Source organism: Ambystoma mexicanum, chromosome 3q (genome assembly GCF_040938575.1).
Source record: "Ambystoma mexicanum isolate Mex_15411 chromosome 3q, UKY_AmexF1_1, whole genome shotgun sequence".
Taxonomy (NCBI): Eukaryota; Metazoa; Chordata; class Amphibia; order Caudata; family Ambystomatidae; genus Ambystoma; species Ambystoma mexicanum.
Window position 1 is genome coordinate 1094141588 of NC_090926.1, and position 72089 is coordinate 1094213676.

Consider the following 72089-nt stretch of genomic DNA (forward strand, 5'->3'; position numbering starts at 1 on the left):
CTTTGCCAAAGCTCCCTGGTAGACTGACCTTCAACAGGCTGCCGACCGATACGGGGACTGGTGGGGAACTCCAAAGAGAAGCGCTCAGACTGTTGTCCACCACTGTCGATGACCGCCATCGCCGACTGGAGCCGCCGGGCTCCCGTTTTGCCTAAGAACTTCATTGATCCAAGGACACTCTCATCCGCATCGTCGCTGCTGTATCCTGCTGGAGAAGGCCTGAACGTCGATGTGCCGAGGAGCATCCGCCGGTGGGTTTCCCGCCACTCAAGGACCACAGAGACGCCGACGACTTGACGCCCTTGCTGGGCCACAGGTCTTCAAACTCTTTGCGGTCCAGAACTATCGACACCGAGGTGCCCCGCACGCCTCTTCCTTGCAGGACATTTATGCTTCCCCGTCAACGAGCACCGCTAGGAACGATGCGGCCACTTCAACGTCATAGCTTGACCTGTTCTCCGTCGGACGTTCGACGACCCGTCACTCCTGCCTGAAAGGGAGGACACTCAAGAGGGGCCGTTGATTCCCCGATGAGGAACGCTACAACGCCAAGGTACTTTGGGGTTGCAGATCTATTGGAAAGTCTAGTGGGAACAATATATGGACTGGGCTTGTGATACATATTTGCTTTACAGGTTGTCCAGGTGGGGGGATCTCCACACAGAACTGTGTCTAGTTAGCGGGACCAGTATTCTGCCAATTGTTCAACCATCTTGCTTTCCTTCCACTCTCTACTGCTGGCTTCCTCTTTATTTTGATCTGTGTGTCATTCTGACCGTATGCACTTTAATGAGATCTGATAGCGTTAGTGGTACCACTTTAGAACTGTATATTTTTACCATTGTTGTCAGAGTGCAAAGTGAGTTATCGTGATAGTGTATGTGACCTTGAATATTAATGATATAAAAACTGTGTTTTAACCGATACAGTGTGCGGACATTCCTTTGTGGGTGCTTGGGGACTACACTGTACTTAAGAACCAGCCCGCATCACCTCCTGAGAAGCTAGGCCTTGATTGCTTGACTACGCACCAATAATAGAGAATCTTGGCTGTGGTACTCTGTGCCTCTCCTCTACAATATAGAGAGCGGATGTACAGACACCCCCCACCGGCGTCTTTACAATATGTCCTTGACATGATCACAGCTATGGATGGAGGTGTTTGTGCAAAAATCGAAGAATCATGTTGCACTTTTATACCATCTCAATGACAAAGAAAGTTGAACTTTAACAGAGGCCATAGGTATGCTGATGAAACTACAGAATCAGATGATCGATGAAGCTGACGAAGTTGATGATGACAGCTGGTTTGGATCATTATTTTCATGGGTTCAACAATGGATGGCAGATGCATTCAAATTCCTAGGAGCCCTGCTAGTGATGATATTGCTCTGATTCTGTGTTATCAAGATAATAATCTCTCAGTGCCAGAAAACTGCAAAAAAGACCATAGGGATGAAGATCATTATTGATGTCGATGGAAAACCAAGTACCTGATTGATAAAAAAATGAGAGACTTTGTGAAGGCCAGCATTTATGCACCAGAAGGAACAAAGTTTCGATATCCAAGAAAACATAGAAGTTATGTGGGAAAATGGATCCATTGAGGTTCAAGGGGACAATTCCAACTAATGACCTGGAACAAGGATGAGCACATGAGAACAGCATGAAGCTTGAAGGGAGTCATAATGATATGGACCCCAAAGATATATTTCTTCAAACCCATATGTGTGGATCCAAAAGAAGAATTAAAAGTGGACCCAGAGGATGAAGCAAAGGTAGATAAAAAAGAAGAAGTGAAAGTGGTCGATGAATCGCCCAGAGGGGGGAGTGTAGAGGCGGTCCCAAGCACCCATTTTGAAGTACCAAGAACATTCACGCTGAAATATGTGATGTATTATGAGCAAATAAACCAGCACAGAGCCGCAGTGGGGCTCTGTCCAGTAACTATCAGACTGAGTGCACCTATTGAAGTACCGACACCTAAGAAAACCTGAACAGTGAGGTACCCATTGAGAAAATCATATCGACAAATGAGACAGAACGATGATTGTCAAAATGCAATAGCTGAAGAGGCCAAGAAGATACTAAAAGAAGATGAATGATGACATCATAAGAACCCGGAATGACTCACATATAGAAGATATGACGACCAGTGGATGATGAAAAGAGACAAAACAGTATGGATAAGTGACATCCTGAGTCTATAGTGAAATAATTGATGCCAAATGTCTGAAACTTATGCCATGAACGTGATGAGGATATGCAGCCAGTTAAAACGTGCATATAAACAAGGAACCGCAAGAAGCAAGAATTATTGAGGCTTGCTTAAGCTTAGTAGTAAGATAGATTGTGACAAGCGCCACCTATACATATCTACCTTAAAAGGAGCACTTTATACAAGTATACTTCCACTATGCACAAGAGCAGAATCAACCAAAGGATTTTAAAGGTCTCAAGAGGAGAGCCTCGCAGCAAGCAAATCAAGAATTAAAGACAGAAAGAAACTCAGACGAAGGCAAGTCATGCCAAGAAGCCAAGGTCCTATCCACTGAAATAGACCCACAGTGGATACAATTAATGAAGAGAAGAACAGAGTATCCTATTCCGAAAGGTCAAGATAAGCCACAGATGGCAAATGGCTGGCAAAATTAAATCAAATACACCTAATTGCATGGAGAATAAGATGATTTCACGGCGTGGAAATCATGTGACCGAGCAAGCAGAAGGGATGAAACTTTCACACCTACGCATGGACTTGTGCCATGCCCAGACGCCTTAACTTTTCCAGACCAAGAAGCAGTCTCAAGGCCAAAATCCAAAGAAATAATTGACACATGACCACTGAAGTGATGATTGATTGTTGCAATAATTGGAGGGAGGCTGGGGGTACAGACAGATCCCTGCACCTGGCCAGCTATTCTGCATGCTGCTAAGCTAGTGGAAAAGTATGAGTGGGGCTGATGCCAACCCAATCATAGTGGACCAAGTAATCAAGGGTCCTATATTTAGTAGAACCAATGAGACGTTGTACTTTTAGTGATGTCTACAGTAGCCATTTTGAAGGAAGGGCTTAGATGCTCCACCTGACACTGTTTTTCCAATCCCCTCACTTTGTTACCATATTCAGATATAGCACCTATATTACACGTCAGCGATGACGAGTTTTTAGTATAAATGCTGTGTTTTTTATGAAATTAATTGGAGTTGAAGCGAGAAGGAAGATCGAGCGATTGCTGATATTCATAAACTCCCCCGTTTTTTTTAGTTCTGTTTCGGAGGATAACCCCCACTACCCTGTGAGTTCTCTTGTGACTTACTCTTATTTTTCTTTTTGTGGCACTTCTGGGAGGAAGTCTATCAGATCCCCCAGCCTCCTGCTTACCAGGATGAGTCTTGGCCTTATGGGACACTCTATGTGACACCCACAAATCTGCTGCTATGGCTAGCTTCTTAGTATCTATCTCCTTTTAATCTGCCAAATGCTGCTTAAGATCAGGGGAACAAGATGCAAAAATATGTTCAAGCATGACAATACTTATCATGCCCTCAAAGGTGGAGACCTTATAACCTTCAACCCAGCCAGTAAAGTTTTTTAAGGACTCAGTTACATAAGACTCCCAAGTACCTCCTTCTTTCTTTTTGTACTCTCTGAATCTCTTCAATTATCGGGCATGAGTCTTTCCAAACTTTAAGATGAGAGTTTGCTTCAACATTGCAAAATCTGCTCTCTCAGCTTTTGACATTCCCATAATGGCGCTGCAGCCAGAATGGGGCAGTCTGCTAAGTAACCAGGCAATTTTATCAGCATTGTCAACCTGTTGAACTTCCCAAGCATACTCAAATGTATTCAGCCAGTCCAAATGTCATTCTTTTCATCATACACTCTGAGCAGATCTTTAGGAACCTACCTAGGATGAGAGAAGGACCCAGACCCATGTCCAGGACCCTTAGATCCATTGGAAACTTGAAGATTGGCCAGTTACAACTGCTGATCCCTGTCCTTCTGTTTTTATGCCTGCTCTATCTTAAGCTTGGCCATGTTTAATTCAAGTTCCTTCTGCCTAAACAGCAGTTCTTGCTTCTTGAATTCAAGCATGGCCTCAGCATCAGCACTGGCAGAGGAAACATTGGACATCACATCATCTAAATCCTCATAGGTCCCATTGATAAGTGCAGCGACAGACTTGTCAGTTGTTCTGTCAGTGAGAGCAGCCTCACCACCTTCTGCACTTTCCTCAGGAGCTATGGCACCAAGTTGTGACTATTGCCATTTCATGATTCTTTGACTCATTTTCATTTTTGTGCCTTGAGCAGGTAAACCCCTCTCAGCACACATCCTTCTTAATGTTTCAGATTTAGAAGCATTTAAGGTTAACAAGGTACGTGTTTCCATTTTGTTAGATAGGTCTATGGCCTTTTTCAGTTATGCTACCACAATTCACTATGTGTCCAGGGTAGGAATAACTCGAAATGCCTTCATTCGTGTGCAACACTGGATACCTTCAGTCCTATCCCACCGCTGTACACCAATTTGTTTTTTTTAACCTTTTCTTTATTGGCAGGATGTAATGGCAGGTACACAACACAGTACATCAACAGCTATGATCACATATTTGCTTTCACAGTGCAATTAAGGAATGTTTGGTGAGGGTGGGAGGGCCATCAACCCGGTCTCATGTCCAGTTCATCCAGGTGCCACTAGTCCTGTGCGCCCGGGGGGAGGAAAGACTGGTTCTGCGTCCCCCCTGTTGTTAAAATAGCTGCAGAAGTATGTCCACACATTCTTCGGGCAGGAATGTGCTGGGAGGGTGCTGATATACTCCTCTTCGCACGTCTGTGTCCATGCAACAGTTCTTAGCCACTTCTCGAACGTGGGAGGGGAGAGGCGTTTCCAGCATTGGAAGATACATTTTTTGGCCACCATGGGGCTCACATTCAGAAATGTAGACATTTTCTTAATGTCATCTCCCTCCCACATCCCAAATAAGAGAGCTAACGGGTCCAGGCCCACTGTAGTCTCAACTATTTCTAAAAGGGCTTCAGTCACTGCCCCCCAGAACTCGCCTAGCGCATCACAGGACCAGAACATGTATATGTGGTCAGCATTTTCGTATCTGCATTTAGGGCAAATGTGTGTTTGGGTTTGTGTGAATTTAGCGACTTTGTGCAGTGTATAATACAATCCGTTGAGGAATTTATATTGTATGCAGCGAAATCTAGAGTTGAGGGAGACCTTGTGCGTGTGAAAATACATTTTCCTCCACGTATCATCTGTGATCTCCAAGCCCAGCTCCTTCGGCCACTCGTCGCGTGGGCCAGAGGGTGCATCTTCAAATTTTCCCATCAGTATCCTGTATAAAGAGGATACTACACCCCTACTATCAGCTGAATTAGCGATGTAATGTATTTCAGGAGAGTCTGGAGGTTCATCCGGATAGGAGGGCTTCATATCTCGGAACGCGTCTTAGTCTGAAATACTGCAGCAGCTCCAGAGCAGAGCCCGAGTAGCCCCGTCGCCAAGTCTGAGGGGTTATGAATTTGCCTTCAGGATATAGGTCAGTCAGTGTCTGGTATCCCAGAGCAAGCCAGTGTTGGGCAAGCAGTTTATCATGAGAGGGGGCAAAGCCAGGGAATTGCCAGATGGGCAGCCACTTGTAATATGGCCTATGCTCAGGCTGAGGCTGTAGTAAACGATTCCATGCACCAATTGTTGTCGGCACCGGGTCCGCTGCGGTGTCCGCATGGTATGCACAATGTAGAATGAGGGACATGGGATTAGTATCCGCGGCCACTCATTTTTCGAGTTTTACGTGAGGAGGTGGGGTTGGAGACTTGTACCAGTGTGTGGCATGTTGAGCTTGTGCGGCGATCCAGTATCTGGTGAGATCGGGGATCGTAAAGCCCCCCCCCTCTCGTAAGAGAGGGTCATGTGTTGCCACTTTTTACCAACAGCGCCAGAATGCCAGAGGAATTGGGCGTATAATGAGTGTAGATTTCCAAAGTAATACTTCCCAGCCAGATAGGGATGGCGGTGAAGATATGGAGGAGTTTGGGGACTACTATCATCTTTATCAGGGAGAGTTTACCCGCTAGGGAGAGTGGGAGGCTACGCCATCTTGCAATTTTTATTTCTATAAGCTGCACCGTAGCAGTGTAGTTGTCTGCCAGTAGGGAGGTCCCAGATAGTGACACCTGGTCCACGAGGTATTGATGCTGCCGGGGGACCAACGGAGCGGGAACTCGCATTTGGTTGCAGAGTGGCTGGAGTGAGTGGATATCTCATATTTAGAGTAATTAATAGTAAAACCCAAGAATGTGCCTATTTTTGTGATGTCGCGAATAATGGGGTCAAGATACGTAGATGGGTCCATGATGTACAGGAGTACGTCGTCAGCATAGAGAGAAATTATCTCTGGTGTGTCTTGCAGACATATTCGCTTGAGTGTATGGCGCACTCTGACATGGTCGGCCATTGGTTCGATGGCTAATGCAAATAGGATAGGGGAGAAGGGACAGCCCTGGCAGGGGTCCCTGTGCAGTCTGAAGGGTAAAGACATCAGGGAGTTAACTAACACTCTGGCTAGGGGATCTGTGTACAACAGTTTAATGTAGGACAGCATGCGCGGGCACACCCCCATTCCCTCCAATACCACCCAGATGTAACGCCAGGACACCATGTCAAATGCCTTCTGGGCATCCAATGTGACCGCGACTGCGTCCACTTTAAGATCTATCCTGATATGATATGATATGATATGGCATTTGTAACGCGCCTATACACAAGTGTTTCAAGGTGCGACGAGGCAGGGGGGGGACAAGGGGAGACAGACAACGATCCTACTAGGCCAGGTGTCATTCAGATGGCGCAAGGGTAAGGGGACTGGGAAAAGTGCAAGGGGAAGGGGAGAGGGGGAAAAGGTGCTTTACATGGTTAGTAGAATACAAGATAAATAATAGGGCCAGGTGGTGGCAAGTGCAAGGAAAGTGCAGTACATGGTTAGTAGAATACAAGATAAATAATAGGGCCAGCTGGTGGCAAGTGCAAAGTAAGTGCCGGGAGAAGGGGCTGAAGGATACAGAAACAGTCCCGTAGTGCAGGTAGGCAGTGCAGGGAAGAGTTGCTGGACCACGGACCGAGATCGGTAAGTGGCCCAGTAGCAGATTCAGTGCAGGTTCAGTGAATTTAGAAGGGGAGAGAGGTAGAGAAAGCGGAGGCAAAGAGGAAGGTTTTGAGGTGCTTTCGGAACCGGAGATGGTTCTCCTCAAGCTTCAGGGAGGCAGGAAGGCTGTTCCAGAGGGAGGCCCCTGCTGCGGAGAGAGATCTAACCCCAGCTCGTTGCTTGGAGAAGCGGCTGACCCTGAGGTAGTTGGAGGTGGATGAGCGAAGAGCTCGAGAAGGAAGATATTTTGGAGGAGAGAGTTGAAGGTATTTTGGCCCAAGGCCCAGGAAGGCCTTGTGGACAATGCAGAGGGTTTTGAACTTAATCCTCGCAGCCACTGGGAGCCAGTGTAGTGGTTCAGTCCTGGAGAGATACGGTCCCTGGGCTTGAGGCCAAGGACAAGTCTTGCAGTCCTGTTCTGGATGAGTTGCAAAGGGCGGAGAGTAGAGGCAGGAAGATTTCGATAGAGGCTGTTACAGTAGTCCAGCTTCGAGAGAACCAGGGCTCTGGAGACAGTGACCATCTGGGGTAGGAGAGGAAAGGAAGGATACTCCTGAGGAGGTGTAGCTGGTAGTGTGCCTTCTTGGAGACGTCAGATATGCGAGAGAAAGAGAGTGTGGAGTCGAAGATGACCCCAAGGTTTTTGCCTTGCAGGTAGGCACAGGAAGAGGGCCCAGGGAGGCCAGCCAGAGAGCTGCAGGGAAGGAGGGAATGTGCCGATAAGTAGAATCTCAGTCTTACTAGCATTAAGGCAGAGGTCCTGGACATCACATTGAAGAGCCGTCGGATATTGTGGGCAGTTGAGCGTCCAGGGACAAACCCACTTTTGTCTGCGTGAACCAGGTATGACATAATTGGGAGGAATCTGCTTGTCAACACTTTAGCGAATATTTTCGTGTCCGTATTTATGAGGGATAGTGGACTGTACGACCCGCACTCATCGCGAGGCTTGCCCGGCTTGGGAGCACCGTTATGAGCTATAGGGATTGGGGTAGGATGGACTGGGAGAGCGACTCAGTCCAGACCTCTAGTAATTTCGGTGCCAGAATGGCCATGTGTTCCTGGTAGAATTCAGGGGTGAGTCCGTCAGGGCCCGGGGCTTTGCCTTTTGGGAGGTCTGAGATGGCTATGACTATCTCCTCGAGGGAGACCAGTGTATCGAGTTGTTCTCTAGTGGTTGGGGATAACTGAAAAATTGGAATGTGGTCAAGGAGATCGTGCATATCCGAGGTGGGGTGTTCCTTTTGTGGTGCAATTAGAGAGACATAGAATTCCGAGGTGTTGAGGATCCGCTGGTCTGACCAGTGTCTTGTGCCTGCCACATCCACAATGCTATCTATGCGGGTCCTGCCTCCCTCGGTGTGCACCAGCCTGGCCAGAGTCCTCCCCGGCCTGTCCCCCTCCTCATATTTGCATGCCTCAGGTGGGCGTGCGTAGTACTGTATCTCCCAGAGAGCATGAGATTCAAAGTTTTCTAGCTCTGATCTGATCTGCGCCAGTTTATCTGGGGTAGCTGCTGTGGCGCATTCGCTCTCCAGTTAGCTGAGTCTGGTTTCAGAGCAATGTAGATCGCGTTTTATGAGTTTAAGTATCCCGGCCTCCCTGGAGATGCACATGCCTCTGATGTAGACCTTAAACGCATCCCAGCGAGTTCCCTCTGTTGTGTCATGTTGCTTATTGCAGTCGAAGAAGGTGTTAAGGTCAGATAGTATCTCGGCTTTAAACACAATATCGGGCAATGCCTCTGACTTGAAGCGCCAGGCAGTGTGAGTGGGCGTGCCCTCCCCGAGTCTCATTTGTGTTACAACCGGGGAGTGGTCCAAGAGTGTACGCACCAGCATGTGAATATCTGTGACCCTGCCTATGAGGGTACACGAAAGCAGAAAGATGTCTATTCTGGACGATCTATCATGTACAGATGAATAGTAGGTGTATTCTCTTGAGTGAGGATGAAGTGTCTTCCAGGAGTCTAGTATGGACAGTTATCTCATGTGTGTGTGCAATTTGCGGGCAACGCAAGACATAGCTCTGTGAGACGCCCCGTCCTATCAAGGTTGTTATCCAGTATGCGGTTCATATCCCCTCCAAATAATAGAGACCCCAATGTATTGCATGAGTAGGGTAACCACCTCGTTGAAGAATTCAGGGGTGTCGACATTCGGGCCATATGTGTTAACCAGCAAGCACTCCTCGTTTGCTAAGATGCAGTGGAGTATGACATACCTTCCTTCCGAATCTGTGTGGCTGGTCTTTACCGTAAATTCCACCGATTTATGAACCAGAGTCAGCACCCCCTTGGATCGAGTCGAATATTTTTTGTAGAACCTATTGGGTCCCCAGGTTGGCACCAGGGATAATGCCAGGTGCCCCAGATCATGTGTCTCTTGCAAAAGGAGTATTTTAATGCTGTGTCTCTGGGCATACGCGGCTATCCTACGGGCCTTTGTATAGGTGCTTAGCCCTCGCACATTCCACGTCATGAGTTTGATGGTCATGGCGCAGAGTTATGCAACATCCCAACTGTAGGATCTTTCGCTGATTAGGACTGTGCGAGTTGCCGTGGCTCGCTTGTGGCACAACCAGTCCTGGCCACTGCATTCCCGCCAGTTTTCTCGTGTCTTCCCCCAACTCTGCCCACCCCCACCCTCACTGCCCAACCCCAACCAGCAGTGTAATGCTTCCCCCCCATGGAACAGGCTTATGCGTGCTGTCCACAATTTAGCACGGTGAGCCCACTAGCCCAACAGGGGCAATTAACCAGCAGACCGAAATGAGAAACCATTGCAGCCGCAGCGGGGGCCGCCGCTGCCGTGTGACCGACATTGCTTATAACTTGGTGTGGAAAGGAACAGGAGCGGAATTCCACATTCATTTTACAACGGCACGTGATGATTTTAGTAACGACATTAATTACAGTATACCTGACAAGAGGATCTAACATATGAAAAAGGACCTTTGGGGTGCGTATATGTTACAACTAGGTTGTGGCACCCCACCAGTGGGTGCCCCAATGGCTGACGTGATAGGGGATGGTTATCAGCCTGGGTATTCGTGAACCAGGGATATTATTGTCAGAAGGCGGGCACCCCTAGAGATGTAAACCATGGGGGGAAGGTAAGCTATAGGCTGAAGGGTAGAGTTCATTTGGGGAGGGTCCACCACATGTGGCTGGCACCAGGAGCCTCTGTCATTGGCCTCCAGGGCATCACCTGGAGCAGTCGGCGGGATATGTGTCTCTATATATTTTACTGCTTCATCCGGGACTGTGAAGAAATAGAGTTTTTAAAAAAAATGTTTTATTTGTTTTGGTTACATAGTAACCTTTACAAAAACAACATAAAACAAATAAGAGCAAATCTTAAAAAGAAACACACGCGTAAAATTTTGGTTACATGGATTCGATTACATTCCTTATAATACATCCTAATACAACCAAAAAGTATAAATGCATTATACATATAAATGATCCATATTAAAACAGAATGAAATAAGACACACAAGATGCATAAGCCTACAAAACATGTTGTAGCTGAACTACCTCCCTATAGTTCGCATTAGCTTTTAGAAAACGCAGTATGGCCAGTTGAAGTTTGACCCTAGATCCATACAACATGTCTTTCCATAGGGCAACCAGATCCAAATTCTCTGGGTTGGGCACATATTTAATAAAGTAATCAATGCGTGCCGATCTTAAACCCAAGCAGTGTGTCAATAGGTGTTGTAAGGTTACTGCTCCAATGTCTGAATCACAAAATAGACATTTAACCATTTGCGGAGGCAAGGTTTGCCTTATAGTCATAATCTCACCTGTATTAAGGACATTAAAACGAAAGCACATAAATTACTGTCAAAGCCCTTTGTTTGGAAATTTTATGAGGTAAGGTTCTGTTGTTGCAATTGTTTTGTGACTACCTGCCAAATGCGCATAGAGTTTATTGCGGTGGGTGAATTTTAGCCGAGCGGGAAAGAGCATAGCATATTCAATCTTCCTATCTCTCAGCATCTTTTTCACACCGTTGAATTGCCATTGCTCCATTTGCACTCCTATGGAGAAATCCGGGAAGATCCTGATGATTTGCGATTCAAACCTGAACTCCCCCTTCTCACGTGCCAGTCGGAGTATGTGATCCCTATTTCTGTAGCTCAGGATCTTTGCAATTATGGGTCTGGGGAAGTCACCGGGTTTAGGGCCAGGAGCTAGTGCGCGATGCGTGTGCTCCACAGCGCAGGATGGGGAGAGCTCAGGGTTACCAAGCAAGTCTTTGAGTAGGTTTTCGGTTGCAGTCTCCATGCGCCCTCTGAGTGCCGACTCAGGTACGCTTACAATGCGAATGTTGTTTCTGCGTGACCTGGACTCCAAGTCATCACACTTGGCTTTGACTAGTTTCATGTCGCGAGTGAGCTCTGTAATGGTGTTCTGCAGCGCCCGGGTGCTCCATCTTCATTAGAGCTGATTCTAGACTCGGCTTCCATAATCCTGGTTCCATGTTGGTCGATTTTGGCTCTTAATGATGCCACATTTGTATTTATATCATCCAGTTTCTCATGAAAGGATGCAAAGTTCTTGCCCATTGACTCCATCATAGCTGTGAGATTGTGCTGAGGGTGATCTGATGGTATGTCTATATCCTTCTGAGCCTCAGAGGGGCCCCCCTGCTCAGGCTTGGGCGCCACCTTGGCGAACTTGTCCATGGCCCCAACTTTATTGGCGCTGCGTGATCTGTTAGACATCTTGGGTGCGGTCCTGTGCTCACTGGCACAGTCAGCCGCCACACGAGCACTTCGAAAGTGCCCAGTGATGCAGCCCACTCGGTTAGAGCCAGGAGGGGGCGGCGTGGTGTGCGTTGTAGTACTGATTGTGCAGCGTTCAGTCCAAGTTTTATCCGGTGGAGGACCAAGTAGCTCACCTCCCTGCGTGGGTCAGGCGGGCCCGAGGTGAAAGGTGGGCGCCGCAGTGGGGCCGTAGGGATAGGCCGTGTCTACTATGTGACCCTCCGCGCAGCAGGCATTTAGATCCACAGTATTACATTGTCGCACAGTTGCGGATGTCAGGAGGGTGTCAGCCGGGCAGGTGCGTCCTCAGTGGACCAGCTCCCCACCCCAGTAGCAACATAGGTGGGTATGGCGACTCAGCAGCTGTTATTGCGGGCCCCCCTGAAAGTGCCAGCACAGATGGGGTGCAGGGCACATAGGTGTTATTGCAGTTCATGTAGAGAATGGGGCGGCCCACAGTACCATCTCCAGCCAGGTCTGCAGCGGGGGCTAGATATTGTGGAGCTCTTGGCAGTGTATTGACAGGAATGGAATAAGAGAGGATAGTTGCGCTCAAAGGTCCATGCACATCTGATGGATCCTATGTCTAAGGCAAAGATTGCTTTCTGGGTCTCCACCTTCAACATGCGTTGGTCTGTGTGTTGCTAAAGGCAGGGACAGCCAGCCCTGTGTCCCACAGACAGCTCCGTATGATGATCCGTTTAGGGAGGAGGCAGGCTCCACAAATGAGGCAGGCGGGGCGCAGGCCTGCAGTCAGAGCTCCTCCCCAGTGCGGTCAGGCCCAGGTCTGTGCCAGAATTAAGGCAGGCAGGAGGCAAGAGCGAGCCACACCGCCAAGGTATCAAAAGGGGAGGGGGCGATACGCAGTAGCGATCCCCTGTGGATATAGCCCGGGGAGGCTCAGGTGGGGGACCGCTCAGCCGCGGGGCCTTAAATCACAGCAGCAGCGCAGCCTCACACACCCCCCACCGGCACACCTAACTTGGCTGCCAGCCGTCGGCAACAGCCTGCGTGTAACGCTCACCTGGCTCCCTCGGAGGCGCATGTCTGGTCTGGGTTGCTGTGGCCTCTTCAAGCGTGATGCGCAGAATTCGGACCACCGATTGAACAGGACCCCGAAATCTTGCGTGTCTGGCCCGTAGGAATATCCTTCTGCAGATGAGAAAGGGGATTAACTGTCTGCTGAATAGTGTGCTTGCTCCCCCTTTTCCCCCTTCGTTCTTCTCTGACTTCCTCCAAAACCCCCGGTTTAAGCTCACCTTATGGTTTGGAAGGATGAACTCTCCATCCTGCTTCTGGTGCAGGGGCGCGCGTTCGTCCAGTTACTTCACTGGTTTTCAGAATGGCGCTGCAAATCCACTTGACTTTTCTGAGTGATACGCCGTAAGTATGAAGATGCAAAAGTTCAAGTGTGAGCCTCCTTTATGTTGTTTTTCCTAACCTGTGATCTGTCCTTTATTTCAGGTGCAGAACAAAGGCGATGCGTTGAGGGGTTAAATTGCCGGTGGTAAAATCAGGTGAGTTAGTGATGAGGGCGACCCCTCTAAATGTCTTTATAATTCCCCAGTAATGTCTTTTGTCCTTTCCCCATAGGGGCCGGGGTGCGGTACCTGCCAAAGATGCGGCGCCGACCCAAGATGTGGAATGGTTCACCAAGAAAAGCCGGTAAGTAATATGGCTGAAAATTCGGCTTTCCTCTTGTGTTCCCTTGCTCACCTTTTGTCTCTTCTTCTCTCCCCTAGGTGCAGAGATGTGGCGACCGGTGCTGAGAGCCGCGATGGAGCTGGGTGGCGTCTCGGGAACAGGTGAGTGAAGCGCGGCGCTGCAGCGAGCAACGCGGTGCTTTTAAATGGAAGTTTTCCTTCAGGAATGCTGGCGTGAAGATTCCGGATGCAGGTAAGAAGGTTGAATAAGTTCTTGGTTTTCACCTTTCTCTTCTCTTCTTTCCTTACAGGTGTTCCAGGTTCGAGGCGGGCGTGGCTGGAGTCCAGGTGCAGGAGCAGACACGGTGAGCGTTCAGCTGCTGGGATGCAGAACAACGCGAAGCATGTGTGGCTGTCCGGGCGTGGCTTACATAGCCTTGGAAGAAGTTCCAGATGAGTATTCTTCCACAGCCCCCCCCAAGTAACAAAATAGTTCCTTCAGAAAAATAGTCCCTCCTAAGCCTCATTTGGCTTGGTCCTTCATGCAGCATGGTCTGCATCAGGTGAGTGTGCAGCATGGTCTGCTTCAGGTAAGTGCACCAAACACTTCCCCTTATGAGCCTGGCGCCTATGGCGCCAGGACTGATGTCCAACATGAGACTGGCGCCAACGGCGCCAGGACAGAGTCCAAAGAGCCCCTATAAAGGGCCGCTGGGCTTTTACCCGGGGGCGTGATGCCTGCTCCCGGGGGTGCTGGGCCTGGCCTGGTGCTCCGGGGGTAGGCATCATGACAGCACTCCCCCCCAAGGCCCCTCCCAAGGTCGTTCCCTCAGGAGGTTTCAGTTTGTTCGGGAAATTCCGATGGAACCTTTTTACTAGCCGAGGTGCATGTACGTGGTCGCTGGGTTACCAAGATCTTTCCTGAGGCCCGTACCCCTTCCAATCAATTAGATAGAAAAGTTTTGATTTTGAGATTTTAGAGTCCAAAATGTTCTTCACCTCGAATTCAGGCTCTCCATCTATCTGGATTGGTTCTGGTGGCTTTATTAATCTGGTTCCTGGTTGCACTGGTTTCAAAAGCGACACATGAAAAACGGGGTGAATCCGCATGTTAGCTGATAGTTCTAGCTTGACTGCCACTGGGTTAATTATAGCTTTGATCGAGTAAGGGCCTAAATACCTTGGATTAAAAGTCCAAGGTCCCTTGAGCTATGAGTGTTTGGTAGCCAACCATACTTGATCCCCTATTTGGTATGGAGGCGCCTCCTTTCGATGCAGATCCGCATTCTTTTTGTATTTCCCTTTCGCATGTTGTAAGTGTGCAGTAGCATCTTTGAAGGCTTGAGTAATCGTAGAATGCAAATGGTCCACTGCAGGCATTTCGAGGCTCAAAGGTGAGTCCAAGTCTGAAGTACGAGGGTGATGTCCATATAGGGTATAAAAGGGGCTCTGACCAGTTCCAGAGTGTATCGAGTTATTGTATGCATATTCAGCCACCCATAAAATATCCTTCCAATTACCCTCCGATTGGTGCAACATACATCATAGATATTGTTCAAGGGTCTGGTTCGTTCTCTCCGTCTGACCATCGGTCTGTGGGTGGTGGCTGGTTGAGAGTCTTACATCGATTTGTGCCAGTTGACAACACTTTTTCCAAAAATGAGAAATAAACAGGCTTCCCCGATCGGAGATTAGTATGGACGGGAATCCATGCAGACGGATGATATTTTCGAGGAATTCCTTGGCAAGAACAAAAGCTGAAGGTAATCCTTTCAAAGGAATAAAATGGGCCATCTTGGAAAATAAATCCACCACAACCAGAATAGTATTGTATCCATTACAAGAGGGCAGGTCTGTGATAAAATCTAGTGACAAGGTGTGCCAAGGTGCTGGTGGAATGTCTAAGGGTTGAAGAAGACCGGCGGGTTTTGTTTTTTTACCTTTGTTTTGGGCGCAAACTCCACAGGACATCACAAAAGATTTAATATCCTTTCGCCAGGACGGCCACCAGAGTTGTCGTTTAATTTTTTCCTCTGTTTTGGCAATGCCAGGATGTCCTTCCATCAGAGTATCGTGATGACGGGAAATAACCAGTTCTTGCAATTCTTTTTCTGGCAAAAATAAACGTCCTTGGAAGTAAGGTAAGCCATCGTTGATTGAAAAGTCAGACCCCCTTTTGAGCCAATCCTGCAAGGCTGAAGAGTCCAGGAATAGTTGTACCCGTGCTTGAATGTCTTCAAGGGTTTGTAAAGTGGTTATCCCCAAGATTCTTTGTTCGGGAATTATCGGCACAGGTTCTGAGTTTGTGTCCATTTCTCCCATTCCAATTCGAGATAGCGCGTCCGCTTTGCCATTCTTACAGCCGGGACGGTAAGTGATTACAAAATCGAACTCAGCAAAGAATAAAGCCCATCGAAGCTGTCGTGAAGACTGTGCCTTGGCAGTTTTTAAATATTGTAAATTTCGGTGATCAGTGATCACGGTGATGGTATGCCTGGCGCCAAGAAGATAATGCCGCCAAGCCTTAAAGGCGGACTTAATGGCTAATAATTCCTTATCGGTGATTGCATAATTTATCTCCGGCGGCGAGAACTTTCTGGACCAAAATGCTACGGGGTGCAGTTGGTTGGTTTCGGGGTCTCTCTGAGACAGGACAGCTCCCATGGCTAAGCTGGATGCGTCGGTTTCGACTATATATGGAAGAACAGGACGCGGGTGTTTCAAAATAGGTGCGGACGTAAATTTAGCTTTTAATTCCTGAAAGGCCTGTTCAGCTTCCTCGGTCCATTCGAAACGTTTATTCTTCCGCAAGAGTGCAGTGATGGGTTGCACCACTCGTGAAAATTCCGGGATAAACCTGCGATAAAAATTGGCAAAACCTAGCATGCTTTGGACACCTTTCACCGAACTAGGTGCTGGCCATTTGAGGATGCCATCCACTTTCCGTGAGTCCATTCGGACCCCTTTAGGTGTCAGGATGAATCCAAGAAACTCAACCTCAGTGGTATGGAAAACGCATTTTTCCAGCTTTGCAAACAGTTTGTGCTGGCGCAATTTCTCAAGGACGGCCCTGACATGTTTTCTGTGATCTGATTCCGAAGAGGAGTACACCAGAATGTCATCGATATACACGACAACACAGACATCGATGAGTTCCCGAAGGACATAGTTCATGAAGAATTGGAAGGCAGCAGGCGCGTTGCATAACCCGAAAGGCATCACCTGGTATTCGAATAGTCCATATTTTGTACGGAAGGCCGTTTTCCATTCGTCGCCTTCTTTTACTCATACCAGATGATAAGCCCCCGGAGATCTTACTTGGTGTATATGCAAGCGTCCTTCACCTGGTCAAGGAGTTCAGGGATCAAAGGCAGAGGGTAACGATTTTTAACAGTTATCTGGTTCAATACGCGGTAATCGATACAAGTTCTAAGGTCGCCTTCTTTTTTTGGCACGAAGAACAAAGCCGAGGATGCCGGAGACTTTGACGGGCGAATGAAACCATTGGCTAGGTATTGATCTAAATATTGTCTCAAATGCAGATTCTCCGGCTCAGTAAGGGCATAAATCCTGCTACAAGGGGGTTGTGCACCAGGCACCAGATCGGTTTTGCAATCGTACGATCTGTGAGGAGGTAACGTGTTGGCCTGTTCCTTTTGGAAGACGTCCTGAAAGTCTTGGTATTCCGGAGGTAGTTGCATGGAGACAGAGGTTACTGATGCTAGACTGATCTTCAGATTTTCTGGGTAGCAGGTTCGTGCACACTCCGGAAAGGTTATTCTCTTCGCTCGCCAATCAATTAGAGGATTATGTGTCTCTAACCAAGGGATTCCGAGAATAACCTGAAACTGTGGAGCCTTGATTACATCGAACACAACTGCCTCCCGATGGCCGTCCGGACCTACAAGTGTCACCTCAGCTGTGGAATGTGTTACCGGTCCCGAGGCAATTTCGGTTCCATCAACTGTGCTGATGACATCTTTGCTGGTTTTAGGACGCAGAGGGAGGTTAATCCTGGAGACCAATTCACGATCCACGTAGTTTCCTATAGCCCCACTATCGATGTATGCCTTTATTGCATGCAACCGCTTAGGCTGTTCCGGATCTACGAGGACCATTGGCACAATGAAATGCGAGGTCTGAGAGTTCGTTTTCAAGCTCGGCAAGCGGACCCCTACGCTTGTCGGGCGGGGTCGTTTCCCGATACAGAGGTTTCATGGATTTTATCAGCGGCTCCTACCACCTTCCTGGGCAGCCTTGCCGGGCAATCACGTAGAAAGTGTCCAGAGGATCCACAATAAAGACATAAGTGCATCTGCCATCTTCTTTCACGTTCCTTTTGAGTTAAAGGTCCTTTAACTCCTCCGATTTGCATTGGCTCAGAGGCTTCAGCCCCCTTGAGGTTAGCATGGGTCTTGGCTAACACCCGGGTCTCAAACTTGGACCGATCTGCTTTTCTGTTTTGCAGTCTGTGATCCAATTGGACCACTAAGTCTATATATTCTGAGCATTCTTGGGGCGGATTTACAACTTGGGCCAGGACATCTTTAAGTTCTCCGCGTAGACCTCGATAAAATAACGTGATTCTTTTATCCTCTGGCCACCCAGTTTCCACAATTAGTCTATTAAAGGTTGCAATGTAGGAAAGGAGGTCTTGATTGCCCTGTCGCAGAGATAGAAGTTCGTCATCTAGAGCCTGCCCCTGGGAGTGACGAGCAAATAACCTTTCCATGCTTGCTTGAAATCCTTGAAAATCACGAAGAATCGAGTCATCTTGAGTTACCAGTGGAACTGACCAATCGGCAGCACTGCCGCTGAGATATGACAATACAAAGGCTACCTTGGTCTGGTCATTAGGGAAGGCCCCAGGTCTGCACAGGAAATGCAAACGACACTGATTCATGAATACGGCGAATCGTTTGGGGTCCCCAGCAAAGTGTTCGGGTGGGGCCAGCGGCATGTTTCCAGGTAGATTAATCTGCACCGGGTTACTGGAAAGCACAGGAGCGGGGTTCCCTCCGGAACCGGGTAAAGGTGTTTGTCCAGCTTGACCTTGCAAAAGCTGTATAGCCAGGTCATCAGCTCTTTCCTTTGTTACAATCACTTCCCTCCGGAGAGCATTAGTCTCTTGACGAGCGGCGTGTACTTCGGCCCGTAATTCCCCCAGTAGTTGGGCCAACTGGTCAGTCTCAGAAGTTTCCATAGCGCCTGGGTGGGAATTTGTAGGATGGCTTTGCGTTCTGTAACGCTCACCTGGCTCCCTCGGAGGCGCTGGTCTGGTCTGGGTTGCTGTGGCCTCTTCAAGTGTGATGCGCAGAATTCGGACCACCGATTGAACAGGACCCCCAAATCTTGCGTGTCTGGCCCGTAGGAATATCCTTCTGCAGATGAGAAAGGGGATTAACTGTCTGCTGAATAGTGTGCTTGCTCCCCCTTTTCCCCCTTCGTTCTTCTCTGACTTCCTCCGAAACCCCCGGTTTAAGCTCACCTTATGGTTTGGAAGGATGAACTCTCCATCCTGCTTCTGGTGCAGGGGCGCGCGTTCGTCCAGTTACTTCACTGGTTTTCAGAATGGCGCTGGCAAATCCACTTGACTTTTCTGAGCGATACGCCGTAATTATGAAGATGCAAAAGTTCAAGTGTGAGCCTCCTTTATGTTGTTTTTCCTAACCTGTGATCTGTCCTTTATTTCAGGTGCAGAACAAAGGCGATGCGTTGAGGGGTTAAATTGCCGGTGGTAAAATCAGGTGAGTTAGTGATGAGGCCGACCCCTCTAAATGTCTTTATAATTCCCCAGTAATGTCTTTTGTCCTTTCCCCATAGGGGCCGGGGTGCGGTACCTGCCAAAGAGGCGGCGCCGACCCAAGATGTGGAATGGTTCACCAAGGAAAGCCGGTAAGTAATATGGCTGAAAATTCGGCTTTCCTCTTGTGTTCCCTTGCTCACCCTTTGTCTCTTCTTCTCTCCCCTAGGTGCAGAGATGTGGCGACCGGTGCTGAGAGCCGCGATGGAGCCGGGCGGCGTCTCGGGAACAGGTGAGTGAAGCGCGGCGCTGCAGCGAGCAACGCAGTGCTTTTAAATGGAAGTCTTCCTTCAGGAATGCTGGCGTGAAGATTCCGGATGCAGGTAAGAAGGTTGAATAAGATCTTGGTTTTCACCTTTCTCTTCTCTTCTTTCCTTACAGGTGTTCCAGGTTCGAGGCGGGCGTGGCTGGAGTCCAGGTGCAGGAGCAGACACGGTGAGCGTTCAGCTGCTGGGATGCAGAACAACGCGAAGCACGTGTGGCTGTCCGGGCGTGGCTTAAATAGCCTTGGAAGAAGTTCCAGGTGAGTATTCTTCTCCAGCCCCACCCAAGTAACAAAATAGTTCCTTCAGAAAAATAGTCCCTCCTAAGCCTCATTTGGCTTGGTTCTTCATGCAGCATGGTCTGCATCAGGTGAGTGTGCAGCATGGTCTGCTTCAGGTAAGTGCACCAAACACTTCCCCTTATGAGCCTGGCGCCTATGGCGCCAGGACTGATGTCCAACATGAGCCTGGCGCCAACGGCACCAGGACAGAGTCCAAAGAGCCCCTTTAAAGGGCCGCTGGGCTTTTACCCGGGGGCGTGATGCCTGCTCCCAGGGGTGCTGGGCCTGGCCTGGTGCTCCGGGGGTAGGCATCATGACACTGCGGCAGCGCTGGCCAATCGCTGATGGTGCATCATGGGGGCACACCACCTGCGCGGCCCCCCGATAATCTACAGCAGGATCACCTCGTCAGGTGCGCCTCCTTCGCACACCCCAGCGGGTCACGGGCGATAAGGCACGGCCACGGCCTGGGACAACAGCCACCTCCTCAGATAGCACAGTCCGCCTCCATGGAACGATGCAGGAGTCGCGCCGCCCACACAGCTGGTGTGCAGGCCCAGTATGGGCACAAACAGCAATAGATGCAGGTGGCTATATCTTAGACATAGACCTCCGATTCTTCTCAATTTTCGGAATGGGTGTTCCCTGAGTCCACGGCAGATCGTACAGCTGATTGCAGGGCTCTGAGTAGTAGGATCTTGCCGTTGCTGACGGATTACTGTCGGTGGCACACAGAGCTTCCAGGCTAGGCAGCCATCTTACAGGCTGCTCAACAGCGCCCCCTCCTGTACAAAAATTTGTTAAGACGGTTTTCTGAACTCTGACTAGGTCGGCAAAGGTTCAGAAGGCCAGCCTAGTTCCTTGGAACAGGGTAACCTCTGGACAAGTCACACCAATCAAGGTAGCTATGGCAGGCAGTCAAGACTAAGGGCCTCATTACACAGACGGCGGTGGACCAAGGTGCTATTAACTGTCTGCTGAATAGTGTGCTTGCTCCCCCTTTTCCCCCTTCGTTCTTCTCTGACTTCCTCCAAAACTCCCGGTTTAAACTCTATTAGCACCTTGGTCCATGCCGGTAATATACTGGCACCGCCTTGGTGGAAAGGGGAATTACCGCCCTATTCCAAGGTTGGTGGGGCGGTAATTCCCCCTTCCCCCATTGCCCTTCCCCATTCCCATTTTTGCCCCATAGGGCATAATGGGAATGGGGAAGGTGCTAATTACGGCACCACAAATTGCGGTGCCGTAATTAGCTCCCTGGGCCCTTTGTGGGTTGGTTTTTAACGCCTGCAAAAAGCAGGCGTTAAATTCTTCAACCCGCAAAGGGACCTCGTAGTAAGGCGGTAAGGGTTTACCGGTACCGGTAAAATACCTGTACCGGTAAACCCTTACCGCCGTCCGTGTAATGAGGCCCTGTGTCTCAAGAGGGTTGAGGGTGACTGAAAGACCTCAATGAGCACACAGAGCAAGGACACTTACAAATTGCTCCCAGACAGGTGTATATATCAAAAATATAAATTCATTTATTACAAGGCCTTTGTAACTCAACACACAGTAAAAGAATCACAGCAATCCTACTAAACCAACACAACACAATCAATACAAGATATATACAAGACCATTGGGGTCTAAAGGGTTAAAAGCACAAAATATGTTCAGAACCTAGAGGGGAAGGAAAATAGGCAGTGCAGGTAGTCTTTAGTCCCCTTCAACATCAAACACACACCTAACTAAGAGGCAGTATAAACCCTAAGAAGAGGGGAGCCTTATGCTACATATAGTGGAGGTGCACGCGGTTGTTCCAATGGGCAAAATGGGGTCTCTTTAGGGGTCTCTAGCAGCTCAGGAAGGTGGGTGATGCGATGAAGAATAGATTCCCACTATTCGAGTTCGGGAATAGTTTGCTAGTTTGCACTAACAGTGGAAAGGAGAGGGACCCCCAGGTACCACTCGTGTGTAATAATGGATGGAGGCTCTAGGGGCCACTGGTTAAAGTTAGGGTTACTCACCTGCCCCAGGCGCACTTCCGGACCAAAGGTCTCCAGTCGAGTCCACTTCGGTTACAGGTTCTACTGCGGCAATATGATGGCTCTGTGGCTTTCAGTTCCGAAGATACGTGAGGATTCCCAAATGGGACAGCAGTGATTTCTCCGCTCCTGATGGATGGATCAGGCCAGTTTCACTGCAGCAGGCTTCAGGGGCAAGAGATTCACAAATGCAGGGCACCTGCAAAGATCGTTGACGCGGCTAGGCAACACAGTAACCACGTTTACTCCACTCCTAGCGCACTCATCTCACTTCAGACCTGGGAATGCCAAGTGTTCGAATTTCGGTGTGAGGGTGCAGGGGACAGAGAGCTAGCAGTATACCAAGTTTCGAGGGCCTCCTCGAAACGACGGCGGAGACAGAGCAAAGGTCCTGTGTAAACTGGTCAGCCCACTGGTTGGCCCAGGGACACTTCCGAGAAGGCTTACTTGCAGGTTCTGTTGAAGGTGCTGAGAATAGTTGGCCCCACTATTCTAATGGGTCGCAGCATCTTAGCAGACCTTCTAGGACGACCAGATGCAGAAGGGTCCCATGGGACGACAGAGGGTTCAGGTGCCAAACATTCCAGCGGTTCACCAGCGGTTCCTCGACTCGGCTTCGTAGTTTCAGGATACTTGGATCCTATCCTTCGTTCAGTGAGAACTCCAGAGATCGACATGGTATGGGTGTTTTCAGCCTCCTCTTATCCAAAGTTCCCTTTGCGCCAAAATGGAGAGGACCCAATGGGAGATCTGATCACAAACACACACTCCATACGTGGACCAATCATGGACCAAGGTGGTCCCAGTCATTCACAGCACTCCAGACTCTCTGGCACCCAGGATGTGTTTTGGGGACAGACACCCCAGCCCACATCCTGGAGGCACACACACAAGGCATGCAAAAACCCACAAAAGCTTGGCGTTACACAGGAAACTGCATGTCCAAATAAGGACTGACCCGGGTCGACTCGACCTGGGGAGGGCAAAGGGGCAAGATGGCCAAAGGACAGGACAAAGAACCTCATGGCATGACCATTTTGGAGCCAGGCCACCTATTTGTGCCAAACGTGGTTAACGCGGTTTAAATGGCAGGAAAGGGATAAAATTACATGAAAAGATAAGCTGCCACCAGCCCTGTCCATGACACATCTGCACATCTCCCAAAAAGTCCTACAAGAGTATCTAGTGTCTTTGTAATTGACTAGGAGACCCAGGTGCACTGTACTGTAAGGTACATTGTTACATGTTGCAGAAAAGTTGCACATTGGAAAAGGACTAAGGGAAACAAAGTCTCCCAGTACTGACTGTCTTAAAGGCATGTCAGTTTCCCCGTAAAAAGTGAGCGAAAGCCCAGAGGAGTGCAGCAGAAGGTTGTGCTCCCCTGGCAAAGTCAGACTAAGGTGTATAAGATAGCAGCAATAAATTTGGGGGTGTACAACTGGAGGGAAATTACATATAAACTGAAATCTTTCCTAACAAAGAGGAAGCTGCATGAGCCCCGTCTATGGGCACATGTATAGGCAGAAAGGTAGCTTGATCAGATTTAAATGAACCAGCGATTAGGCCAGAGCACATTGAATACAGATGGCTCCCGGGAGTGAGCTTGAGAAGGCCGGAAAGAAAAACACCATATTTAAATAAGCTAAGAGATTTACCAGGAGGTTGTCAAATACCTGTTCACTGGGGCGCTGACTCCATAATGTCCTGGCAGAATTAATGGATCATAGTGTTTCTAGGTTTAGGTTTGTAGTTAGAGCAGCGGGAAAAACCAGCCTCCTTCGACCCTGAGATATGGCACTCAGGAGTTGTTGGCTGCCGTCTCCCCACACCACTGCCTCCCCTTCCAGGAATTTCTGTGGCATGAAGACAGTGCAAGCAGTGAACCATAAGATGTATGTACTCTGGTGGTGGTATCCAGATGAGTCAAGTTGGATACACAAAAAATATAAAGATAGCCAGAGGCAGGCCAATGATGTAAACAGACCACAATACAGGCAAGGACAAAAGAAGCCAGAGAAAAGTCAGGTAATCAACAGAAGGAGAAGCAACAAAGTAGACCTGACAGTAACAGAAAGAACTGAGTACCGGACCGGAATGCGAATCAACAGGACAAGGAGTCAGGAACAAGTAAGAAGACAGAGAGAGCACAAGATAGGAAAAAGAAATGGCCAGAGCTTTAAGACTCACTAGAAGCAGGGCGCACAGTGCTTATGTGCCGACAGCGACATTGTTGTCATGACGATGGGAACGTACCTCATGTGCGCTATGTCTAGCACACTGAACACAACATCCTGTGTGTCACTGTTCCCTGTAACCAGACAACCACCTCCCTGCCCACAAGGGCTGTTGGGAAGGCCAGTGCCAGTTCCACGGGAAAAGGCACCATTGCCAGTACAGGTGCCAGCCTGCTGTAGGTAAGACGCAACTGTGGCAGTGACAGTGGGTCATGACAAACGTAAGAAAGTTTGTATGACAGACGTGCCAAAAAAGATAAAGAGTGTGACTACACCTGCAAGCAGTACTGGACTGACACAGTTCCCATTATTACAGAAAGGTAGAGGACTAGCACAATAAATATCTTGGCCACAGACAGAAACAAATAACATTTATTTGTAAATTACCATTTCTTACAGCAAGGGCAGGGTAGGGGATTTATGAATTAGAAAGAGAAACTGCAGGCATGACTTTATCGGTATGAGACATGAAAAGTTTGTTTGCTGCTATATCAGGCGAATAATCATATGACATGGAAATGGGCAGGGTATCCTGGGGTGACAGCACAACATACCAAACATGACGGTGCCCTTTTAACAATTGTGGAGCAGATGTTTGGAGGGCACTTAGAGTACAATTCCCAGACTCATTAGACATGAGGGCGATCATGACACAAAAAAATGGGAACAGACGAAGACCCAGCTGCTTAGAGACAGGATATTCAGGAGAAAAGGCATTTAGAGACAGAAATATAAAAATGTTTTATCACATCTTATGTCAGGCACTCCCCAAAGAAGTACAGAGGCACTGAAAGAAAATTGTGGGGATGGAGGAAAGACCATGGCCCGAGATACAATTGAACAATGTTCACCATTTTATACTAAAACTGATGAGGGATAGAAAGAAGGTTGAGGAAACAAAGATAGAAGAAGCAAAATTGTTCCAAAGAAACTGTCAAAATTGGTTGTAGAAGTATACTGTATTAACAAATGTTGGGGAGAAACGCAGCATGCTGGGAGCACAGCAAATGCAGCCAAGGTCAAATGGAAACTTTGCCGGAAAAGGGGAAAATATTTATTACCTTCGGGGGGGAGGGTTTGCACCCAGAGGCAGAGGGATTGGATTTCAAGCACCACAGGCAGGAGGGTTTAATGGAGGGCAACTTCGATTTGGAGGTTCTCGAGCACAGTGCTGGCCATGCTGGAAACTGGGCCACATTTCACAGGCTTGCAGAAACAGGGGAGGAATGCAACAAAACTGTCAACATTTCGGCCGCCGTATAGCGCTGTACCACCAGACTGTAAAATCCCATATTACACACAGTATCTGCAGAGACAAGCCCTGCACATACTACAACCACAGCAGGAAGTCCAGACGCAAATATCACAACCACAACAGACAGTACAATCCCACGTACAGCCACAAGAATGCAATAGTACAATGGGATGAAAACATATTGCCGCAAGCACTGCCAACACCTAGAGTAGGGGGCATGTATAAGGCAGGGGCACTGCGCAGCCCAGCCTCTGTTTGCAGCCCCCTTGCCTGAAATTCTACCCGCCCTTGCACTTCTAGCAGGATATCAGGAGCCCGCAGAAGAATTTAAAAAGTAGTTTGTGGGTTTTTAGTGCAATGGATAGGTAATCAAGGATTATGTTTGCTTATTATAAAATGTAGTTCACCCATTGTAATTAAGGTTTTGGATTTCTTTTGCTTTTCAGCGGACTTCAAAGGGTGTAAATTTCCAGGTTGTGTTGTTCATGCTTTTGTAAAAGTTGCTAATTTGTGGGATATCAGGAGCCCGTAGAAATTACGGAGTGGCTCTGGTGTTTTTAGTGCAAGTGATAGGTAAGCAAGGAGTATGTTCGCTTGTTATAAAGTCTAGTTTGCTCATTAGAATTAAGGTTGTGTATTTCTTTTGCTTTTCAGCAGACGTCAAAGGGTGTAAGTTTAGAGGTTGTTTTGTTCATGCTTTTGTAAAGGTTGCTAATTTTCTTTTTTCTGTCACAGGCGGAGTTACGGGGCATTCCTAGCCAGGGAGGTGAAAGACACTGGGGTTTCGGCCGTGGGCGGTTTCCCGATGGCCGCACTCTAGTCAAATTCGGACGACGGGCACTGATTCCTTTAGGGACAGTTGAGACTCCTCGTCAACGAGATTCAGTGGTCCCGAGGAATTACTGTTTGACAATTGGCGTATGTCCGCTATTCTGCAAACCGGAAGTGACAAATCAGAGGCGTATGCCCGCTATTCTGCAAACCTGAAATGACAAAGCAGAGGCGTATGTCCGCTACTCTGCAAACCTGAAATGACAAATCAGAGGCGTATGCCCGCTATTCTGCAAACCGGAAGTGACAAATTAGAGGCGTGTGCCCGCTATTCTGCAAACCGGAAGTGACAAATTAGAGGCGTATGCCCGCTATTCTGCAAACCTGAAATGACAAAGCAGAGGCGTATGTCCGCTACTCTGCAAACCGGAAGTGGCAAGTGTCCCAGGGAACTTATGACAATGCCTGATTAAGGGGCTACCTTAGAAGTCTAAGGATGTGAATTCACTTATGGCTGGGACTGCCACCCGTATTGCATTATGACTCCAATAAATGCGATCTTGTGTTTCCAAATATGCACCAGTTGTCCTTATTATTCTTAGATATGTGTATCTATTGTATGATGTCTAATGCCCCCAGAAAAGGTGTGGGCAGTAGGGGGATGGCCCCACATTTTACCCATGCTCAGGAATATAAGGTCAGGTGTATTTATCCATGGGCACCCAGAAACCCCGTTCAATAGTTGCAGGGCTTGGAAGTCTTGCACAGCCCGCCTTCCCTGTCACCTTGCAGCCCTGCGCAACTCCATGAATGTCTTTACTTTTTTTAAATTTTATAATGTTTTTATTATTTTTATTGTATAGTGCAGTAGCCAAATTGAATTTGCAGCCAGCGCCCTTCTTTTGGGAATTCTTGAGTGTGCTATCTGCACCTGTGAAAGAAAGATGTGCATGGCGTGCTGTCTCCGTGGAAGCTTTGCAGGCCCTGCTCTTCTCCGTGGATTTCTTTTGAGCCCTTCTTTGCTCCTTTGTTCCGCGCCATAGAAGTCGTGAAGATCCTACCCTCGCTTCACACATGCCCACAGGCCAAGCCCTGCCCCATGGAAGCCATACGGGCCGGCCCTGTCCTGCTGTTGGACGCTTTTTACAGACTCCGTTGCTCCGAGGAGGTCTCATTGCCGTTGCCCCGGGTGTAATTTGGCCGTATAGTGATTATGTGAGTCTTGCCGGAATTTCTCGCAGGGGGCATTTTACTCATGCAGTCTTCTTACAGACTACGTCTATGAACATTTACAGGCCCAGTCGTGCACTGTGGGCAGTTTGGTTTGCAGACCCTACTTTCCTCCTCCTGCATTACAGACCTGGTTCAGTGCCCGTCCTATAATAACTCGTCTGACGCCCCCCCCCCCTCCAAATCCCCCCTCCCCCGGCCACCTTTTCTTGGCTTTTGCACCAGTTTCTTTCCTTAAACAGCCATTGCAAATATTTTGTCTCATCTGTCAATGAGTGTTAATCTGGGTGCGAGCTCCTGCGGAGATGGGGCGGGTCAGGATTTGGGAGACGGTGGAGGGGTGGGGGGCGGGATGGGGTCATTGGAGGTTGTGGAATGCAGATGGGACGGGGTAGTTTCCTGTTAATCTCGTCAACGCGGACACTACGTGATGGCTTTATTTTAATTCCGTGAAGCAACACAATAGAGCTGCCCACCCCCCCAGCACCTCGCCCAAAAAAAAACAGTGGACGGTTCTATGTGTCCTGCACACAGCAAACACAGCACGGCAAATACAGTGGCTAACATGTATTTCAGAAAAGAGGCGATGCAGAGTCAAACTGTGGATTACACTCCGCGGGATACTTAATCCACGCATGCATAGGAGTTGGAAAAACTTTTACCTGACAGTCTTTTCTGGTAAACTGTTTTTTGGTGTTAAAATATGATTTCAGCACCCCCAACTCAATTGCCTGGTGTGTGAAGCTCCCTCCGTGTGCCAATCTGCTCCACAACCCAATGCCCAGCGATTTGCCGGCCGAGTTACCAAACCATTTCTCGCACCTAAAAAAAGTTCTTGTTTCTGTCGAAAAATGTTTCCATCTTTTTATACCACGGTTAGCATCTGCCAAAAAAAGATTAGGCGACTATTACTATATAGTTGGACTGTTTGTATAATAAGCAATAAAATACACCCGGGAGCAAAAAAAAGCGACCGGTCTGCGTGAACAAACGAGTGTCTGCGTCCAAAAAAAGGAATGCTGGTAGGTACTCAGCCCAAGGGAGCCCTGTCTCTCAGCTCGGTCTGGAAGTTGGGAGAGCAGCTAGGCCTGCCCGGGCGTAATTGCATTTACTGTACGCACTTAAACAGGCCCCCCGCCCCCACCGAGAAACTCACTCGTCCAGTCTCTTTGTAAACATCCAAGCACAGGTGGTAAACAACCGCCCACCCCCTAAACTGCTGGCAAAGATGGCGCATATGGGTAACTTTTCAGGACTGTTAAAACCAACGGCAAGACCATCAGTGCGTGCAATGTACAGCCTGTGGCCAAACGCTGTTTTTGGGTGTCCGAGGCACTACGTTGAAATCTGGAAGGATGCCCCACGCAACGAAGGTTTAGGTGAGATATGAAATAGGTTCCATGCCAAAAATAAACCACCCTCCATTCACGGGTAGCGCTTAGTGTTGGTATTTACGAGGGGCAGATAACCACGCGTGGACAATATACCGGGCACTCACTGCCAATGATAAACCCGGCAGCCTAGAGCCACAGGAGACAGAAAGGGTGTCTGGGGGAAGCTGGGTGGGTGGAGATAGGGTGTAGAGGGGCAGCCCTCCCAACCCCCTAACTTTCTAGGAGCATCAACAGCGACGGTCAGTCAGAGAACGAGGCGTGTGCATTGGGGGTGGGGGAGCTCCTGGGGAGAGGGGTGCGATGAGTCACTAAATGTCAAGAGATTTCAGTTAATAGATCTGCGATCAGACACACCCCTCACCCTGGGCCTCGCCCCCACCGGCCACCCACCCTTCCAGCTGAGACTAGTGTCCAGCAAGAGGCCTGGCCCCAAATTTGCCGAGGGCGAGATAGTAGAAGCTGCCGAACCCATCGCCCTGGACTCTTGCTCTGCTGCGGAAGGAGAGCGCCCCGACCCTCGCTGCCCGGTAAGAGTGACCACTTATTTCCTGGGCTTTCATTATTGTATATTGTGCAAACTTTCTCGAAGTGAAACCAGAGGCCAGAGCGGGGCAAGAAGAATTATAATTCAGCATACCACTATAGGCTTCCGAACAATCCAAATGCCGATAGAACCCCACTCACCGGCTAACAGGCAGCACCCCTACAAAAATGGTTCTACATCCTTGACTGCAATGGGACCGACACCTACAACCCTCTCTCGCACCCAACCATCTCCGTAACATGTGCCTCTCACTCTTCGCAAATATGCCCCTCCCGCTCACAAATAACACCCCTCTGTTGGTTTCAAAGGTACAACTGCCGCCACCCACCCCCCTCATGAAATATGCTGCACCCACTTAAATGGTTCCGTTTCATTGACTTGAATGCGGACACAACCCCCACATTAGGACCCCACGAAAATATACACGGCCATTGACAAAATGGCGCCACTATGGACAATCACGGATTAAGCCAAACCCACGCCCTCTGTGTTTCCGCACCACTGACATCAATGGGATCTCAATTTGAGCAGATCGTCGACGCCATCCCAAACAAAATTGCTTGATTTGCGGAGGCTAGCACTAGCAAACATCTGACTTCTGCCTCAAGCCGAGTGTCGGGAAGCTTAGGATGTGTGAAACGCTTAGGAAGTGTGAAACGTGGAGGCAGCGCCAGCATGTCGTGTCTGAGGGTCGCTGTTCCTTCTCGGATGAGCAAACTTGTATGCATTGTCTCCACTCATCATGCTCGCCTCACTTAATTCGGATTTGAATTAAACTGCGGCCTTTGTGGCTGTGGTTCCTGTTTCACGTCGTGTTTTGTCCTTCAGGCTTGTGGAGTGCTGCGGCAGGCGAGGTCGCTCAGGCCTACACAGCAATTTGACGCCTGTCTGCTCCCAAGTCTTGACAAGGGCACCTCATGGGCTCCACATAGCTCCTCAAACTATTTGGCTTATCGCACCCCTTTGTTCTTTGTAACGATGTGAATATGTGTAATCGCACAGTACCCTCTCTAAGAAATGTAGCCTCAAGAACTGACCCTCTGGTTTCACCATCACTGTCTTGTGGCCAATGCTGGATTTGACTTTTATGGACTTCATTGATTCACGGTGCGTCACCCTTTCTCAACTCTCATGGTGGACTTCCTTTGCATCTTGTACTCAAGGTGGCCCTGAATCATTCTGTTCCCATCTTCATCTTGTATATTGGCTTGCAACATTATGTGTCACTACTGACTCTGCAATTGTAAACTCTCCCCCCTCTCCCTTCTCCACTCTTTTTGACTGCTTACTCTCTGTTCTCTCCTCCTCTCCCTTTCTCCCTTTTCCCATCTCCTCCCCTCCTCCCCTTACTTTTTTCTATGCACTTACTCTATCAGCATTGTCACTGGACCTAGTATGGTAGCAACCTCGTCTGTCTTCTCCCCTTTGCCCTTACTGGTTTTTTCCTCCCCACACCCCCTCCTGCACTATCTGAAATGTTGTCAAGCCTAGTACGATAGTCGCTTGTTTTGTTCCTCCCCTCCCTTTCTGCACTCCTCTCCCTCACCTTTTGTTTTTCTCTGGCTCTACCAGAAATGTCATCAGGCCTAGTACAGTAGTCGCCTGTCTGTTTCCATTTCCTTCCCACTCTCCCCCTCCCTTCCTTATCTATGTCTTAGCTCTTGCACTAGCTGAAATGTCGTCAGGCCGAGAACAATAGTTAATTTCACATCCTTACTGTTCATGGCCTGTAAGAATGTCATTGTATGTTCCCTTGTTCCCCCCCCCCTTGCCTTGAAGCGCTTTGAAACACATTGTGTATAGGCGCTATATAAATAAACTATCATATCATATCTAATCCTGGACCCCCTGCTCTACACCAGGTATTGCTAAATATGTATGCAACTTTTATATTTCAACTCTATGACCATTGCCTCAAAGTGTTTTGAGGGTTCAGTCATTTCGCCCATGTTGCATGAACTGCCTCGGCAGTAGTACATGCCAGGCTGGAGCACACCTGTCACTGTGGCAAATACGGCACGTGCGGAACTAAGTCATGCTTTATTCCTATGCCAGGTGCAGCAATGTGTGGCCTACTACTGCCACCGGTCCATTTTCACCTTTCCCAGCCACCGCCCTCAGACGCCCAGTTGCTACTGCCAGCTCTTCCTTTTGAACCCATGGAAAAACTCACGTGCTCGGATATTGACATCATATGCAAGTCGCAGTTGGCTGTACTCAGATTCACCCGAGGTCTACCTATCCTATGCCAGAATTATCCGCATATGGTTTAATGCCTCAGGTTTTCCTTAACTGGTTGGATCCCTCACCATTGACTATGCTGGACAGGGCTGATGGGAGACGCAGTCCAAAACATCTGGAGAGCCAATGGTTGTCAGATCTCTGGTTTAAGGGAACAAAACATTGCACAAAAATATAACATTCTCCTTTCTATCCCTGTTTAATATTCTTGTGATTTTCGAATCCAAAGTCTCTTTCCATCTATTTCTTATTAAAGGATGTTGTGAGCATTTCTCATACCCGCTTTCAAATATGAAACAGTTGGTGGCCGAGCTGTCTCGATGCAGGCACCAAGACCATGAAACGATCTCCCAGAAAAGGTGCACCAAATTCCAGATGTATAGCTCTTTAAGAAAAAGTAAAAGAATATCCTTTTGCGTAAACTACTGCACATCCTACTGGCTAATTCATGATAGAACCTCTTAGCATTAAGATTTCATAAAGGTGACAGAGTGCAAATTCAGTTTATGTTTATGGGTATTTATTTACCTATAAACATAAACTCAATTTGCCTTTCGATAACTGCCTTCATTCTCAGAAACCAGTAGATGACACTAGATGAGTAGATTAAATGCTGTCTGCAGATCTATTATAGCAGTAACATGAAAAATGAAAGTTTGCTGTTTCTTTTACTTGCCAGCAACAAGTTTACCTATCTATCTAGCAGTACTGTCCAGCCAGTCATAGGAGTACTAATACTAGAACCAGTACTATTAGCAGTAGTATTAGTGCTAGTAGTCATTCTAGCAATGCCAGTGAAACAGTTATTCTGTCATATTGTCAGTAAAATGGCACCTAACACATACGTGGACCCCTGCCTCACTATTCTTAGAGAGGCACAGCTCCATCCTACTGATGAGGCCCAACCAGACCGAAACACGTGTCTGGGGTTGCTGTGCTACTCTTGTTCAGAGGAGAATTGCTTGGCATTTCGGTGCTAGACTACCCCAGGGCAGGATAAAGACTGATATGTTGTGGATATTTCTCCTCTGTGAAAGATAGTGAGCCAAAGAATCTGGGCATGGCTCTCATAACCAGGACTAATGTCTGGCAGCGGGAATCCCAGGAGAACCCTTGTTAATGTACCTAACACATAACCAGCATGCACCCGTATCGTGGACAGTAGAATCCTCAGGGCCAGGTTTACTGTCCCCATGCCAGAGTGAAACAATAATACTTTAAAGTAACGCTGCAACTCTTTTTCAAATAGTTGACGTTTGTCATCACAGGCACAAATTCACTCAGGCGCCCAGGTTTTATTCCAAGCCCAAGTACCATTGCAGTGCACAGCACACCCAGCGCTCCCGACGGATCTTATCTGAACATACGTCACATAAAACCATTGCAAGGCAGCATATTTTGGGAGGCAATCATACAGCCACATGGACATTATTTGCATGTGGTACATACACTTTTCATTAGGCACAACATTGATATACTTCCCCTCACCCACTTCACTGTCATTAAGACCCAGATAGGGGGCCAGAATTGTTTCCACAGTGGTTTTGGCAAATCACATTTAAATTCCTACTAAAAGATTTATTTTTTATTTTTATCAACAACGGCTTGCGACAGAAAGATTACTAGCATTTCGTTATTTACATGAGAACATTCTGTATACAAGTTGTGCTTTGTTCTTTAGGCTCATTCTTCCAAATTCAGATCGGGTAGCCGTTAGCAGAGAACCTCAGGCAATCCCTGGGGCTGTCTCCGAATGTTCCGTCCATTACGTCTAGAATATCTACACTAAATAGGCCCCAGAAGATACAACTGTCTAAGACGGTAGTGGATATAACTTAAGGATTTATCAATGGTTCAATTGTATATTAAAAGGGATGAGGGCTTACCCACTATTCCACAAAGTTTGCAGGCTCAATAGGGACATGCTTCTCTAGGAGCTAGACCATTGCCAGCCTCAGCACAAAACTGGTGCTCTAAGAGGAAATCGCGAAACAGGACCCCTCCGAGACAGGAGCAGTTCGGGAAGGAACTCCAGAGCTTGTTCTTCATTGAATACCTAAAACCTGCTACACCACAGTGTATACACCATCCCTGAAGTATGGGATATCCTAGCTACTATAACCTGATCCTCCTTTTCCACAATCCTCTGTTAATCCCAAAACACCTGTTCAGCGCCATTTTGCTTCCTCAACTGTTTGTGCTTTATAAACCCAGATATAAAAAATACTTCAGCATCAAATAGGGATTTCCCTGATGCCTGATTTAAACGAGACTTCAGTGGAAAACCTTTATGGAAATCTATCGTCTGGTAGATAGACATCTGATGTTCAATACATTCCTCATTGATCTTACAACTCATGCAGCCCTTCCTGAAGGAAACTATCAATGCTTTCCCTATGTTTACTGTCAAATAATTGTTTCAACAATATTTGGCTGGTCTCTTCACCAATACTTGTGTAAACAAGTTAATCATGGAGATACAATGCAAAAATGACTGGAGCCAGTACACCACTTTTATTCAGGCCATTACTTACAACAATATTTTCTTTTTCCTTTCTTTTTTATCTTTACAATTCATCATAAATTGTACAAACATAAATAATTTACACAAAATGTGACCTTAATCCAGCCACCCTTCCTCAACCCCATATATACTGGAAACACAAAGATCATACTTAATTCCACTACCATTACAGAACAATTTCCAGAAATCTGTCTCATGTTTTCTCATGTACGTGACTCTTATGTTGTTTCAAAATCACCTTTTCTAACTCTGTTGTCCCTTCTACTTTTGACAGTGGCCTATCCGATTTCCAGCACCTCAGAATTAATTTCTTTGCGGCCATCACTGCCCTGAACAACCCTTTATTTTGTGGACTAGTTAGGTCTTCCAGAAGGGTTTCCCTCCTAGAACTAGTGTTTCAAAGTTGTATTCTAGATCTACTCTAATACCTTATTTATAATTGATCCAACCCTCTCCCAAAATATCCTCACACTATTACAGCTCAAGACTATATAATCCAATGCCCCTTCAAAGTGTTTACAGCCCCAGCACAGAGTAGATTCACAGAGACCCCTTTCAAACATTCTGTCAGGAGTACAAAAAGTTCTGTTTAAACGTTTGATCTGCCTTGCTCTCCTCCCCATTGAAATCTGTGGTATATTGCTACAAATTGTGTTCCATTTTTTAAATCCATTCCTTCTGTACGATTATGTAACCATCTCTCAATTAATCTCTCAATTGACGCTATATGGTCTTGCTCACCCAACCGCCTTATCACGTGGTCCATATCGTGCACCATGACATTACATGGAAAGCCCATTACCTTCTTGAACTTGTGGTATAACTTTTTTGCATCCTCATGTACAATATTTACCTGTCTAAATTTCTCAAACGTTATCCATTTTCCATTCTCCACCAGAGTATCTTTTCTTATGCAGTGGTCTTCCATTAGACGCACTCTGCAACAGGTTTCCTCTTGTGGGGTTCTCACCTGCTGCAACAGTGCTGAGGGAATTGCAAGACCTGTACGTTTATTCGACAGAGAGGCTGAATCAATCTTTGCAAAAGCAAACAAGCAGTCAACAGAGCAACAGTATAGCATTTGCCACCTGCTCAAAGCCCATTGAGTCAAGTTGGTATGTACATAGCAATTATGTAGAATTGGCACACCGGATGGGAACCCTGCCTGCTGGGTTAGAAGCAGTGGTGGGCAAAATGTCTCAAAATCCTCCCGTTCTGCCTTTTTTCTCCCACAAAGTGAAATAGGCCGTTTGTAGTATTGTCCTGCCAAACATTTGATTTTTAAGGGCGTTTCTTTGAAGGATGTGAAACATTTCCGCCCATAATCTTCCAAAATTTCAGGCAAAGACTACCAAAAACAACATTTTGGATAGGAAAATGAAATTCGTCCAAAAGTGGTGGATCAGCAATGAATCTGTTCAACCGACAAAACTAAAGAGTAGGCTAATTTGCCTATTTCCCTTTGCTGGTTGCAATTTCCCCCGACTCCTAATCAGGAGGATGTTTGACTCATTCACTCCTTTTAATGATGTAGAAGAAGTTAGGCAAAACTATTCCCTGTACTATCTAAAGAGGAAGTCAAGCGGTAGGAGGTGGGATTGTCTTTCCAGCCCTAGTTACACATGGGTGTTACTGCTGAGCACTGCTATGTATCTGGAATTTTCCGTTATGTGGTTGAAAACCCTTGACGGAAATGTTTGAGGGAGAAAATTCCGAAAGTTATTTTCCTGAAAACATTTGGTCTTTTCTCCCCTGAACATGGCTGCCACAGGCTTACAACCCACCCACACCCCCACCACACACCCCTACTTAACTTGCTGCACCACACTTCCCTGTGTGCCGCCCACTCACAGTGCCCCTGCGATACCTGTTCCCTTTAAACTTCTGTGATCGGGAACCGACGCTGCAGGGTCCTGATCTTTTCTTTTGATAACGGCATATGGGATCGGCTGCGGGGGACACCCCCGCAATCCCCATTCGCTGTATAGTAAACAAGGTTGCAGGGGACTCCCCCGCAGCCCACCAAATGGGGGATTTGGTCGAAGTTTTCAGCCGGTTGGAATTTTCGAACAACCGACATTCAGCCAAATCACCCATTCAGGCCTTTTTATTCAGGCTTTTTAGATGATTTTGGATTTATTAAGTCAACAATAAAAAGTTTCTAAGAATTCTGCCCACCCTTTGGGATTCAGCTTAATCAAATGAATTGGGATCCCTTCTGGCACTGATGACCAGCTTGATTTGGTTTTGAATATCTGCTCCTCTAAATGTGTGACAAAGTGCCTTCTTGCCTGCAGGAGTGCACACACGAGTAGAAGCTAAAATGCCCACTCAGCCCTCAAACGTCTACAAACCTAGAGCCAACAAAATCATAAAGGTAAAACAAGCACAGTTAAGAGATACCTCCTTCGCCTTTTGTCGTAATATGGGCAGAGGGAAGGCTATGCTCTTAAGAGGGGTGCGAATGTGATCCCATGGTGATCTAAGCAACACAGAAATATTGTCCCAAATAAAAGGAATGTTGAATCAATGTTCTATAAAAATATACATATTTGTTATCAAACACTCCATTTGCAAAATATAAAGCACGATATAAAACCCACCCCTGTGGAAAGAACAGAGAAGATTCAACAGATAAAATAATGTAGCAATTTGAGCATGAATCAGGGGTGATAGGCAAATAATAAACGACAAAAAGTAAATGTCTTTGGGTGAAAAAAGGTGCACAGGGGACCTAACCAGTCTATAGAGCCCAAAGTGGACCTCGGGGACATTATTGGTCGATAATATCTTGTTTCGGTCTTTGTCTTTTTGTCGACCCGGCTTCAAGCAGTGATGCATGCGTATCAAGATCAGTTAGCGTACGTTGCATCATGTGTGCCCAAACGGCAAGTGGGCATAGAGCAGTTACAAATGTGGTGGCTCTGTGCTCTTCAAAGGCAGCTTTTAGGTGAAGCAGGTCAATGTGCTCACCAGGATATGATCTCAATCGAAGCAGGTGTACCTACCTGGAATTGAACGACACTCCAGCAGTTCAAAAGAGTGATCCTGTTGCTCCGGTGTGCGTTTCAGCAAAGAAGCAGTCCGAAGGTGAGTTGGATCAAGCTGTCATGTAACTCCTGGTTTGATATGATATGGCATTTATAACGCGCCTACACAGAAGTGTTTCAAGGCACGACGTGGCAAGGGTGGGGGAACAGAGGGAAGACAGAGACAGCGATCCTCCTAGGCCAAGTGGCATTCAGATCATACAAGTGCTGGTGGGGGAATGTAGGGATACAGAAAACAGTCCCCAAGTGCAGGGGGTGCCAGGAGGCAGTGCAGGTGTGTAACTGGCGGGAGAGGGGACCTCAGGCCAGGTAACCAGTACAGTTTCAGCCAGGAATTCAGCAGGGGAGAGGTGGAGAGAAAGCAGAAGCAAAGAGGAAGGTTTTGAGGTGCTTCCGGAACCGCAGATGGTTCTCCTCAAGTTTCAGGGAGGCTGTTCCAGAGGGAGGCCCCAGCCAAAGAAAGAGATCTGCCACCAACTCATTGCCTGGAGAAGCGACTGACCCTGGGGGAGTTGGAGACGGATCAGCGAAGGGCTCGAGAAGGAAGAGATTTAGGAAGAGAGAGTCAAAGGTTTGAGGCCCCGGGCCCCAGAAGGCCTTGTGGACAATGCAGAGGATTCTGAACGGAATCCTTGCAGCCACTGGGAGCCAGCGCAGAGATTTCAGTCCTGGAGAGATACAATCCTCAGTAAGTGACTCTTCAGCAGTTTGTGTCGGGTCCTGATTGATACAAGCCTAGAAGAGGACAAGCTCTGTGAGGGCACAATCCAGCATCGAGTTGGTTCGAAATGCATGTACTGGCATTCAGAGGTTCAGAGGAGTGTAAGAAGTAGTACTAGTGAGATCCCTCTGTGTCAATGATATAATTCTCAGCTTCAAAGGCGGTACAACTGGTGTTGATTCAGCAGAATTGGGAGCCTTTGTGGATCTTGTCCTCAAGATGCTTTCAGACCCACTTCATGAGCTCGAGGTCAGAATTAGTACTTTCATGGTCTGCTCTCCTAGTCCTGTGAGATTCTGGTGCAGATTGGCAGGTCCTGGTCCACAGCAAGAATTACCCACAATGTGCCCTGCCTTAAACTGCTCCTTCTTCACCTTAGTGGTTGAGGGCTTTGAAAAGTACAACTCTCCCAAAAGAGGTCCAATGACTCCTTCTCGTGTGGTGTGAGACCCCTTCTTTTAAAGGTAAAAACCAACAGGTGATTGGACTAAAGCTAGTCGGCCTTAGTGATCCAACCCCTGTTCTTAAAAGAAGTGGACTTTGCCCTCATGGCACCACACCCAGAGTGCAATCAGAGAGAGGAAGTGGAGGGGACAGGAAGGAGAGATAGAGGCATAAAGAAACAAGATGGTGGAAGTCTTCCTCAATTATACAGTGTTCATTTGTCTACACTAATCCTGCCCCCTTCCCTTCTCACTAGGATCAAATGCCTGTAGAAAAGCTGCACCCTTGTGTGAGGCTACTCCCTTTGAATGGATGTGCTTCTTTAATACCCGGGCCAAGGTCAGCTGCCTGTTGTGTGGCTGTCTCTGGAGGAGGGCGTTACCTACCCTACCTATCTTCTGTAACTTTGGCAGGTTCAGACTGTCTGGCCAGAATACACATCACATTCCACAGCTGCACTGGCTCACAGAGCTAACACATGTGTGAAAGCAAATTGGATGTGGCTGTAATGATTATGAGTATTGCCATGCACCATGCCTTGCCACAGGCTTTGCTTATATTTAGAATTAACCTTGCCACCAGCATGGGTGACTTAGGATCATCATAGTTTTGGTATAGGGGTGCATATCCTACATGCAGCCCCTGCGCTGTAGAGACTTGGCTCAATCACCTTATGGACCTTCTACAATTGTCTTCACTCCTCTCTTCTTCATATACTCACATGACACTCATCTAGCCATGTTGTTCTCCTATCTACTCATTGGGCCTTTTCCATTTCTTGGTGCTCACTTCTGATCCATCCTCCGTCCCTGTTGGCAATCCATAGGCTCCATTCTTTGCTGTCACTGCAGCAGTCAAATAGGCAACTGTGACCTCTGAACCTGCTCTGTGCCACTGGCAGAGCAGACGTTGCTGATCAGTATACTGATGCAGCAAAACACAAGTGCACACTATGCTTTTGACATAGAGTTGAGGAAAAGGGGAATCTGATCATCAGTTTTCCCTTTCAGAGACGGAATAACCCATATCATTTAAATAATTTAATAAAAATTCAAAAAGCCAGGACTTTACACCCATGCCATATGGCAATCCCTCAAATTTGCCCCTGCACACAGGCAAACTGCACAGTCCCCCATGTAAATACAGCACATGGGTGGACTGTTCTGCCTGTCATCCACCTCCTGGGCATGAGGACTGGAGCAGTTTGACCCTTCACCCACCCCATTGTGATAAGAACAGCATGCATTAAGCAATCTTCTGCACCATGGTGGCCGTGGGACATGAAACAAAAAGAGACAAGAGCATAAAAAGAAATATGTCACAAAATGAAAGTTCTCCCAAATGAAAGCTAACCATATTCCTTTCACAAAAAAGGCCTGATTGACATGAATGGAGTAGAGAAGACAAAGATAAATATGAATTGGCAAAGTTACCAGTTTTGTCTGTTGTAGTCGTCGCAGCTCACTAACTGGATCTGTGTGAGGGTTTTGGTAGAGTTGTAGATGATGATGGGATAGATTTTCTTGATATTGATCAGGGTAATCCTGGCCACACTTTGGGTAGAAGTAAGGAAGTGGTTTCTGCCAAAAAGGATAGCTTGGTTGCAGGACTTGGGGGAGGAGGAGAGTAAGTCAGGCAGAAGTGGCATAGTTGAAGGAAGGAGAGAAGAGCAGTGGAGGCAAGACAGTAGAATTCTTCAGCCTTTGTGGAATTAAGAATAGGGCCACAAAGTGCCGTCCAGTGCAGCATCAAAGAGAGACAGGCAGAAAATTAGGCATACAGGGCTGGAGGAGAGGTGAGGAACGGGATGAAGATTGGTGTGTCATCCTTTAAGGAGGTCATAGCAGAACCCAAAGGAGGGGTTCAGTTGGCTGAGGGAGTATATGTTAAGGGTACAGCATAAGGGGCTAAGAATGAGGCTTTAAGTGCTGCCAGTAGGGGGTGAAGGATGGATCTGAAATCAGCGCCAAGAAATGGAGATGGCCCAATTAGTAAGATAGGAGAAAGACATTTTTAGATGAAAGTCTTGGATTCCAAAGTCAGCGAGGATATGAAGAAGAGAGGAGTGAAGACGATTGGAGAAGGTTCCAGAGGTCCTTATCGTCCAGATTTGAGGATACCCCATTAAATTTGTGGTGTTTTACATTTTATAGTAATGATGGGGAGGAATACAGGCTGATAGGCGGCAGGATTGCTGGGGCCAACCATGGGCTTCTACAAGGTTGGTAGGACTGTTGCATCCTTGAAACAGGCTGAAAGGGTTCATTGGGAGAGAAAGATGTTGAATAGATAGGGACAGATAAGAGCAGGTGAGAGTGTTAAGGTGGTCCCAATCAATAATCGATAATCAGTAAAGAAACAAACTCAAGAAAATGGAGTGAATACAAGTGCAAGAGAACACCCAGCTTTATTCAAACATGAATCAGTCGAGAAAACACAATAAAGCATTCTCAATGTTACAATGTAAAATACAACCTTGTAAGTCCAAAATACCTCACACATGATGTTAGTGTTAGTGATATGAAAACATCTTCTAACATTGGTAAAGGGAATATAGTACCTATACATCCTATAGATGACAGCTACTACTATTGAATAATCTTTAACTGGTGGCCCCTCCTAAGGTCATCCTACTATAAGTGTTTACGCTATATTTTGCTACCTAATTGGTTGGCACCATGCTCCAGTGGCCAACCTTGTGGGCACAAATCAAATTGGCCGGCGGTTTGCTCATCCGACCATGGACATTTTAATGCAATGCCAGGATGCGTGATGGGGAAGGAGAGATTGGTGGACTGCAGTGATTCAGGTTGAAGAAGTCACCTCCCTTCCTATTCCCAGGCATGAGACCTTCCTCTGCCAATTTTCTTGTGGCCTTGACACTATCCCTATGCCTGGCCGCACCACGAAAATAGCAGGTACAGGTGCTTTGCAGGGTTCCTCAACCCCTTTCCAACATGGCCGAATTAGCTTACAGAAGGGTTTTGGGATTCATAACACCACGTGATCCTGACGTGTTTTTTCATTACCATATAAATTGGTTGAACGCACAGATCATTCCAATGCCATAGTGAAGACCACCAGGCTGGGCGAAACAGGCATCTCCACAGCTGCTGTGTTCCCGCTCATGGAACTCTTGAAGTATGCATAGAATGTATTTCCTGTAGCGGTCGCATACAGCTTTGTTGTTTGTTGTCTGCCTTCTGTCTGCCTTCTGTCTGAGATATTGGCTCATTTAATGCTGGGTCACCCTTTGGCTTGTTTCTATCCCCCGGTGATGGACAGTGTTTCTAACTTTGCCCTTCCAATTAACATTCGGGTGTTCTTCCGCTGCTGCTGTTTAAAGTAGCAACAACAGTCGCGCTCTGAAACACTTGTGTACGAGCGCGATACAAATAAAATATCATATCATAACAGGTAAGACACTTTCCTAGGGATTCATTTCCTGTGTTCCCCCAGGATACAGTCATAGTAACTTGATAGGGGTTTGCTCACTCCCGCTCGCAATCCCTCTTCTGTTCGCAGTCTGAGTCATTTGCATTTGGCAGTGTTCGGTCAGGATTGTCTTCTGTTGTTCCACATTTGTGGCATTTGGTGATTTGTGGTGAAATTCTTGACACTCCCTGCAGCCTCAATCTCCACCCTCCCCTGTGCCCTTGTTATTGGACTTCTGCTTTCCAAATAGGTAGGTTTTATTCAGTGATCTTGTCTCGGTTTGGGCTACATTGAGGTGCCGGTGTTCTAAGTCAAGTGCTGCCATGCATGTGGGTGTGGGGATGTCCACATTTGTTCAGGGTTAGGACACGATGGACCTGGGGAAATAAAGGGTTTCTGTAGTCTTTTTCGTGGGTTTCTCTTTTTAGATTCTTCCTATCACACTTTGATGGGTATTTTGTGGCTTTCTTAAAAATGTATGTAAATGACTCAGATGGACACATGCAGTCAAGAATTTGTTTTCATACGTATTAGTGTCTGTTCTCCCCTGATGAAGACGTTTTAATCAGCTTTAAGTCAAAACCGGTTGGGTTTGGTTCATTCCAGGGCTTTAGAATTTTTCCCACCTCGGAACCTTGGTCTGTTCATTTGAAATATGTGTCCATTAAGCAACATTGCAAAAAATGTTTTTTCTGTATTGGTTTTTTTGTACTGTGATTTGATTAATTGTAGATGAATTTGTATGCGTGTGAATGGTATGTTTGAAATATTTAACTGTATTTTATGTGGTTTAGTTGAACACAATTTCTGTTTAGTAATGGGCAATTCATTTGTTTTAACTCATTTTTTAATTGTATTTCTTGTTGACAAAATTGTCTGATTTATTTTCTGTCGTTTTATGAAATAAGAACATTTTGAATAAAAAGAAAGTTTTTTGAAGAAATATGACCTAGAATTTCTTTCAGTATTGGCACTGTCTAGTCAAGCCAGGAATATTGTTCCGATCATGTGTTAGGGGACCACTACTTCAGACCTCATTTTCACCTAGTGTAACCCATATTTGATACTCTGTGTGTTTATTTATTAGAAGGCTGCTTAGCGTAGTAGCTTCTTTCACCTGGAGATCAAAACTAGTTTATCTCGCTGTTACCAATAAAAACAAAAATAACTTTTAGAGTTTCATGCTGTGCACCTCTAGGAAATGTTATCTAGTGGTTTTGAGTCCCTGTTGGAGCCCCCCAGTTCATAACCTTTATGCCTGAGTGTCTGTTTGAATATTTCATGACTTGGGATTGTGTGTGTAAAACAGTGTTGATGTCAGAATTCAGTATTTCAGAATGAAGGTCTTTCACAGTTCTGTCTAAAATGGTGGTACATGTTCTTCGTATCTGGTGTATGTTCTTCGTGTCTCATGCATTGCATGCCACCATACGTTTAGTCCCTGCCCGTGTATGCTGCCATCTACTTCTACCTATACTCGTATCTGTGCTACTTTGTGTAACCCTATCTGGGTCTGCTCAAACCTTTTCAGCTTGTATGTGCTCTCTACTTAGGCCCTACATTGAATGGCGCAACCTATTCTACTCTTTATGGAAACTGCATTTCCCCTAATGTTTAAACTAACTGTTTGTAGGTCCCTTGACTTATTTGTCCGCATGTACGTTTGTTAACCCCTGCGAACGTCTGGGGAGGGGCCACACCTTGTGTTGATTTATCTGCATCATGACATGAGGTGCCAGCTCCTTGATCGTCTGTGGAGCGCATGGGTTGGGGGAGCAACGACCAGGCGGCTATTTCACAGGATAGGTGCAAATTCACGGGGAGAGGTTGCAGCAAAAGAAATATATGTGGTAGAGATGGATTTAGGGGGTTAGGGGAAGAAGCTGGAGGAGGAAGCGATAGGATGGAAATTAGGCTGTTATGATTTTTTCAGTTTTTGAGGAGAAGTACTAAGCAAAGCCATTCGTGGGTAAGGAAGAGGAGAGAGCAGGGCTGGGAAAGTAGTGGCGAGCTTGCAGTGATGAGGTGGGTGAAGTAGGCAGATGTGCCCAAGTGAAGAGCTGAAGTGAAGGAGAGGATTGCATTCTTACAGGAGAGGAGAATAATTGCTGTATGGTACTTGAGCAACCTGCGTAGGTGGTGTTGCATATCGGTTCTGAGAAGTCCGATCTGAGCGGTAATCCAGGTCTAGTGGAGAGAAGTAGAGGTTTTGAATCTGTGAGGAGCATAGTGGGGATCAGGGAAGAGCAGAGAGGCATGGTGCAATCTGAGTTGGCCTGTTCGGTAGCGAGAACCTTGCAAGGAGCAAGGGTGTGGTTGGATGACCTGACTTCAGCCAGATAGGGTGTCATGGAGTCAGGTCTCAGTTTGCATTTCGAGATGGTGGGGATGATAGGGGTGAGAGGGTGGAGGTTAAAAGGGTGATGCTGAAATGGATGATGGAGTGGTCAGAGGGGCAGGTGTCAATAATTAGGTTATAAGTGGTGGGTGAAGTGGCGAGGAAGACATGGTCAAGAGGGAATAGCCACAGTTACAAAATATAAACAACCAAATACAATACAATACACTGAAGTGTCCCTGGAAACCTGCTTTTCCCCTCTGCTATTATCTAGAAGCCATATTTCATTTAGAGAAGATATAGACATGAACGAAAAGGCGTATATCAGTTCTTAGAGCTGAGACGAAGCACTGCTACAGTCCTAATTTTAAGCACGTCCTAATTGTCACATTTTAAATATTGTACAATTGTGCAATCGCATTGTCAAATGACATTTTTATATGGATGCAAGCCATCTCTCTAATAGGTGATATTCACAAAACGAAACTGCTACAAATACTTCAATGTGTCCTCACAATATCGTAACTTGTTTCCCCGAACCACAGAACTGAAATAATGTTTATCTGGCTTTACTACAAGAGCCAGGTCTAAAAAAAACACAATGTTGCTCGGCTGGATTTACAAAGCATTTTCTCCTTTTGCACACCCTCTTGCAAATGTTTAAATGCGTAACTTAGTAGTCACGGGGGGAGCTACGGATACAAATGTATCCTTTCAATTGGTCATGCTTTGCTACTCTGCAGGAAACGGGACCCCACCCACGTGGTTGCTGGGAGCCAATCAAATCGCAGTTATCGGTCGTGCTTGCTGCTCCAGCCATTCCAAAGTATGCAGCTCACCTGTATGAACTCTTTTGTGCCATCTTGTAAAATTGTCATCCTCTGCGAAGTACATCTTGTTTGTAAACGAGCACATATCTCACATGTATGTTTGTGTCAAAATAAATGAGCCACGTGTGATTTGAAAATGAAAGGTTGCCTTCAGTGCTGGGCATTGGGCCGGCTCTCGGCGGATCCGAGATCCGGCACCAGATGTGTAGCCGGATCTCGGGATCCGGCCAGAGTCAGCCGCCCATGAACCGCGCTGGAAAAAAGAAAGAAGAAAAAAAAAAGCGGCCGCGACGGCAGCATTGCCGTTTACCGCAGCTTTGGCACTGATGTGTAATGCACAATGCTCACTACATGTACAACTGAAAGGAATCAGTTGTACATGTAGCGAGCATTGTGCTTTACACGCCAGAGCCGCGTAAAAGGCAATGCTGCCCTCGCGGCCATTTTTGTTTTTGTTTTTGCACAACAAAATGAGCCAGGGCTCATCAAGGGGGCCTGGCCTAACTGCAGGCGTCCTGCTGGCCTGTTAGGCCACGCCCCCCTGAAGAGCCCCGGCTCAATGGGCTACTGGCACCCCTGTCAGGCAGCCTTTTGGGGAGAGGGTGTTGATCTCTGCATTTATTTTCTGTTGGGTTGCCTGGCAGGGGACAGCGCCTCGCCTATTCAGCCTTAATGGTGGCGCTTCCCCTCGACAGCTGGGGAGGGGCAGCGTCTCCATTAAGGCTGAAGGGGTGAGGCTGCTGGAAGCTGAGGCAGTTTTCCTGAAGACTGAAACTCACGGAGTTTCTCTCCACAATGGTGGCACCGGCCCACAGGCATCTCCTGCGGTGCCACCATTATGGCTGAAAGGCATTTTTTTCTGGAGCCTGAAGCTTTCGCACACGAGCGAGAGCTTCAGGCTTTGGAAAAAAATCCTTTTCTTGTAGTGGCCGGGGCTGGCAGGGGAGATTAGTGGGCCCCACAGGGCCCCGCCTCAGATTGAAATTTCGGAGCCTGCCGGGGCAAAGCCCCGGCAGGCCCCGTCCCACTTAAAGCCCTAGCTGGTGGTAAAAGGCAATGTTGCCTTTGTGGGCACTTTTTTTTTTAAAGTATTTATCTGATCGGATGGCCACTACCAACCCCTCCCCCTCTTCCACCAACTCCTCCCCCACCCGCACTTGTGGGATCCCCCACCACATTTTTTCCATTTCCACCACTGGACTTGCCTTTAAAAAAAGAAAACAAGTGTTATGACCTCTGGGCGCATTGGCCTTTTTTAATAGAGCCTGTTGAAAGCCAAACAGAGTTGCAAGAAGTCATAATTATTTCGGACTCTTGTGCTTCCTTTCAAAGCCCGTTTTCTGAAACAGTGCAGGTTAATGGCTTTCATAATGGGTGTGGGTGCGTAAAAAGGCACTATTTTAAGGCTCACTGGGCCAGCCTGGGCTTACCGTGGAGACGCTCACCGCCAATCAGGGAACCCCACAGCTCCTCGTCTGGGTCAAGAAGCCTGCTTCTGCCACAGTGGGGGCGGTGGGGGGGGGTGGCATTTCATTGCCCCGTTCTATGTTTGTCTGGGGCCATGGGGTGTTTTGTCAGCCCCGGCTCGCAGTTGTCTCTGTGCACAACAGCTGAGGTTGCACAGACGCCGTTTTAAACTCAGAGTGACCTCAAAATGAAGGTCTCATGTGCACGGTAACAAAATATGGCACGGACACCTACCAACTTTTGTATTGGCCTTACCCTGAGAGGTGTGGAGCTCTTCATAGAAATGAAATAGTTGCAGACTGGTATTCCCCTCACCGTCTCCCCATAACCCCCCGATTCCCACCACACAGGATGCAATACATAGCACGCTTACGAACCACCGCTGCACCACCTTGGCGGTGAGCCACGCATAGCCCCAGGGAGCAAATGAAACCCAGTCACGTCTGCTCTGGAAGAACCCGAGATTGGAACAAAAAGCCAAAGAGTTGGGTCCAAGCCATGAGGATCCCATGGCAGTACGTTTAAAAGCAGACAGGCATCTTCAGCCATGCCTAACCTGCCCATCTGCATGGCTACTTTGAGTTTTATTTATTTATTTACTTGCTGTACACGCTTCATGCCACAAGTGACCAGATGGCAAAAAAAACAATAGCATACTTGCTGCAAATCTCTACCGTGATTATGCATATTCCTGTGTTTCTTTCTGCTGTTGCTGTACCGGCACCGGCAGTGTTGGGGGGGGGGGCGACAAAGGAGCCCTGTCCAATCGCCAATTGCATCTTCAGCATGTGTTGATAGCCCGAATCACTGGTACACCCCGAGGCCTCGGTCAATAAGGTCACGACGTCACTGGATCTCCAGAAGGCTACAGACTGTTGGGGGGGAGGGGGCTTCCTTTAGGTACTGTGATCCCGGCCCTCAGGTATTTTCCTGACTCAGAATCCACTAGTGAGTCCCTCGAGCACACCAGGCCCTCCAGGTGATATTCGTAGCACAGCAGTGGGTGAATGAAGAGGGGTTTTTTGACAGACACAGTGAGTGGGAGAAATACAGCCTGATAGGCGGCAGGGTTGCTGGGACAAACATGGGCTTTGTCAAGGGTGGTAGGACAGCTACTTCCTTGAAGCAGGTTGCTAGGATCCAGGGGGAGAGGAAGAGGTTGAAGAGATAGGACAGATAAGCCTAGGTGGGAGTCCACTAGCTATATTTGTATGCAAATATTATATTCATATTAAGAAAAGGGGAAGGACAAAAACGAATAAACTTTGCAAAATGAAGAGGTCACAATATAGCAAGTAAGTTTCCATTTTTAAATACTAGGTCATTAAGAGTTAAAGTCCTTCCTAAAAAAAAAAAGAAACAGCAGTAACAGGTATTTCAAATGCTTTTTGGTTCAGGTAAGCAAGTGCACAAGAGACCAAGAGGAACCAGTATTGTGAATAGGGGCAGTCATTGGCGGCAAAGATGGACCTCAGTGTGAAAGTGACCCCAAGAAGCAGTTCCTGGAGTTCCATTGGCACGAGTCACTCAAGAGTTTGTGAAGATGAAGAGGCAGCACAGGGGTGAAGAAAACAACATAGAAAATGCCATGAGCGGTGCCAGAAGGCCAGGACTGCAATACCCTGTGACTGGGTACGCTGTTCTTCAGGATCCGGGTGGGGGCTTCAAGGGTTGATCAATGACCACCGTAATCTGTGTAGATGGGATCCCAAGATCGGGAAGGACAGTTAATCCCAGTTTGGAGGTCAGGGGTCGGAGCCAGAGGAACAGAAAGGAGAGAGAGCTGAGGTCAGCTACTGCCTATAAGGCAGGATTCCCACATCATTTTTGGGCACAGAATCTGGCTTTGGGGAGAGGGCTGGTTTGACTAGAGTACTACACAGAGTGGTATATTAAAGAACATTTTCAAAAGGCACAAAGGAGAGGAGCCAGCTGCGGATGATGGACTGGGAAAGCGAGTTTGATGGTGAGGTTGCAGGACTGGAGGGAGCATAGACTCTGGAGTTTTACAAAAGGGGTGAGATGGAACCAGAGTTATTGTGGTTTGGTTGGCTTGCAAAAACTTGAGGATGCTGGCAACTAAGTGGCAGCCGTTTCTGGGTCCCCCGATACAAGCCGGTCAGGAGCTTCAGGGAGAAGAGGTCTTCTTGCAGGTGGAGTGATCTAGTTGTGCCCACTGGATCAGTGTAAAGGAGAGCCACTGAGGCTTCTTTGCAGAGACAGAGCTTCACCGTTGAATTCTTCTGGACATCACGGTGTGCTGGTGCAGAGCTTAAGCCCGCCCTAAGGGAGAAAGCCTTTCAGAGTGCAGGTTCAACGGTCCAGCTGTGGGCAATGTGAGTGGACAAAGGGTGGGCAAGGGATTCAGCTTTTCTCTGCTTGTGTCCCTCCCAGGAAACAGGGAGTGAACAAGAACAACACACCTATTCCCACGGCAAGCATAATTAAAAGAGAGGGTATCCAGCCAATGGCAGATCATCCCCCCAAGCACACCTATGCATTCTGGAAAGGTCTCTTGCACAACGGGATATGTTCACACGGTCCCAGACAAATATCTGCATATGCCAGTCAGAACTGGTTTCAGGCTGACTGAAGCCCCGATTCCTAGGAGAGAGAGCCACACACACACACACACTGGCCAAAGATGGCCCTCATACATAAAGAGGAACATGGGATAGTCATGTGGCCCCTCACGTCTTTGAGGCAAACAACTACAACATCCAATTTCAATGAAACAGAATCCACCCCCAGCCAGGACTCTTAAGGCAGAGCAAAACACACAGAGCCAAACTCTTAGTCTGGCTTAAGGTTATGCCTGTCTGGGAGAAAAGCAAGTCATAAACCCAGAAAAGCCAGCAAAAAGTACAAGAAGAAACCACATGTGGTAACAATGTGGCTTTTGGCCTAACACAGACGCAGACCCGTTTATCGCAGCATAAGCAGGAGTGGGGTGCCACAAGCACATACGCAGCCATTGTGCAACATTGGCCCCATGCATATCAAATGTTTCCGAATTGCAAATGGTGTGAGAGGCGAAATTATAATTTCATGATACTGCATTCATTCCTAAACTGGCCCTGGAGGTAGTGGCCAAGCCCCCAATCCACTCCCTTAAAAATGAAGCAGTGCTACGGCTGTGTTCATTCCCTGCACTCTATCTATGTAGCAGGAAGCATTGCAGTAAATCTAATCCACGTGTTCCCCTGTTGCCTACAGAGAATCTGTCGGTTTCTCCAGCCATATCACCAGCATTTGACTTGGGTGGAGAGGCAGAGATCCATTCAGAATCAAGCTGCCTTTTAGCCCTTGCTAAGAGCGGACATAGTCCATAGACACCTGCTGCATTGGTGGCAGCCATGTTTTCTTTCATGGCTACCACTGTTACTGATTTGCGCACCGCACCGAGACGATCAAAGCGAGACTTGGGGATTTGCACATCACTATGCGGTGAATGGTCAGAATCCCTTGGAGAGAGCATACGCCACAGAAGCTTTTCTAACAGATTCTCCTGCCTGAATAAGAATGAGCCTGAAAATAGACCTGATATTTGATGCCCAAGCCACATACCTGCAAAAGGCAACATTTGTGCACTGGGCAGCACAATGCCCAAGTCTAGTGTTCATAAGTGAGCTGTGAGGGCGTTACGCCTCCTACTCTCCATGCATTCATAACAAGCAAGCTCACCCCCCATCCGTATGCATACAAATGTGATCGCTGTTTCTGTGCACAGAGTTCCAGGGACCACTTGAACTGAGTCAGCCGAACCCCATCAGGTCTTGTGAGCAAGTGGTGTACATTGCAGAATAAGGCACATTTAGGGCACGGCATAAGCAATATTTTTTATTTGATAGGCAAAAGTAGAACTGAGCGCATGCTGTGCGTGGACATTGGTACGCAGGGCCTCAGCAATGCGGGTAGGGGTCAGTAATGATCCTTGTGTGCATTGCACGCCCACTGCACCTGCTCTCCCTGGAATCATTTTAGTTAACTAGTTATAATTAGATTGTTTTCAATACCCACATCTATGAGCCACACCCCCTCTTGCACTCTCGGGCAAGCCCAGCAGTTTGCACATTTCTGTGGTGCCATTTAAGATAAAACATATGACTCTTTGACTCAGGATCCAGGACACTTACACCAGTTTAGCTTATGGTTCTCAATGGCGCTTAACCAACCATTGGGAGCTAAGGCCAATTCTATGCAGGGGGGTTTCCATGCCAAAGACATTATGCACTTTGTTGAAATGTTTTGCTTCTGCTGCATTCCACAGCCCTCTGCTCTGCCGTGCAAATAATAGATCGCCTTTAGGCCATAATGATGCTCTACGCAGAGAATGTCTTGCAATCTCATTGGCGTCCTGGAAAGAGACCGCTGACGGCAAAGTCCTCTCTTTGGAATACTGTGCATAAGTGTTCTCTCCCTCTGCTCAGTTGGCCAGCATAAGGTAAAGAAAGGCTTTCCTACAGCAGGTGACAAGAAGGGAGCGAGGCATTGGTCTTCTCCTTACAACTTGTGTCAGGCTCCACATTGTTAGAAAGAAGCACCTGGTAACTGCCCCCTATGTATCCATCCAGTCTTACTGCCCACGGACCCTGGCATGGGAATTGGGGAGGCAGGCAGGACAGGAGCACCATGAACCTCTTCACTACCAGCCTGCCACCCCTATGCTGCCTGCCTCCCGGGTATCTCTGCTTGTGCAGAAGTTGGATTAGGCAGCTGGACAGAGTTTTTTTTGGGGTTGGGGGGAGTGACATCACTACACCGCCCCCCTGGATCAGAATAATTTGCATATTATCTACCTATATATAGCCGGTCAGATAGCACAGCGAGTACAGCGGTCGCTTTGACATCCCGGCACTGCCAAACTCAGCCTTTCATCCTTCCGAGGTCGATGCATGAGCACCACACACCGTGCGTAAAAATAAGCAGCGCTCAGATAGATGCTTGAGGGTTCGTAGCGCTTTATAAAATGTGAATTCCTATTATCATATGTCATTCTGTTGCAACCTAGGCTTATTACATCAGTATCTGGAATTTGTTTGTAATACCCGTCATATGATTGTAATTGTTTATTCATTTATAGTGCGCACTGGGCCCGTAGGCATCTGGGCGCAGTACAGGTTACATAGTTACATACGACAGGATGTCAAAAATACAGATACATACAGGTAAAAGTTGCATCAATATGCATATATACAATAGATAGCTTCCTAGGTTACTATTTCTTATTTAGGTAAAGTCTGCAGAAAAGAGTACCAGGAAACCGGCCAAGGGGGTCATTGGTCTAGGGAGTGCAGCCACTTCTTGACGTTAGTCTTAAAGCAGTGGAAGGGAGATATGGCTCTTAATGAATCAGGGATGGAGTTCCATAATTGCGCAGCCAGGAACGGAAAGCTAGCCCCTCCTGTTTTTTTAAAGTTTGAACTTGGGTATTCTAAGGCTGTTAGATTGTGCTGTTCTGATAGGTCGTGTTGAGGAGTGTTTGATAAATCTATCAGTGAGGTATAGGGGAGCCTGGTTGGACAGACATTCATGAGTGAGGTTGAGTCATTTGAAATTGATTCTGTTGTTTATGGAAAACCAATTGGTGTCGCGTCTCACGTGAGATATATGCTGAGTTTTCGGTATGCCTAGAGCGGATTTTAGGACATTGTTTTGGATTGTCTGTAGTTTAGTGGTGTTGTGTCTGCTGGTGCCTAAAAATAAGGCATTAGAGGTAGCCCACTTTGGCGAGGATTAAGGCCCTTGCAATTGTAAGACAGCTTCCCGTGAACATGAATGGTTTGCATGCATGAATCAATTTACACGTATAGTTGGTGGTAGACGCTGTGGCGTTGATTTGTTTATTGAGGTTGAGAGCCCAGTCCAGGTAGAAGCCTAGAGTCTTCATCTCCTTAGAGACGTTGATCTTATTTCCATCAATGAGGATGGAGTTGTATTGGGTAGAGAGTTTAGACAGTCTTTTAGGGGACCCAACAATTAAAAGCTCAGTCTTTTCTTCGTTGAGGCATAATCCGTGGGTGGCCATCCATGTTTGTATAATCAGATAGATTTTGTTAATCATGGTTACATCTTTGTCATAGTCTCCTAGTATGGGGATGAGAATCTAGGTGTCGTCAGCATAGTTGGTGTATGATGTGAGTACCAAACACTTGATGGCAATATCTGACATGCCATATCCTGACAGATGAGAGCAGCAGCTGATATTTAATGGCAACAGGTGTCATATGTAATGTAATGAGCATTTGTATAGCGCCTTTCACCATGGGTATGGTCTCTACGCGCTGTAGGTTGAAGGCCCGTGGGTACCGGTGTCCAGGTATGAGAGCATTATCAGCGAGAAATAGAGTGAGTGTGTGCACTTGGCTAGTATGGAGGTTGGTAGAGGTGGCCAAGTCCCTGCTAGTCATCCATGTTGATCAGACATGTGTGTGGGTGCGGAGAAGTAGCCCGGGGGGAGACATTATGTGTGCAGCTATGCCGAATTGTATCGGCTTACCGGCCATTTGATGTGTTGTGTGCACCTGCCATTTATTGGAAAAGCTGACATATGATGTAAGATTTATGAACGGTGTGTCTATCTGGCATTTGATGACAATACCTGGTCTATAATATCAGTACCTGGCATTTGTCCCAGTTTCTAAAGTGCTTTATCAGCGGGTAGCTGTAAAAAGAATTTGCCATCATATGTCAGGATACTTTATGGTTGTTTACATGTTGCCCCTGCTTTTCTGGCCATTGTCTGGGGCAAGGGTACACATTGCTTATCCGAGTCCAGGGATGAACCACACTGAATCTAACCAACCCCATCCACCAGATCACCTGGACAAGAAGGGGTCCTGTGCAACCTAAAATGATGTTAGAACAGGAGATGGGCTGCGCTCTGACATCTTACCTTATACTTCACCATGCGATTTTTTGAGGGATCCCATTTGGGACGTCTTTTGATTTGTAACACCATCTAACAACTTCTTCTGCCTTAGTGACTGCCTGCCTGATTCCCTCTGAGTAGTACATGGCCACAGGACCCCCCTGCCCAGTCCACCCCCTTCCTTTCACTTACCTGCATCCCCTGGCACTTGCCCTCTGATCACCCCTTAGCACTTGCACTTCGCCCACTCACACTTTCCCTTTCCACCTTAGCACCTCAGTTTTGTGCAGACAGGCATGCCCCCCTCCCCCTCGCCCTTCTTGTTCTGCCCTTGCACGATCCGAATGCCACAAGGCCTAGTAGGACCCTTATTGTACCTTTCTCCCTTGTACCCCCGCCCCTTGTCTTTTGGCACCTTAAAACACCACTTGTTGTATAGGTGCCTTACAAATATCCAATAATATAAAAAATGCAATAAAACACTATAACATGATATACTTTGCCCAGTCTAAAGCCCTCTGTCTCTATTCCGAAGGCGTAATGTTTATCTGAGATCTGCCCTGACTGCCCACACTCCCTTAGAGGGGTCAAAAGTAAACCCTTAGAGTGGAACTGATGGAATAAACCCATATTTCCTGCCTGGAACCACCCAATTTGGAGGATGGCCAGTAGATAGCCCCATTAGGTGCTTCCACCCCCTAGGCAGCCTTTGGCAGGCAGCCAGTTATCCTTTCCCTCTCACACGGGGGTACACCACAATACCACCCTATCCACTCACTCCCTTTCCCAAACTCCTAACCAATTCTACTCCCCTACTTAATTAAACACCTAGCCACCTCAATAACTACAATCTTCCTTTTGGCTTGGTTTGGACAAATTGTCATAAAAGCATCATAAAAACATAACACCAGTATCATCAATTCATCACCGTAGTCCCATCAATATAAAAAAAGGTTTAAATAGACATAGGTGTGCAACAGTGCAATTCACAAGAATAACACAGATAGGAAAATACAGTTACAGTAGATGTCACTTATAAGAACCCTGCTAAATTTATACAAATGCTTTTTGTGTTAGGACCTAGCACTGAATAATGTATTACAACCCGAAAATGGTTAAGCAAACCTTATTTCATGAAACCTTTCCAAATAGTGTTGTCCTTCCTGGCCAAGCATGTATGACAGCATTTGAAACAGGGTCTATACTGTCCCAAGTGGGCAATGGTTTACAAAGCGTCATTGCAGAGGACAAGGTACAACAACCACTTGCCCTCAATCACAGTTTCAAGTATCTATTATGAATATTGGCATATGCAGGGCACAAAAATTAAAAATGTTGAAGAGTTTCAGTATTTCGATCGCCTGCGAGATCGTAACAGTCCGGATTCCTATTCTTGGCTAATGCAGCTGGAGGAAAGATACCAATTTTTAGCTTTATTCCAAGACTTTTATCAGAACAGATATTTTCATGGTCATGGCACTGCTCATAGTAAGTAAATGTTTTGAAAGCCAAATAATTAAAAAATGGATTACTATTTGCAAAATTGGATAGGGCTTTTGCTCTGTAACAAGCCGTATATTTTTCTTTGACCAATGTACTAGAACATTTATTAATGCTCGCAGGAATGTACTAGAACATTTATTAATACTCGCAGGATTGTCCCACAGTTCAGCTTCTCCGATTTCATTTAGGCTAGATTAAACATGTTTAAAGAATGTAGTTTGTATAATTCCTGGTTCTTTAAGAAGGTCAAACAATGCATCTCTGTAAACTATCAGTGGATTTTCAGTATTCAATTTAAGCCAATATAAAACCAGCCTTAGTACAAAAAGTTGTTTGATTGGTGACCATCCCAGCTCATAATGGACAGGAAGTCCCATCTATTGCTTTAAACATTTATTTTCGCTCACTGTCAAATATTTGGTTTTAGAAAAGCCCCAGATGTCTGCACCATACGTTCAGTCTTGTCTGACATTACATTAATAAACATTAAGTGCTGGCTTAATTAACCTTCCCCCCTTTTTTGCAAGCACATTCCAATATCGTAAAACATTTGTTTAAAATGAAATCTGATCTGATTAATTGATCTTGCCAAGTTCCCTTTCTGTTCAGTCTAAGGACCAAATAATCAGAAAAGGGCTGTTCTTCGATTAGAGAGGCATTAATGCATACATTGAGGCTCCTAACCACTCTTTGGCCCCACAGCAGACCATGCATTTGGTTCTAGTATAATTTATAATAGGGCCTTTGGCATTACACAACTCTGCAAAAAAGCTTAGTTTGTTTATTGAACCCCTGTTTTGTTTTAGAAATTAAAATTGCATCATCTGCAAATAATAGTTTAGTTTAGTTTAGTTTAGTTTATTACTTGTATTGCGCACCAAACCCGCAGGTAGTCGGGCGCATCATAAAAGATAACTCACAGCTTAGTTGTACATGGTATACAATACAATACAATATGCACTATTACAATTTTTACAATTTACCTATATAGAGAGAATGTTTATACATTATATACAAAAATGAGTATATACAAAATCTTTGCAAGCAACCATACTGAGTAGGATCTGGAATATTAGAGGGTAGGATCTAGGAGAGGAGGGCGAGCGCCAAATCACGCTTAGCCATCAGAGTCTTTGAACATTTTTATAAGGGTGTGGCGAAATTTTGTAAAGGATGGTTCTAGTCTGAGTAGGGTAGGGAATGAATTCCATAGTTGGGTGGCCTTGACCTGGAAGCTGTTGCCTCCCACTTTGGCCAATTTGAATCTGGGGGTCAGGAGGCAATTAGTATTTGACTGTCTGGTTAGTCTTGTCTCAGATTTAGTGATGATTCTGTCCATAAGATATCTAGGGGCCGCTTTGTTTACACATTTATGTGTAAGGGAGGCGACTTTAAGTTTTATTTTGTCCATTGTCGACAGCCAGTTGTAGGCTCTTCTGGTGTCCGAGATTTGGTTTCTCCTGGAAATTCCGAGCGCGGCTCTAAGGGCGTTGTTTTGCAGGAGTTGGATTTTATTAGTTATTTGCTTACTGGCCCCAATATACATGGCATTGCAGTAATCAAGTCTTGATAATATAAGAGCTCTAGCAAGGGTGATGCAGCTGTCATTAGATAGGAAAGCTCTGCCCGCTCTGATTAATTTACAAGTATAGGCAGTGGCCGAGGACAACGTATTTACCTGTTTGTTAAGCGTTAAGGCAGAATCCAGATAAAAACCTAATGTTTTTACTTCCTTAGCAGTTGGAATGATGTTATTGTCGACGCTAAAGGAGGAGTAGTTTGGGCTAAGTTTCTTTAACGATATTTGTGTACCCAGGATGAGGATCTCTGTCTTGTCATCATTCAGGCATAGTCCATGAGTGGCCATCCATGCCTGGATGATGAGGTAAACCTTGTTTACCAAGGCCAAATCCTTTTCATAATCACCAGTAATAGGTAGGAGGATCTGCGTATCATCTGCATAGTTAGTGTAGGTGATACCCAGATGATCCAAATCATCGAAAAGGGGCTTAGTGAAAATATTATACAAGGTAGGCGAGACGCATGAACCCTGGGGAACACCACACGAGATAGGGATAGGGTCAGCTGAGGCAATGGGAGAGAATACTCTCATGGTGCGATCACTGAGGAAGGATTGTATCCAAGCTGTAGCTTCTGGGGAGAAGTGTGCTGCCGAGTCCAAGTGTCTGCACAAGACCTGGTGATCGACCAGGTCGAACGCGGCTGATAAGTCCAGAAGCAGCAGGAGAGCTAGGTCGCCTCTGTCCCTGAGGTCATCAATCTGTGCCTTCAAGTCAATTAATGCAGTTTCAGTCCCGTGTTGGGGCCGGAAGCCTGATTGTCTAGATCCCAACAGGTGATTAGATTCTAAATGTTTTTGGATTTGTAGATAGGCTATTTTATCTATGATTTTCAAGAGGAATGGTACCGTGGTAATGGGTCGGTAATTTGTAGGAATTAGTGGGTCTAAAGTTTGTTTCTTTAGTAGGGGGAGCACCCAGGATTCCTTAAGGTTAGTGGGGATACTGTTGGACCTAAATGATGCGTTGATCAGTTTAGTGATAAAGGGTGATAGTTCTCTGGCTGCATCTTTTATGAGTTGGGCAGGGCACTGGTCACCTTGGCAGTTAGAGGGTTTGAGTGAGAGTATAGTCTTTTCTGTCTCGAGAATAGTAACTTTTGAAAATTTGAATCGTGTTAGTGTGTCGGAAATAATGGGCAGGGTTGAAGTGGTAATGTTGGGCGGGTTTATTGTTAGTGAGGCTTTTTTATTCTTAATTTTTGTTTGAAGAGTAGCAACTTTGCCTGTCAGTGCTTGTTGGATATTCGAGCACCAAAGTTTGTCCTTAATGCAGTTGTCAGGTATGGGGATGGGTGCTTCGAGTTCTTTGAGGATGGCAAAGAGTTCCTTAGTACTGGAGTTAGCTTGGGCTATTCTTGAATTGTAGGATTCACGTTTGGCTAAGAGAATTTCTTTCTTGTAGAGAGCAGAGATAGCGCGCAGATTAGTTTTATTTTCTTCGGAGGGGTGAGCTTTCCATAGTGATTGGCAGGATCTTTTTTTGGTGCGTAGTGTTTTTAAGTGGGGTGTGTACCAGGAGTTGAGATGCGCCTTAGGTTTGCTTTTTCTAATTTTGAGTGGCGCGATTGTGTCCAGTGAGGTGGTCATGGTGTTATTGAAGATTTTGGTCAGGGCGTCTGGTCCCAGGTTTTCTGGGAGGGCATTAAGGGTGGGTAAGATGAGGGGGAGTAGTTTATCGCAGGTGATGTTTTTTTTGTTGCGAGTAGGGACTGATGGAGCTAGTGGTGTGGGCAGTGCAGTAGTTTTCTCAGTGTTAATAGTAAAGGTTATCAGGTGGTGGTCTGACCATATCACAGGCGAGTTGGAAGAGATAGTCACATTGCAATTATGGTCCGCTATCCAATCCAGAGTTCTTCCTTTGGAATGTGTAGGGTCTAGTACTTTTTGGGTGAGACCTTGTTTGATACCCATTGACTGATTTTTCAGACGGGGGCATCCACTGCCAAATCTAATATTCTCTGATCTATGTCATTGATAAACAAATTAATTTAAGCAGTGGCTAAAACACACCACTGTCTTACACATATTTCAATGGGGAATGGTCTTTGTCCTTTCACCCCCTGCACCATGGCGAACCTTGGCCATATTAGCATTGTGGCTTTAAGGTCCACTAAGGTACACCATAAAATGCTCCTCGAAGCTGTTTTTAAGTCAATAAAACAAAAATACAAAGTGTTTTTTCTTGAAATAACAAATTTAGCAATAATTAAGAAGAGTCTAAATATCTGATCTATTGTACCAACCCTCTTCTGCGATCCGGCCTGGACCATAGGATATCATCATTAGATCTCACCCATTCCTCCAAATAACCTAGGATAACTATGCCAAAAATAAATTCCGACCTTATCCAGAAGGGAGCCAAGTCTGTAGTTAGCTGGGTTTTCGCTTTCCACTTTCATATGGAGGGAAATAATCTCTGCATTTTTCCCTGAGGGCAGTGTTTTGGTAGTAGTGGTTATTACATTAAGGTATGGGCCCAGATAGTTATCTCAAATTTGTAAAAATCAATGGGTGGCCATCTGGACCCAGAGCCTTACCTGATTTTTGGCTCATTATAGCCTTCCCAATTTCCGATATTGTAAACATCAAACAAATACTACCCTTGTTTACATCAGGTGCAATCGCTCCCACTTTAAAATGCTCTCTACCTTCATGATGAAGTTTGGCAAAATAGTCAAACTAGGTAGAGGTTTGGATGCAATTGCGTGTGGGGATACACAATCCCTCTAGCCTCTTATTTACTGGCTCCAAAACTCCTTTGAATCATTGCTCTCCTATGTGAATTGTAGCTTTCCCCAATAGTTTACCGCAAAGGTTCTTTATTTTCTTAATTTAAGTTTTACCCAGTGGTCCCTCCAGTGGCTCCAGTGGCTCTCCCTCCACCCTGAAGCTGCAGAAGCAGTGTTTTCTTTTTTTTCAAACTTTTATTTATTGAGCTTGGCCGCACAGGAACAGGTGAGCAACATACAAGGCAGATACAATACATAAACAGTGTAAGTAGCATAGGTACAGAGATTCAGCTTACAAGTTGATTGTGCACATGGAGGGTATATGCAGAGTGGGTGCATGACTGGAGAGACAGCAGTTCAGGAGGGAGATTGGGGGGAGTGAGGTGAGGGAGCTGGAGATGTGGTGCCTGACGCAGAGTCCATAGAAGACACATAAGATCAAAACTTGAGCCAAATATCTCTGGGTCTTGAGTGAGTTGGTTGTAGTAAAGCCCAGGATTCCTCGGTGTCTGAGGCCCAGGTAACAGCCCTAAGCCACTGGGCATAAGTGGGTGGTGCAGGACGAAGCCAGCAGAGCAAGATGGATCGAACTGCGAGTAGCATACAAAGGCCGGCCAATTTTTTGGAGTCTCGGCGGAGTTCGGAAAAGTCGTGGAAAAGACATCTCATTGGGGATGGAGGGATAGGATGTGCAAGGATAGTTGACATGGTAGAACATATCAGATTCCAGAACTGGGTGAGGCGGGGGCAGGACCAGATCATGTGAAAATATTCGGCGTTATCATAGCCACACCTAGGACATCTTGGGGAGTGGTCGTTAAACATGTGATGAAGTCTGTTCGGGGTATAGTGGTATCTATGGAGTAACTTAAACTGAATTAGTTTGAAGCAGGAGTTGAGGGATACCCTGTGTATGCGTGCGCACATACGGGCCCAACGTTCATCGGTCAGCTCCATCCCCAAATCGTCTTCCCACGCTTGTTTCAGTTTGGTGAATTGGGGGACAGATCTGGACTGAACCATGGTATAGAGTCTGGATACTTTACCCCTCGTGGGCGTGGGGGAGGTTATCTCGCAATTGCCGGGTAATCTGGCGATATCGCTGGGAAAGTAGGGTATTTGCGTTTAAGGGATTTCCGGAGGGATGAGCACTGGAGCCAAATCGACGGTTTCCGTCTCAGGGACAATGGGAGGTCTGGCCATTCAATGAAGTTGCCCTGTTCAAAAATGTCACGGATCAATTCATATCCTGCCTCAGCCCATCGACCCACTATGAGCGATGGTACATGTGGGACTCCGGGGAGGAAGTTCCAAAGTGGAAAGTTACCATGGAAGGGGTGGGCAATGCCTAGTAATTTCCATGTCTTAGTTAGGGTCAGGGATGTGCACGCCACCGGGTCGAGTGAATCCAGAATTGTTGGCATGGGTTTAATGACTAGGGAGCGAATGTCCCTGTAGGTAACGCTCAATTTTTTGACCCTGACATGTGGGTGGGATCCAGCGTGTTGAACCAATGTGAGGTGAATTGGACTTGTGCTACCAGCCAGTATTTGAAGAAATCAGGAGCGCCGAAGCCACCACCCTCCATTGGGGCGGACAAAGGTCCTAAGTTTGAGACGGACCGCACCTAAACTGCCACAGAAAGGTGTTGATTGTATGAGTGAATGTACGGAAGAACCCTTCACCTGGCCACTGGGGAATGTTGGTGAACCTGTACAAAAGTTGGGGCAGTACTATCATCTTTAGTATCCCTATTCTGCCTGCAAGAGAAATCGGTAGTCTGCTCCAGCGTAGTGCCCTTGTCGCAAGGCCCGTAAGGTACTTTTGATAGTTCTCTTCAAAGACCAATTCAGAGTGGCGAGCTGCTTCTATTCCGAGATAGTTGAATTTTGACATCGCCCATGCAAATCCCATGGTGTCGGGGGGGGGGGGGGCGCGTACAGTGTGTGAGCGGAAACAGGGTGGATTTGGAGCAATTCACCTTGAGACCTGAGATGTGTCCAAAGTGAATAACGTCTTCAAGTATCGGAGCTAAATCGGCGGAAATGAAAAGGAGCGCATCATCGGCATAGAGGGACACTATATCCAACTGGCCTGAGGTGCGCAAGCCTCTGTGTGCATGGGATTGGCGTAACATGTCCACGAATGGTTCCATCGCTATGGCAAAGATTAGGGGAGAAAATGGGCAGCCTTGCTTTGTCCCTCTAGCAATTCGGAAAAGGGGAGAGCAGCGGTCCTCAGTGCGAACCCTGGCAACTGGGTCGGAGTAAAGCAGTCTAACCCAGGAGAGAAAGCAGGGGCCATATTTGCACTTTTCGAGGACCCGCCAAAGGTATCTCCACGACACAGAGTCGAACGCTTTTTGCATGTCAAGTGTGGCGGCTACTGCATGAACATTCGGGTTTATCCTGCTCATTATGTTGAATAGGCGTCTCAGGTTCAAGGAGGTGGAGCGTCCAGGAATAAAGCCGGCTTGGTCAGGATGAATGATATGCGGCATATAGGGGGCCAGGCACAGAGCTAATAGTTTTGCATAGATTTTAGCATCACAGTTGATAAGTGAAAGTGGAGGCTATGAACCGCATTGGGTGGGGGTTTTGCCAGGTTTAAGTAAGACTGTTATTGTGGCTTCACTGAGAGAAGGAGGAAACTTGCCCGTCTCAACTGATTCCACCCAGAGGGCTATTAGGCGGGGAAGTAGGAGTGGTTTGTATCGTTTGTAAAATTCTAGCGCGATGCCACCCGAGCCCGGAGATTTCCCTGAAGAAAGTGAGTCTATGGCATTTGAGAATTCCTCGGGAGTAAACGGGGACTCGAGAGAGCCGATGGTTTCGGGGGAGAGAGTCGAGAGAGGGAGACGATCTAGATAGGAGTCAATCTCCGATGTCGGGGCATTGTCTGCGTTGGCATACAGGGATTGGTAGAAGGAGAGGAATTTAAAGTTAATATCTTGCGGTGAGGAGGCTAGGGCACCATCGGGTCTTTCCACCCCAGGGATGTGTGGGGCACCTAGTTCGCGACGGAGAAGCCTAGCCAGGAGATGGCTTGGGCGCTCACCCTCCCCATATTTCCTAGAAAGACCAAGTCTGTCCAAGAATTTCAGCTCACGGTCCGCCAAAGAGCGGAACGTGTTGAGTTCCGAGCCTAGAATTTCAGGGGATTGGCGCAGCAAGCATTGGGCCTCCAAGGTCGTCAGTGTGGCCTCACTCTCTGAAATGTCACTTCGAATTGTTTTGAGGATACCATTTTCCTTGGAGAGTGCTATGCCCGTAATATAGGCTTTAAAAGATTCCCAGAGGGTGGCCTGCGAGGATACCGAGTTGGTGTTTATCTCAAAGAACTCTTCAATGTCCATTTCCAATTCGGAGCTAAAGACAGGGTCAAGTAGAGAGTGAGATTTCATTCTCCAGTGTCTGGTCCGATCCCGCTCAGGGCCCCAGCAAAGGGTAATAGTCAATGGTGAATGGTCAGAGTGGGTTCTGGGAAGGATCAATAGGCAGGTCACATTCCTTATCAGTATGTCAGACACTAGCCATCTGTCGATTCGGGAATAGGAATCGTGTACCGATGAATAGAAGGAGTAAGAGCGTGAGTCGGGGTAGAGAAGTCTCCATGCATCTACAAGTGCAAGTCAGGGAAGGGATGACAGTGTGGTATACGCTGCCTTGGAAAGTTGGCAGGGCCTGGAGCCAGATCTATCCAGGTCCACATCAAATATTGTGTTAAAGTCCCCCCCCCCAGAGGATTGGTATTAGAGGGAAGCTGTCAAGGAGGGACATGAGATGTAAATAAAATTCTGGGTCATCAATGTTGGGGCCATAGACATTTAGCAGGACCACCTCCTTGTTCCGCAGGGTACCATGGAGAAACACATACCTGCCCTGGGGGTCAATCTGTGAGGATGTGGGGTCGAACTTAAGGCTCTTATGAATTAGGGTCATAACCCCACGGCTTAGGGTAGAATAATTGGTGAAGTATCTTTGGGGACCCCACATCTTGGCGAATCTTTCACAGGGTTCAGTACAGGCATGTGTCTCCTGTAGAAAAAGGATTTTGACTCCATGACGTTCAGCCTGGAGTTGTAGTTGTCTCATTTTCTTATAATTACCCAGCCCTTGCACATTCCAACTCATAAAAGTCAAGTTATCCTCGGTTAACAGTGTATCAGTATTTGTTGAGGATCAGTGTTCATCTGAGTGGTGACCCCGGTAGCCGATGAATCAGTCGAACAGTACTGTAGTACCAACGGTTTGATACTGCCTTGCACTCAACCTCCCCCGTGAATGCCAAGCCTTTTTTAACATAACACCCAACAAAGCCCCCCTCCCCCACCCACATCCCTCCCCCAAACAGAGGAATGACAACCCTGTACCCTTCTAACCAAGTCCAAACCAATGGCATAAACGCCGGGGGGCCTTTAAACTGGCCTGCCGGTGATGCTCCGAGCTTGGGGCACTTGAGGATAGACATGGTGTCTGACAATGAAATTGTGTGTAACTATATAGGATCCTATGTAGCTGGGCCCAACGTGGCCACATGATAGGTAAACAATTCACTCAAGGTTGAGAGGGACGACCTCCCAGAACACTAGAACATGAGAGTATCTTGAACTGGTAACACCCGTCAAGCAGCATGACTGAAGTGAACTGGTGCTGCAGGAGGGGATCAGCCTGGGAAATGTTTGTCGATGAACCTGGAGGCCTCCCCTGGGATCGTGAAGAAAAACAGCTGGTTGGAGTGTTCAATCCGTAGCTTGGCAGGGTACAGCATGGAGTATTTGGCTTCCTGGTTTCTCAGCCTCTTTTTTACCACCAGGAAGGTTTTGCGTTCCCTTTGAACAGCCACTGAAAAGTCGGGGTATAGATGGATTCTGGCATTTCCCAGTAGCAGTTCGCCTTTGGCTCTTGCTGCCCTGAGGAGGGCATCACGATCGCGGAAATTCAGAACCCTAGCTATGATCGGACACGGAGGTGCGCCAGGCTTGGGTTTGGATGTTAGGGCACGGTGGGCTCTCTCTATCACAAAGTGAGGAGATAACTTTGGAGAGTCCATTAGCGACAGTAACATATACGTTCAACATAGTCCTCCATAGGTTCCTTGACGTTGTCCTCGGGAACTCCGATAATGCGAAGGTTATTGTGCCTTGAGCGAGATTCAAGGTCCTCATTCTTTTTCTCGACCTCGAGGACCCGGTTGGAGAGTGAAGAGACCTCCGCGTGGAGGGAGCCTAGGTCACCCACCCTGGTCTCGATCTCTGCCACCCGGCTGTCGGCCTTCTCGATATGGGCCTTAATGGAGGATATAGTGCCATTCACGTCGTTGAGTTTTGAGTGAAGTGTGGTAAAGCCCTCGCGGATAAATTCCATCCAGAAGCAGTGTTTAACATCATTTCAGGGAGGTAAGAGACCAAGGCTTGTGCGGCGTGGTTTTGCACTGATATTTGAATGGAGCATCGATCACTCTCCATTACATCGATCCTGTCGAAAAAATGAAGAAAGTAATTGCCTAATTAGCCCTTAATTACTTGCAACAGCACTGCACTGCTGAAATATGCATCTTGTGCACATCTACTGGCTAAGCCCAGTAGGGCTATTGTTTAATTAGAATCTCGAGTCACTTTCCATCATGGCCGCCACCGCAGGATGCACCGAGTGCCTTTCCTGCTCCAGCACTGATTGGCCCAGTCTGAAACATCAGGGCCTATTGGGTGAGCCAGCAGGTGAAAGCCAGCTCCCTCTCCAAGGCCCTCCTCTAAGGCCCATGTCTGGAGCTGGAGGGAGCACCTCTCCCATTTCCTCTTGGCAACGCTCCCAAAGGATTCACACTAACTTGTTCTACTGACGCTTTGCCCATGAGCAAAATCATGACTTTTCTACTGTTCTAGTAAGCAACATGGTTTGCATTGGTCTTAATGGAACAACATCCTAGACCACGACAGTCAGGTTTCCATCCGTGCCACAGACTAGAAACCATGCGGTTCTCTATCTGAGATAACCTCCATGTCACTGCAGACTCAGAAGGATGTATAGCACCTATTCTTCCTGACCTCTCTGCAGTGTTTGACACCATTAACCACATTATCCTCCTTGACAGACTGCCCTCCATAGGAATACGAGATTCAGCGCTCACCTGGATTGCCTCATTCATCACGAATAGACAGCAAATCACCCATCTCCGCCCTTTTCAATCCTCTGCACACCCAGTGAACACTGGAGTACCCGAAGGCGTCTGCCTCTCTCCCCTTCTCTTCAGCCTTTACATGACCCCCTGCCCATGATCATCCACTCAGACAACCTCACCAGGTATAACTATGCGGATGAAGCACAAATATTCCTGAGAGTTCTTAAATCAACCACCTACCCTCTCCCTGACCTAGCAGCATGTCTCACTGACATTGACCACTGGATGACGACTAAACATCTCCTTCGGAACCCTGGGAAAACAGAGATCATGGTATGCAGCAAAACCCCTCTATTTCCACTTCCTGGCCACCCTCACTCGCCTCCCCCCGAACACCACACCTTTCAAAAACCTTAACTACACAATGGACTCAGGCCTAACTCACCACATCAACAATGCATACAAATCTTGTCATTTCCACCTTAGGCTCCAGGAGCGCATCTTCCCGACCTCACCTACCCCAACAGACTGGCTGCAATTATGCCCATTGTCATGTCCAGACTTGATCATGCGAACTCCCTCTACCTGGCTGCAGTGTCCTACCAGATAAACAAACCCCGAAGAGTACAAAATGTGGCTGCCCGACTACTTCTTGCATTGGGACGAAAGCACTCCTGCTCTCTGCACCCTGCATTGGCTCCCAATTGACGCAGGGCCACCTTCAAATTCCTCTGTATTACCCACCAAGCAGTGCACAAAGCAGGCCCCCAAGTCCTACAAGAAATGATGATGCCTTACCTCCCAATTTGCACCCTAAGGTCAAGCACTACCCTCTTCCTCTTGGTCCCTACCTCCAATTCGGCTAGGATCGCCAGCTCTGCCTACTCAACCCTGGCACCAACTTTTTGGAACTCACTGTTTGCCCGCTGTTGGACACAACGAAGACTACATGGCTTTCCAGAAGGCACTCAAAACCTGACTCTTCGCCTAAAAACACACAAGGGAATGCCCTGGCCACTCAACTTACCACCACTATCAAGAAATGGCATGGGAACCCACTCAACACGGGCCCTTTTATAGTCTCTCAGGCCAGACGATCTCTATCCCCATCATCTGGAGCCTTTGCCCCAGACTTGAAACCCCAATTGTAGTAGCACCTATGTACATGACTGAATTGAATCATTTCCTTCTTCCACCAGAAATACCATGCACTCTGAGGCCTAGAGATATCTATCTCCAATAATGTGGACCGATTGTGCTAGATTCGTAACCCAAGCACAAATAGCACTTATGCGTTTGATCAATGCCATGCAATTATCCACTACGCTATCAGTCCAAGAAATGCACATGCTTGCTAACCCTACTCAACTGGATATCCATGAGCAGAACTAGATACCGGGGGCCATCTCACACATATTTTGCTAATCACACCTATCTGGGAAAGTATTGAACAGACATACTTACCAGGAATCTATCTAGTAGAATTACCAACCTAAACACTAATAGCACTTATGAACTTGATCACCGCCCTGCAAATATGTATTACGCTATCAGTCCAGGAAATGCCCTTACTAGCTAATCCTACTCATCTGCAAATCCCTAACAGAACTATATACTGAGGACCTTCTAGCACTTATTCTTTGCTAATCTCAACTATCTGGGAAGGTATTTAGCAGAACTAACTATAGGGAATCTATTTAGCAGAACTACCAACCGAGGACATGTCTAGCACCTATACAGTAACAACACAAGATCTGTCTGTCACCACCTGTCAGCCCTCGCATAAACAATTTGACCCAACAAGAAATAGGGAGGACCTTAGCCTAACAGCCTGAATCCAAATTGAGATACCACCCCCTCCACAGGCACTGGAAGCTCAACAGGGAAAGCACACAGACACTCAAACACTTCATTATGCTAATTCCTTTCTCTGCACCAACAAACAATAGAATACAGCTATATCCCTCAATTAATTCTGCCTATTTGCACACATACTTATACACCTCCACGATCACCTCAACAGTCTTTAGAACGCAGCCATTCCCTTCAAAGTTAGCCTAGCTGCACACATAATCTCATTCACAAACTCCAACTGCAGCAGAATGCAGATACCCAAGTCTACTGGCCGTTTTGCACACATTCTACTAATCTCACACATCCACCTCACCGCATCTAGCACTAGTATGCAGCTATACACCACTTGATGCACACATACCCAATGCACCCAAGCACATTTTACCACATTACTCTCTCCACTGACCTGGACTGCGGTCCCCGAGGGCGTTCAACCCACAGCGCTTTGGGATCATACCAAAGGTTAAAGGTGCTATACAAATGCCCAATAACATAACATAACTTATATCTTTGCTAGTCCTACTTATCTGGGAATGTAGTGAGCAGAATGACATACCAGGGGTCTGCTAGTACCTATATTCAAACTATATGACGTATATCTTTGCTGATCCTAATTATCTGGGAATGTATTGAGCAGAACTACATACTGAGGGCCTTCTAGGACCTGTATTGAAACAATATGATTTGGGCCAGGTCTGGTTGTCATCGTCCAACGGACATGAAATGTTCTCCGATCAGGTGATGCTTAACCTGATTTGTCTGTGAATCGATCCCGGACCTCCTGTCAACGTGGGGCGCAGTATCACTTGTATCCTGATACTTTATTGGGCTTGCTCTTTGTCTCTTGCTGTTATTCATAACGATCTCCTATCAGATAAGTGCTTGAGCACTCTAGCACACAATCAGCTCTCACAAGGGACTTGATGCAATGTAATTTCACAATTTACATATCCTTAAACTGGGACGGGAATACCCGGCCACCCGCTGTAAACAATTACCTGGGAATCAAACATTTTGATCCAATAGCACCTATGCTCTAACTTTAGTTACACCTTCAAGAGAATAGGCTCTAGAAATCAGGCAACGAAACTGGCGAGGCAAGCACCTGCAAGGGAGGCCAATGTAATGTCACCTTTAATCCAAAGCTAAATAAAGAAAGGAAGAATATGATCAACTGAAAACCAGTTAAGCTTATCAATAATCACACCACACACCGACCCAACAAGACACTGGGAAGACCCTAGCCGAAGAGCCCCAAAGCCCTAAGGGAGACCTCAACAGACAATGGAATGTCATCAGGAACAGGGTCTCCCTCCAATCAACACAGACACTAAAACACACAAATATGCTAACTCTCTTGTCTGCACCAACAATCAATATAATGCAGCTATACCCCTCGATTAATTCAGCCTCTCTGCACACATAATTATACACCTCCATGAACACCTCAACAGCCTTAAGAACGCAGCTATACCCCATGGAAAATCAAGGGAGCCGCACACATAATCCCATGCACAAGCTCCACCACAATTCAGCTACCCAAGTCCAATTGGCCTTGCTGCACACATTCTACTGTTATCATACAATCACTGCACCACGCCTAGCACTAGAATGCAGCTACACACCACTTAATCCGCCCTGGCTGCACACATACCAAGTGCACCCAAGCACTTTACTACACTACTCTCTCCACTGACCTGGACCACAGTCTCTGAGGGCATGAACCCACAGCGCTTTGAAATCATTCCAATGGTAAAAGGCGCTAATGAAATACCCAGTAACATAACATAACATAACATTGCCATCCTTCTTCCCAGGTATCATAATCATTGTTAATAGTTTATCTTTGAATGAGCTTCATCCTTATTGTACCAAGAGTTCCTGACCATGGTCTTATTACTTTTCTCGATTCATAGTTTTGAAAAACATTTGGAAACACAATGTGATATTTTGGATATAGAGTCCACCAATTGTTCTGTATTTACCCAGTTGTCCAACAATGTAGTTTCTATGATTGGTAGCAAGATTTCATACAACTTCGGCAATACAATATCCAGATCTACTATGTCCCATTTCACCAATTTCTGTTTGTAAGAGCATTCTGCTGCATTAGAATGTTTTAGTTGCAATAGCTCAATGCTAGGCACATTGGGAATTTTCAAAACAGTACATAAAGCGTTGCGAACACTCTCAGGAGTCGTTATAACTTCAAATGATTTAACAAGATGCCAGTATGAGACATTGAGTAAAACATAATCAATAAAACTCAAAAGGACCAGCTTGGGGAATATCATCTTTAAATCTCCCATTGAATGCCCTCATCCCAGCTCAAGTCCAAACAATGTACTCTCATAGGTTTTGGGGTCATTGCATTGGGAATATTATGGTATAAATCCTCTTCATTAGAAATTCCATTCAAAATGTCAAGAGGTTCAAACTGGACATTTAAGTCGCCCAAAGTCAGGCATTTCACGTCACCCTTTTTCTTATACAACTCAGCCCTTTTTTGGTGATCCTTTCTGCTGTGTACAAAGTATGCATACCCGGGCCTTTCCAAGGTCTATTATAGATGTTGACAATGATTAAGTGCAGTTCAACTGACATCTCAAGATGAACAGCTAGGACGTTGTTGGATTCGCTGTCCAGATGGTGAATTTGGTGATGTATCTGTCCTTATTCAAATAACAAGTTCCCCACTGGGTTGACCCTTCATGCCCTTCATCTCTAAAGAATGGAAATGTACATAGCCTTCGTCACCCAGGTCTCTTGTAGGCAGCTAATAGGATTTGTTCTAATAAAATTCACCCAATTCTGGTCGTCCATCTTATTTGGTAAGCCAACAATATACCAAGAATTTATTTTCAGAGTGGCAGCATCATGGTTTGTAACATAGGTATCATAAAGAGAGATGATTACTGCCTCCTTGGGTGACCCATATTGTCAATCCACATTACTAAGATTGTAGAAAACCTGTTCTGTAACTATAGCAATATGAAACACACCCATAGAAATAAAAATATATTTAACAATAACAAACAAATATATAGTATAAGTGACTGCCCCTTTTCAGTACCTCTTTTCTGTGTTGCTGTCCTTGGTGGATGGAGTCTGCCCCAGGCTGTGAAATGGGGCAGACACATCCCAGTCATTTCTCTTTCATTGGTGGTGGCCCCTCCACTACGTGGGGCACCACATCATGTAGAAACCGTGTCGGTTTTCTCTTTTGGTGCCCCCATCAACCACATGGGGCCACTCAATCGCCAGCATGTGATCTGTGTCTTAGGTGGACCCCGTGCCCTGGGGTGCCCATCAGCATCACCACTGTGTAGCCAGTGGCTCACAGAGCTTCTTGTTTGGCTCCAATCCCCTGGAGGGAGCTGCCAGCATCAACGCACCACCTACAGTGCGTTCTTCATTCTTTGCAGTGGGCCAGTGCCCTGGGAGGGAGGCACCACACTTAACTGCTGTGCCATGAGGACCACTTGACAGTCCTTGTGGCAGCAACGTGCCAGGAGGGGTTGCTGCACACAACGCTGTGCAATCATTGTTCTGCTGGCATCCCCTTGTCATCTAGTCATGGGGACGCTGCACTCACTGCTGCGCAACGGCAAACGCCCCAGTGGATCACATTCTTCTCTGCACCGCTGTGGCACAACAGAGGGGCCTGCACATCTTCAGAGCTCTGGGCAGTATGCCAGAGCTCCACCACTATTCACCCAGGCCGCAAGGACACAGCAGCCAACAACTTCGGTGCATCACTCCACCCAGCATGGCAGGGCGGGTTTCAGCCTCCTCCACCTTCACCTCCTAGACTGCTCTGTCAGACTCAGCCTGTGAGGTCTTACCTTCCCGGCATGCCCAATCTGACCCTGGGGCGGGCCGTCATAGGAGCACTGCTGGGTAGCCTGGTTCAGGACCCACCACACATGGGGCCACAAATGGGAAGCTACACCCTTCAACCAGACCTCTCCACACACATGTTTTGGCACTTAAATGATGTTGGGCACACCGGTCCGATCCCCGGGCTGTCTGTGAGCTTACCAGTACCGGTTTATGTCCAGACTCACGGCAGGTATTGAGCTACACATGCGCCACACAATTTTTGAAAAGTTGATAGTCACAGGTGGGCCGCTCGAGGCCACGCCCCTCAGAGAGCTGGTGCTCTTCAACTCTTTTCCTCCTTCCTTCCCCACCCATTAGTTCAACAGTTTCCCTGGAACTCTCTCAACATTCTCTCCCCTTCCCAATGTATTCCTTTGCGTGGAGGGGCTTTGTCTATTGCTTTCGTTCTTTTTTTCTTTCATGCTCCATCCAGCGCCATGTTGGGCCATGGAGGGCTTGATGGCACAGTCCAGGTAAGTACATTTAGTTAACAAACACACAACATTAAATAAAAATGTTCTTTCTACACACTGGTATCTGTGTTTTTAGTTCCCTTAGAGGACAAACATCGACCCTACCTAGCCAGGGCCAGTTTGGCCCAGGGGCTGCATGTAACCACAACCTAAATTGGTTCAAAGCACCACTGCTATACATCACACAGGATTCCACTGTCAACTTTTAAGACTGTTACTGTTTGTTAAAGAAAAGGTACATCATGCTTCATAGATGATCCTAGTCTAAGAGGGAACTACCTGTATTTAGACAGGGAACGCTTGCTGAAATCATAGACTCTGTTCAATTGATCCACTTTTAAAGGGCTGTTTGGGCCACAGACATGTAGCTATATATTATCATTGTGAAATTAGTTGGCTTGAAACACTCCTGAAAACATTTATTATAGATCTCGGTTTGCGATGGAGTACTTGACCATTGCTGCTTCTTCGTTTTAAGGATTCTTTCCCAATATGTCCGAGGGTGCCTGAAAGGAGTCTTAAAAGTCAACCTGTCCTCAAAAGCAGGCCAGTGTAGGGATTGTAATGCATAGTTGATATATATCTATTTAACTGCATTCTTTTAACCTGCCACCAACTGGGCAGCCTGGTCTGGAAGGAGTTGG